The sequence below is a fragment of the Ascidia mentula genome, chromosome 2, assembly GCF_947561715.1.
Source record: "Ascidia mentula chromosome 2, kaAscMent1.1, whole genome shotgun sequence".
Lineage (NCBI taxonomy): Eukaryota > Metazoa > Chordata > Ascidiacea > Phlebobranchia > Ascidiidae > Ascidia > Ascidia mentula.
This window is the reverse complement of record NC_138567.1, coordinates 4,171,610-4,224,463: the sequence shown is the minus strand read 5'-3', so window position 1 is coordinate 4,224,463 and position 52,854 is coordinate 4,171,610. Positions and strand designations below refer to the sequence as shown.

At 36.1% G+C, this 52,854-nt stretch overlaps 4 protein-coding genes and 1 pseudogene across 5 annotated transcripts; all 5 read right to left on the bottom strand.

Moving 5' to 3' along the window:
- Positions 1 to 12,125: 12,125 nt before the first annotated feature.
- Positions 12,126 to 16,314, bottom strand: LOC145890700 (receptor-type tyrosine-protein phosphatase epsilon-like). The gene is made up of 20 exons (XM_082981838.1): positions 16,180 to 16,314; positions 15,831 to 15,931; positions 15,633 to 15,743; positions 15,478 to 15,574; positions 15,314 to 15,416; positions 15,166 to 15,221; positions 14,964 to 15,100; positions 14,753 to 14,849; positions 14,472 to 14,674; positions 14,274 to 14,405; positions 14,080 to 14,219; positions 13,859 to 13,994; positions 13,624 to 13,727; positions 13,478 to 13,566; positions 13,331 to 13,404; positions 13,125 to 13,247; positions 12,922 to 13,044; positions 12,714 to 12,859; positions 12,517 to 12,652; positions 12,126 to 12,452 (listed from the first exon to the last, which is right to left on the bottom strand). Exons 4-20 carry the CDS (start codon positions 15,563 to 15,565, stop codon positions 12,378 to 12,380), a joined length of 1,962 nt encoding a protein of 653 aa, XP_082837964.1. The 5' UTR covers positions 15,566 to 15,574; positions 15,633 to 15,743; positions 15,831 to 15,931; positions 16,180 to 16,314; the 3' UTR covers positions 12,126 to 12,377.
- An 8,367-nt stretch (positions 16,315 to 24,681) lies between these two features.
- On the bottom strand, positions 24,682 to 27,983 carry LOC145889932 (uncharacterized). Its single transcript, XM_082980981.1, has 12 exons — positions 27,914 to 27,983; positions 27,677 to 27,853; positions 27,470 to 27,608; positions 27,212 to 27,345; positions 26,814 to 26,975; positions 26,279 to 26,473; positions 25,943 to 26,043; positions 25,745 to 25,879; positions 25,592 to 25,688; positions 25,353 to 25,530; positions 24,861 to 24,913; positions 24,682 to 24,770 (listed from the first exon to the last, which is right to left on the bottom strand). Exons 1-12 carry the CDS (start codon positions 27,981 to 27,983, stop codon positions 24,682 to 24,684), a joined length of 1,530 nt encoding a protein of 509 aa, XP_082837107.1.
- A 1,708-nt stretch (positions 27,984 to 29,691) lies between these two features.
- On the bottom strand, positions 29,692 to 30,459 carry LOC145890705 (uncharacterized). Its single transcript, XM_082981843.1, has 4 exons — positions 30,365 to 30,459; positions 30,129 to 30,305; positions 29,922 to 30,060; positions 29,692 to 29,796 (listed from the first exon to the last, which is right to left on the bottom strand). The coding sequence occupies exons 1-4, from the start codon at positions 30,429 to 30,431 to the stop codon at positions 29,763 to 29,765; spliced, it is 417 nt and encodes a 138-aa protein (XP_082837969.1). The 5' UTR covers positions 30,432 to 30,459; the 3' UTR covers positions 29,692 to 29,762.
- A 9,688-nt stretch (positions 30,460 to 40,147) lies between these two features.
- Positions 40,148 to 51,841, bottom strand: LOC145889931 (uncharacterized; annotated as a pseudogene). Its single transcript, XR_014399542.1, has 31 exons — positions 51,664 to 51,841; positions 49,678 to 49,854; positions 49,482 to 49,617; positions 49,290 to 49,405; positions 49,058 to 49,218; positions 48,355 to 48,549; positions 48,094 to 48,194; positions 47,750 to 47,854; positions 47,361 to 47,683; positions 47,160 to 47,206; positions 46,840 to 46,913; positions 44,504 to 44,627; positions 44,206 to 44,400; positions 43,934 to 44,022; positions 43,567 to 43,660; positions 43,321 to 43,505; positions 43,153 to 43,255; positions 42,958 to 43,094; positions 42,713 to 42,809; positions 42,438 to 42,640; positions 42,236 to 42,355; positions 42,029 to 42,180; positions 41,803 to 41,938; positions 41,570 to 41,673; positions 41,425 to 41,513; positions 41,278 to 41,351; positions 41,072 to 41,194; positions 40,866 to 40,988; positions 40,643 to 40,788; positions 40,446 to 40,581; positions 40,148 to 40,381 (listed from the first exon to the last, which is right to left on the bottom strand). The product of XR_014399542.1 is annotated as an uncharacterized LOC145889931 (transcript).
- LOC145890703 (uncharacterized) lies at positions 44,624 to 45,539 on the bottom strand. The gene is made up of 4 exons (XM_082981842.1): positions 45,412 to 45,539; positions 45,176 to 45,352; positions 44,980 to 45,115; positions 44,624 to 44,850 (listed from the first exon to the last, which is right to left on the bottom strand). The coding sequence occupies exons 1-4, from the start codon at positions 45,470 to 45,472 to the stop codon at positions 44,673 to 44,675; spliced, it is 552 nt and encodes a 183-aa protein (XP_082837968.1). The 5' UTR covers positions 45,473 to 45,539; the 3' UTR covers positions 44,624 to 44,672.
- Positions 51,842 to 52,854: the final 1,013 nt, after the last annotated feature.

Below are 52,854 nucleotides of genomic sequence, written 5' to 3'. Positions count from 1 at the left end.
ACTTGACACGCGTAATAAGCCGATTCACTGCACTTCACGCTTGACTGCTCCCAATCTATCCCATAATGCAACGCTCTCTGTTGACAAGTTGTGACGTTGGTGACAGGGAAGTTTGCTGGAGATCCGTCGCTCCAATACCAACCATTGAGTGAAGTGTTAAAACGAGCTCCGATCATAACATTGATATCTAAACAAATCATTTGCCCAGTCGTTTGCTTTGTTCGATTTTACGGTTGGCTGAAAAGAATGTTAATAAAAAAAAGAGTTTCGTTCATGTTAAACATTGTGGCGCCTCATGCATGCATTCCCTACTCTCAATGTATGAAGTCATTTCAGTTTTAATTCTTTTTATGTACTTAAGTTATCCTTGTAGAATATATAATCCATGAGTTTGCCGACTGCTTGTGAACTGGTGGAAAGTCGTGTTTTTTATTCCGTATGTGTTGTACATTAAAATCGTGTATCATGTTCTTGAATGTGATTAAACCTAAATTTAGATTATTATCCTTTTTTTAATGCTTTTAGTACAGGGATCTCAAACTGTTCAGGCTGTAGGAAGACATGCGAATCAGCACACCGAAATCGTCCTTGTTTAAATAATTGTCAGTAACAAAAATTATGATTGAAAATAAGTTTTAATGATATTACCATTTCACATTTGCAAATTAAAATAGATCGCAAGCTGCAACAAACGACTTACACAGTTTCCAAAAATTGTAAGACAAAATTTCCCATCGCAATGGAAACTTTATTAGATACAAATTTCATAATAAATGCGAAAGTAGACCGTAGTTTAACCCGGGTTTGTGAATTTTGTCCGGCCACGTTTACGTTGCAAACCCCTCAACTACATCACCTTAATCAAAAGCGCCTTTTTCGTAGATTAATAAATTGAGAAGAAAGATTACCTGGTATGAAAAATGATCCCACATAAGTTTGATACGAACCGTAAGGTTTTTTCACACTTCTTAACATAGTTGACCACACACCGTCATATTCGTACATATATATCTGCTCGTAACCTGGTCCCGAGGTGCTGCGAGCTGTTAAGTTAAACTGGTAATCCCAACCTGCGTGGAAGAAAAAAAACGTACATGCTAATACAAATAAATCAGAAACAAACCATTTTCTTCCAAATGCCGCCATATCGATAACTAGTAAAGATAATTTTTCCACACTGATCATCGAAATATAAAGTTATTTTATGGACGATTTATCTTGCTATCAACCGTTCCAGTTTGGTGTTCTCAGTGGTTATCTAACTTAACGCTCCGTCAATGAATCAAGTTACATTTTGCTTACCATTCCATCCTGGTTGTTTCGTTACTCCCACTTGACAATTTCCACCTACTCTCACTTGCCATTTTCTTCTTTGGGAATTTTTTTCGGAATATGCGTAGCAAAAATATATTCGTTCTGATTCGTTTCCAGGTTTTCTAAAAGTTTTTCGTATGAAAAGACAAGCATAAAATATAGTTTTTAATACAACAAACCATGCCAACACTCAGCAAAATCTTTGATATGCAATCGATTGTTAAATAGCGTGAAATGTTTACTCACCTTGTATCAAAGTCAAGATACGACAAAATTCCAAGTGATTTTGTACTTTTCCAATAATTACCCATCGCATTTTGATCAAAATAATATCCAAATATATCTGTACCCGTAAAATCATGGAAAATCCATAGCCGTTTTAAATCTGCGTTGGTTGGTTGCAATTAACAGACCAAACTGCTAAGAAGTTAAAAATTAACTTGGAAAAAATACCATTTGTATATTTATCAGTCATTATGTGAGTCAGAGTTGTGTTAATCTGTGGGTCTTCAGTCATTACAAGATTTCCACCCATCAATCCACATTTCTCCTGTGCAGTGTTTGCATCCACAAGATCATCAGATAATATCAAAATACTGTCTTTTACTGCTTTGATGGTTTGACTGTGCACTGTCAGATGCAATTACACTATAAGATAATCAAATACTCAGTGATAAAATATTTACCTACCTTTTGGTACTGTCAGGAGCTGAAGGAATATAATAAACCACATTTGTTTGGATACAACATTTAACAACATTTCTCATTACCTGAACGGACAATAGTGGTTTATGAATCAGTTTAGACGTACAATAAAATAAATACGTACTACCATCAGAGTAAGCAGTACAAAAATAGCCTCTGTATTTTGTGTTTACCTGTTTAAACTGCTCATACGCTACGTTATGAAAAACCTGGTGAAAGCTGTGAATCTGGAAGTTCCAACTCAACAAGTTATCTTAGAGGCTGTTATACCAGTTAAAGCACAGTGTTGCTTCCATGTAGACTATGTGGGTGGTAGGAAATATGACACAGGCTTAGCCGATAGCAATGTGTATACTTGGGCTAATATTGTGATTCATCTTTCCAAATAAACAGGCATGATACCAAACAACAAGGCAACAACTGAATACTCAGTTAATTGTCTCTCTACTCGAGATGCATTCCAGTTACTTTGTAGCCTCTACGTCAATAAACCGCAACCGGTTTAGCTCCAAACGCTAATGTGCAAAGACCATACTTGGTGTATCGCTTTTGAATGCGACTAGACTAATACTTTAAAGCTTTAAAATCAACATATATTTTAGACAACTTATGACGCCATAGCTTTTAGATAGTAGGTTGTTGTGTACCGCCGAATTTTACAACTTTTAGTAAAGTGTGACATCAGGAAGAAAAGGGCACACAGCTATACTCATTAATTTAAGTTGTACTTTTTCTTGCAAAACCCATGTTTTGTGTAGGTTCTTGTTTACTATTTGCAGTTATTGTATGGCCAACTGAATTTCCATAATGCATATAAGGTTGATTGAACGCTGCAAAAAGTGCTTTTCAGTCAAGTGAAAAATTGCAATAAACGCTTCGCTTTCTTCTGTTAAAGCGCAGTGCTGCTGCCATATAGACTATGTGGGTGGTAGGAAATTTGTCGTGACAACTATAGACAACTTTTGACGCCATAACCCTGAGATGTTGGATTGTGGTGTACCGCCGAACCTCGTAACTTTATGTATTGCGTGACGTCAGCAATAGCAATGCTGCACACATTAATTTAATTTTTGGGTTTTGTTGGAAAACCCATATTTTGTATAGGTTCTTATTCACTATTTGCAGTAATTGTATGACCAACTGGTTTTCCTTGACATAAACAAGGCTCAATTCATTGAACGGGACGAAAAGTACACTTTAGTCATATAATAAAATGCAGTAAACGCTTTGCTTTCCTTTGTTAACAAAATGCTTTGAAAGAAACAACCATAATATTGTTGTCAGCTCAACAAATCTTAATCACAAGACAAGTTCAAATTAACATATTATTCTTTCATCACTGCTACAAACTGCGTTTATTAAAAATGTAACTTAAAATACTAATTCAGTCACAGTACGATTAGTTTGCAAACATCTCATTTTCCAATTACAGATACAGATGCACAAGTATGAATTTCATTGACTCTGTAAGGTTTTGATTGCACCGAGATTCGAACATAGGTTGTCTTGGGTAGTAATACAGTGTTTTCAATTTTCGTATACGCCCTCTGGTGGGTGGTGAATAATATTCATGTATGTTGGGGCAGTTTTGATATTTTCGTATTGATTTGATGTATCTGTAAACAATTTTAAGTTAAGAAAGATACAAAAACTAACTTTTTTTTCTTGAAATACTCTTATTAACACAGACTTGAAAATACACCTACCGCCTGCTTTCCCATGTAGGTCATTTGTTGTTGAGTTTCCAGGCTGTGGTCGTCTGGTAAACAAAATGAAACAGCAGAAACGCGCTGGTTTCCATACAATAGTTTAAACGCGTAGGATTAAGCAGATATTTAATGATTGCAAACACATTTTCCATGGCTGTGTTTATAAAACAGGTTCTATTTTCTGATATTTTTAGTTTGTAGCGGCCGTATGATAAAAATATTATCTATTGTCTGGCTCATTTCAATAAAGCAGAATCTGGCCGTCCAGTTCAATCCCGGTGTTATAAACAAACAATTATATGAGGGTACAAAAATCAGGGTCTCTATTAGGCATCGCTTTAATACCAGCGACATCAGTTTACTGTTTATTGTATCAAACACAATGCTCAGATTAATGTCAGGTCGTTTAATTGTTCATAAAACAACTTATTTTAAACATAAATGTTGCTACAATTTTCAGGAAAATTTATAATATTTTATTTACCTTCTCCATAAAATATATGTTCCGATTGACACAAGAATCAGCATGCCAACCACAATTCCCACAACTAAACCAGCAGTGATATTTTGATAATTAGTATCTTTATCTAAACCATTCGTATAATTAAAAGAACTGAATTCTGTAGTTTTCCCAAGAGTTGTGATTTCTGATGTTGCCGTCGCTACAAACATAATATACGACAATAAAGCAATGACACAGCCATACATCAAATAAACTTTACAGGTCAAAAAACATGATTGGTCTTCTTCTTCATTAGTTGTAACATTTACTATCGTTCGGAGATTTGCTGTGATATTTCCAGATAGATTCGCTGTAATCTGGGAAAAAACAACTAAATTTAACTTACATTAAACTCACATTACCAAACCTATTTCAATTCAAACCTCAAAAGCATAAAATGACGATTTATTTAGGTTGCTGATGGTTGTTGATTTGATGTTGTAATTATGGTAGATTGATATTCCAAGCTGAACAACTTCAACTTTGACTTTTGCTTGCAAAAAAATTGCCCTCTCCATCTATCGAGAGTTTTTAGTTTGATCGCCTACTATAAAATGTACAAAATAAATGAGTGAACTTACATCTGGGTTGAAAATGTGATTGGCAATTATTTTGTCCAAACCACTCCATTGTATATTGATTGATGTAACATTGCAAGGACGTACCTTCGCCGAAGCAACAACTGTCAAGGATCAAAAAATTAGATGACTGTATTGGAATAGATTACCCAAATAATGGTATTCTTGTGCTTAAAACAAAGACAACTACGCAGAAAAGTGTAATAAATTATTTATGACGGTAATTCCAAAAACAAAACAATGTCAAATGTTTCTTCTTGAAAACTATAAAGCGTTTTCGATTGATGATTGATTAATATCAGACAAAAATTTGTTACAAACTGTTTATAACTAAACGTTACATTTAACTTGACAAGCGTAGTAAGCAGGTTCTCCACTGCACTTCACGCTCAACTGCTCCCATCCCAACCCATAATGCAACGCTCTCTGTTGACAAGTTGTGACGTTGGAAACAGAGAAGTTTGCTGGAGATCCGTCGCTCCAATACCAACCATTGAGTGAAGTGTTAAAGCGAGCTCCGATCATAACATTGATATCTAAAACAAGTAATTTGCTCTGGTGTTTTTCGTTTTCCCCGTTGGTTAAATGATGATTGATTTGAGTAAAATAAAAACAAGAAAAATGAAAATTTATAATCGGTAACCAAAGACTGATTCATATCAGGGTGTGCGACTTGCGCCGAAATGTAGTCGGTCTTTTTTTTATAAGCTTGACAACGAATGTGGCCAAGAGCACAAACTCGACAAATAAACTTATTGCAAAATAATCTTCGTTGCTATCATTGGTTTTACAATGTATTTCATGTTTCAATTTTACACAGTTAAACAGAAACCTATTTATTAGTGTACAATGAACAGAGAAGAAAGATTACCTGGTACGTAGAATGATCCCACGTAAGTTTGATACGAACCGAAATGTTTATTGACACTTCTTAACATAGTTGCCCACAGACCGTCATATTGATACATATATATCTGCTTGTAACCTGGTCCCGAGGTGCTGCGAGCTGTTAAGTTAAACTGGTAGGCCCAACCTGTTTAACAAAGAAACCTTGCATGTTAATACAATAAAAATCTAAAACAAACCAGTTTCTTCCAACTGCCACCATATCGTAAACATGTGTATGTAATTTTTCCCTTCACTGATCATCGAAATATAAAGTTATTTTATAGATGATTTATCTTGCTAACAACCATTCCCGTTTGGTGTTCTTGATAGTTTTCGATGTGGTGGCATTTGGAAGAAACTTGATCGTTTTTGATTTTTTTCCGTTCTCGTTTGGTGGTTGTCTAACTTGATACTCCGCCAATGTACCAAGTTACATTTCGCTCATTGATTCCTGCTTGATTCCTTACTCCAACTTGGCAATTTCCACCTACTTTCACTTGCCATTTTCTTCTTTGGGAATGATTTTCGGCAAACGCGTGGCAAAAATAGACTCGTTCTGATGTGTTTCCATGATTTCTGAAATGTTTCCCGCATGAAAAGACAAACACAAAGTGTAGCTTTCAATATAACAAACCATGCCAACACTCAACAAAACGTTTGATATGCAATCGATTGTTAATTAGCGTGAAATGTTTACTCACCTTGTATCAAAATCAAGATACGACAGAATTCCAAGTGATTTTGTGCTTTTCCAATAATTGCCCACTGCATTTTCATTAAAATAATATCCAAATATATGTGTACCCGTAAAATCATGGAAAATCCATACGCGTTTTAAACCTGTGTTAGTTGGGTTGCCGTTAACAGACAAACTGCTGGGAAATCAAAAATTAGCTGTAAAAAATTACCATGCGCATATTTACCAGTTAAAAGTTGTATCAGAGTTGTGTTAATCTGTTGGTCATCCGTCATTAGAAGATTTCCACCCATCAACCCACATTTCTCCTGTGCAGTGTTTGCATCCACAAAATCATCAGATAATATCAAAATACTGTCTTTTATTACTTTGATGGTTTGACTGTGCACTGTCAGATGCAATTAAACAATAAAATAATCAAATACTCAGTAATAAATATTTCCCTACCTTTTGGTACTGTCAGGAGCTGAAGAAATACAATAAACCACATTTTTCCTGAGACAATATTCAGCATAATTTTCTTCATTGCCTGATGCAAAACAACTTCTGTAAACCATACCAACACAATGAACACTACCTTTAATATGGGCTACTTAAACAGATCAGAAATTGCCGGTTCTAACCTGTATTACCGTGTTTCAACTGCGAACACACTACTTTATGATTAAACTAGTTAAAACTGTCATTCCAGGAAGTTCCAACTCTACAAGTTGTTTTGACAGTGTTACCAGTTAACGTACATTGCTGGCGTATGCTGTGTGGGTGGCAGGAAATATTACTTCACCCATGCTGTTACTCTGAAACCAACTTCTAAACAAACAATCAACGAAACACAAATGATTTGTTTGTGCTGTTCAACTTATTTTTATCTATTCGTTTCTGCATCAAAAACAACAAAGCATTTGCTCCTGAAGTTTCACAGCTTTTCAAGTTTTATGACTAAAACTTTATCAACGATCTACTGCATTCATATCATGACTAAAAGGGCCACTTCTCAACCGAATGATGTATATGTGCTCACTGGTTAGAGTGTTCACAAAGTTGCCCAATTTGTGGTCACAATCAAGACTTTCCGAGCCTCCTTATTTTTGCAAAGGTAACACACAACGCATTAGGACAACGCACGTGTGCAAATGCAGGGTCGCCTCGTAGTGAAAGCTTTTATTACGTCACATGAAACAATTGTTGTTTTTATATTACAGAAGGCAATGCAAGTTCCGAAACGATTTTTTTTATGTAAATTTTTTTATATGCCCTTGACAAAATCGTAAATAAGGATACAAATATATACAACTAATGAACAATAAGTTTTTCTTTAAACAAGGTTTTAATTTTCGCATCCGTCCTTTCCGATGTGGACACCAGTATTCATATATGTTGGAACACTTGTAATGGTGTCGTATTTGGGCGATGTATCTATTAAACAAAATGCACATATTTTTTTTTGAGTATATTTTTCCCCCACAGGGTTATTTTGGCCACCTTCAATGCACAAAGCTCATTATTAAACTCCAAAATGTGTACCTTCATCTTTGTGCTGTGTATCATTTCCGACTGTGTTTGCAGTTTTCGTTCTTCTGCAGAACAAAATTAATCTTAGAAACGACCTAAGTACAAACCAATACTTTATAATGATATTAAACCGATGAAAAATTAATGCAAGGTGGTAAAACTGCTTTGCCACATTGTTTCCACCTTGGGTGGTTTTGGGCGGGTTACACTTAGTTTGGTTACCAACTGCTAATGGTGGCTATACAGCAGTCACCACAAAGTGGAAGTATTAAATAGCAGACAAGATCGTTGCAAGTCACGCCATAGCTGCCATGGTGAGACCTATTAGACCGATCTGTCTGCAGCTCACTATAAAATGCTTCTGTTCTATGTCAACCAATTTATACTCATACAAACACTATATAATACGCTTACCTGCATAGTTTCCCAGAAATTCCAATCCCAACGGCGGCAAGTAGTATTATGCCGGCAACAATTCCGGTAACGTAACTGAAATTCGTGATGTAAATGTTTGTTACAATTTGATGGCGAATATTAGTTGATTGATCTATGACTTCCGTTGCATTGCGTAATCTCGGTCCATTTGTTGCTCCTAAATAGTTGGTTGATTAAAGTGTATTAGAAATATCTTATACGAATAAATGTGTTTACCAACTGTGAAACATGATTCAAGTTGTTGATCCGCTGTTGATACACTGACAGTGGTACTGACAGTGGTGTTGTATCCAATAAAAAATGCAGTAACCTTAAATGTGACGGAACGTTCTGCGCTTTATTCATAACCACACAAAACAGAAGAACTAAATTTTTACCGTGATGTTGTAGTGACTTGAGTTTTGCAAGTTGCTGATGCGTAACAACTTATCACCATATGGCAAATTGGTTGATGTATTGGACGGTTGGATATCAACTTTGACCTGAGAATATTCAGATCGCATAACGGAAAACATGACAATGTGTTAATAATCATTTCCACTCTTATAGGATACATACAAATATGCAATATTTAAACAGCGTACAAATAAATATGGAAGTAGGATACCTTGATATCAGTCTTGAAGTTGAAAATGTAATAATCAAGTCCCGTCCACGTTAAGCTAACTGTGTTGACATCGCAAGGTAACCTTGTTGCAGAAGCAGCAACTACAAATAAAATATCAGCGGTAAAATTATAAAAATTTGATATCACACACATAAGCATTGAAAGTGTTGAGAACATGCCTGTCTGTAACTTATTTGGAAAAAGGAAAACATTAATCAGACGAAACCGTGCGTTTTCAGTATAATATTCAAAATTGCTGAAATAGTGTATCCAATGAAATTGTATATTGAACGCGAAAGATAAAACATAAACATCCTATGCGTGTTGACATTGAACAACCGAACAAACAAACCTTGTTGTTACCCACAATAATGCACGGATACGTTTATCAATCACGTTCACAACCCTTTAAGACCTTTTTACGAAAATCGAATATTGTGTCTCTAAAGTATGGCCTACATTTAACTTGACAAGCGTAGTAAGCTGGTTCTCCACTACAGTTCACGCTTGACTGCTCCCATCCTATCCCATAATGCAACGCTCTCTGCTGACAAGTTTTGACGTTGGAAACAGAGAAGTTTGCTGGAGATCCGTCGCTCCAATACCAACCATTGAGTGAAGGGTTAAAACGAGCTCGAATGATAACACGAATGTCTTTAAAAAGTCCAGCTTACAAATCTGGTGTGGTTAATTGTTTCGAGGCATAGAACGGTACATTTGTTTCTTGTTAGTAAATGTTTTCGTTTCAAATTAAGACAAATATTTCGTATGCGGGAGATTTAAAATTCTTTTAAAATTCTCAGGCGAATTTTTAATTTTTTGTGTAAGATAAAGATTACCTGGTACGAAGAATGATCCCACGTAAGTTTGATACGAACCGTATGGTTTATTGACACTTCTTAACATAGTTGCCCACAGGCCGTCATATTGATACATATATATCTGCTTGTAACCTGGTCCCGAGGTGTTGCGAGCTGTTAATTTAAACACATAGTCCCAACCTGAAACCAATGCCCTTTTTTAATTTTTTTGTTCATCTTTGCCTATTTGTTTAAAAACATTAAACAACAAAGGACTGTCTCGGCCCCAGGATCCAAGCATAGCAGTATATTGATGATTATAATTTTTGTGTCTGTTTTTTTCTGTGTTGACTCCTACGTAACGCATTTCAAAATCAATTTGAAAATATGTAGAAATGAACACGATTTGGCATACGCCACTTGACCTTAAAACTTATCGGATCTATTGAGTTTTTGGTTGAAAAAAAATGCATGAAGATTTTACCGTTCCACACATTTGTTTTCGATTGTCCAACTTGGCAATTTCCACCAAATTTCACTTGCCATTTCCTTTGTGTTGAATTTGTTTTAAAATATGCGCGGCAAAAATAAATTCGTTCTAAATCGTTCCCAGGTTTTCTATAATAATTCATATATGTGATGAAATATTACAGCCATAAAACAACGAAGTGCAAAGAATTATTCTGTTATATAATCAAGCAATTACTGCAAACAGATTATAATGTTGATTCACCTATCATAAAAGTCAAGATACGACCGAAATCCAAGTGATTTTGTACTTTTCCAGTGTAATTCATTTGAAGTAAAATAATATCCGAATACATCTATACCCGTAAAATTGTAAAATATCCATACTCTTTTCAAACCTGGGTACGTTAAAAATATCAATAATATCTTGGCGAAGTACAAATTTATATGTGCAATATTTGTTACCGAAAGTGTATTTGTCAGTCAACATTCTTGTCAGAGTTGTGTTAATTTGTGGGTCTTCAGTCATTACAAGATTTCCACCCATCAATCCACATTTCTCCTGTGCAGTGTTCGCATCCACAAGATCATCAGATAATATCAAAACACTGTCTTTGACGGTTGTAATGTTTTGACTGTGCACTAACAAACACAAGCATTAACTAAAAATACATTTTCATCAGCAAATTTCTTACTTTCGAATACTGTTAAAAGCTGAAGAAATACTTTGATCCACATGTGTTTGGTAACAAGTACCCGCAACATTATTCTCACAGCCGTGACAATACAGTTAAATCCTGGTGAAACACGCAAAATATGATGTCTTATGGCAATTTTTTTATGTGCTGTTAAATAACCACACTGTTGACCTGTATTGCTAATATTTCGACTGGGCGTTATATCATGCCATAACCGACCTATGTAAAATCCAACCTTCCAATAAATCTTTTTTCTTATCATCGTCTTGAGATTGTTTTCAGTTTACTCTCTGTGACGTAGACTATGTGGGAGACAGGAAATGAGGCTTCAAACCGGCGAATCCCAACCGCGGCTCTTCGAGTCTCATGTTCTTAAAACGTTATAACCTTATACGGCCCTCATTTGGAAAAAAACTTCTTATTCGAAGTTTGCTTTTGTAAAACTTAAGCTGTTTTGTTATGCGGCTTCGTTTGAACAGGTGGAAAACCACTGCTTGTAAGTGAGTGACCTTCAGTGTTTTTAGATAATGATTCAGCTTCGAAAGTTTATGTTAACAAGGTCAAAGTATGACGTTCATATCGATAATTACAAATTAAACCTGCGAGTTTTACTCGAACCATAAACGCTATTTGCCTCATAGCAATTGCATTCCCGGTGATACCGCTATCTTGGTTTGCCTTCTTTTACAGCAGCTCAATGGTTCTCTCACCGGGTGTTTCAAAAATAAATACCACGCACTGCCTTCACGTTACTAATGCAGTGTTTCAATTCATGCATTAGAACGTTTCTTTTTGGTTGTAATGGTGAGAAGAATAGACACAAGCATCAACATTGGTGAAGATCCGTGCTTTGGGATAATGCAATCTTTTCGTGCTCGGTTTAGGAAATAATCAATTTATTGCAATTGGGTAAACTTGCACCCCCGACGCGACATTGGAAAGCACTTTCCTTTATAAAAAAACAGCTTTACTTGCGGTTACAGAACACGTTGCACCCATTCATATGTGGTTTGTTGTGGTGTGATTCGCTCGTGTGGAGTGCTGATGTTGTGTGTGGGAAAAAGGAAGCGTTGTGTTTTGATTTCACAGATACGGTCTCCCTGTATATCTTTAAGTTGCATGCTCATATATCTTCTCGTCATGTGATTTGTCGCTTGTCAATTATAACGCGGAGTAGAAGGAAAGTTGAGTAAACTGTGTTTCAAATGTATTTGGTTTATATTTGCGTCACTGTATAAATCGTAATGCGGAAATGTAACAATAAGTAAATCGTACAGAAAAATATACAAACACTTGCATATAAAGAGTAAAATGTAAAACTGTAAAACGTAAAAAAACTTGAAATGTAAAAAATTCTTGTTTATATCATTTACTGAATTGGGCAAATCAAGCAAGTTTGGTTCCCTTGTTTTTGGGACAATTAACATGCTATGAAGGCGCGGTTCAAAATTCAGAAACACTGGTTTACTTGAAGTTGGAATACTGGTTAAATTCTTCCAGATACTTGGCCACAAAAGCGTAGCAGTACTTGTACAACACCTGCAGAAAGCAATCAGCAATAACGAGTTGAGTTACATGGCAAGGGCATTCTATGCTAATCTACCTTATTATTAACCATGTTAGGTTTCATGTCTCTCAAATCCTTCACAGTTCGAAAAATATCGACTCGGTTTTGAACTTTCAGGCGGTCGAGAATGTTGGACAAAGCAATGAAAGTTCCAGTTCTTGTGCATCCGTTACTGAAAATGCATAATTTTTGTTTAAAACGATTTTTGCGACATAAAACATCACCAGGGCAACCTGCAGCAAATCAGTACGTTTCTACATTTCCGTTCTGATCTCATTTGTTGAATAATTTCAACAATTTTAATAAAATCCACTTCTTTCGGTGGTTCTTCCACATTTTCCCATCCTTTAAATTGCACAACGCTCATCCGACGATCGACCTTTATAGGAACAGAACAGAATGAGTACCGTTATGCAAATTTTCATGTGTTTTAAGACTTACGATTCCAAAGCGTGGGCAGTTTGTTGTCATAGTGATACAATTATGGGTTGAATAGTCTTTGGTTTCAATAACTGACATGCTTAAATCATCAAAATCCAGCTTCTTTGCCTTTTGCGATACTATCTGTTACAACCGTGGACAAGCATAATTATGTACGAGAGGTTGTGTAAACCAATGTTGGGAACAACTGTTATTTGCGTCACCTTTACTGTATCATTTAAATCCACAATAACTTGTGCATCTCTGGTAATTGCCATCATCCAGAAATTCTTTTCTTCCCCTGCAATCGGTCCTTGGGCAGCAATAAATGTTTCTGACGATAACTCCTGTGTGCAATAAGTCACCATGTAGAGTTTACTAACCACATTTTGTACGACAATAAAAAACAGAAGTAAGGTTTGTGTCTAACTTGTATAAATGCGGCATTCATTTGTATTGTGTTTTGACTAGTTTCGTCCCAAACGGAAATTGCTGTGCTTTTGTCTGCATAAAGAATAATTTAACTTTAAAACAAACAGAACTTCGTCATAAAAATCATTACACAACAAAAATTCACATGTTTTTAACTTGAGATCGTTTTCCATCCATTCTTCTCCATATCTCCATTCCGACAAAACTCTGAACTCCTCATTTTGAATCGAAGATCTTTTTATGTAGAAAAGGAAAGTGTTTTCAAGGATAAACAAAACGCGATTGTCTTACGTTTCTGATGGGGTGAGTGATTGTAGTTGGCTCACGCTTCTATCAGATTCAGATTTAAAACATTCACGTTCCAGCAACAACTTATAAACGAAGATGTATTGTTTCTGTAAAAATGGAAAAAAGGTAACACTAAATTTGTCTAAACACAAAAAATGCAACTTTTTTGCAGATATGTATTTTCGACATTTTTCTTTCAATTTGGAGAAACAAATTCAGGGTAATACAATTTAATTACCCAGTTTTGAACCATGTCTTTACGGTGTTCTCTCATTCTTAGAACAGTCCCAGGAACATCAACCGTTCCTTTATCACCAAGTTCGTCAAACAAAGTGTCCATTGCTATGTAAGTTCCTGATCGACCAACGCCAGCACTTAAAAATAAAAGCAATCCCCGTTACATTTGCATTTGAATATCAGAGTTTTGGATTTAATCAGCAGCTGATTACCAAATACTACCTGCAATGAACGATGATTGGGGCATTAGTCGTGTGCAAGTCTTCAACCATCTTACGTAGGTAAATCATATTTGTTGTGGTGACTGGAACGCCATGATCTGGCCAAGTTGTGTAATGAAGCTGTGTCACTTCACGTTTCTCCTGGAAAATCACCGAGTAAGACTAAATGGAAAATGAGAGCATTGTCAAAACCACCTTATCATGCAGCAAAATGATCCGCCGTTGAATAATTCCACCAACTTGTATTTCTTGTGTTGTTTCTGCGGCAAAGCCTGGTTTTATTTGATCCTTGGAACCAATGTTTGGCCAATATTGTTCACACTTCGACTACAAAACGAATGTTAGGTGCATAAGGTGTTAGATACGCATATGCTAGGAATTTCGGAGTCTGACCTTTCCATTTTCAACCAGACCAGTCAGCATAACAATAATGGTTGTATGTTCTTGCCATACCATCAGCCAGAAATCAATGATTGTTTCCTCTTTTGGTCCTTGAGTTGCGATAAACTTTCGAGAATTCTTATAGCCTGGTATGTAGGCGGCGTTAATGTAATCACTGCCCGTTGTTGTGCCTACTATCACTCTGGCGTGATCGTCTGCATGAGAACGTGAAACATGCCGCGTTATTCAATGTCTATTCTGTTTTGCAAATGTACGCGCACGTCAGAACTTACACGGATATATATTCTTGTATCTGTTTTTCACAGCGTTCTCCGGCAATTGTGAAACTTCTTTCGACCTCTCACTGGCTTGACTCTCGGTTTCTATTTTCTAAAAAAGGATATAATCGTATGCAACTTCTCCATGATGAGTTACACAAAAAAAAATATTTAGCATTGAAACAATATTTAATGATTATGGTTTTCCAGTACAATAAAAAACTACCTTAAATTCGTTCTTAAATCCAACATAGTCAGTTTCAACATTTTTCTTGTGAATATTAAACATCGCCGAAATAGGTTCGGGGTTGGGTTGTTTCACTTTACGATTCAGATTCGGATATGTGACCTCTGGTGTCTCAACTAAAAACAATTGCAATCATAAAGCAATGTGAATGTCATACTTGTTACAATGTTATATTTGTTACCTTCAGGACTAGCTGAGGTGTTATCTGAACCTCGTCTGCTTCTTTTGGATATTGTTCTGAAAATAAAAATTCAACACAGATATTTATGAAACCTTTGGCATGAATAGTTTAGATTACAGTCAGAAACGAGGGATTTGTAAACTCTTACATTTTCCACAATAGATATGTTCCAATTGAAACAAGAATCAACACGCCTACCACAATTCCTGCTATGAGACCAATAGTGTGATTTTGTGGATAAGCAACCTCATCTGAACAACACAAGGTACGACAATAAAACAATGACACAGTCATACATCAATTAAACCTTACAGGACAAAAAACATGATTTGTCTTGTTCTTCAATTGTCGTAATATTTAGTGTCGTTGGGAGATTTGCTGTGATATTTCCGGTCAGCATCGCTGTAATCTAAACAAAATCAGTAAAACTCAACATACACATTTTACAAACCTATTTCAATTCAAACCTCAAAAGAGTAAAATGTCGATTTATTTAGGTTGCTGATGGTTGTTGATTTGATGCTGTAATTACGGTAGATTGATATTCCCTTTTGTGCCTCGTAAATTTTCACTTTCGGCTTCAACAAATTCAATGGAGATTCTTGTACTTTTTTGTCTTGTGCATATTTTCCTACCTCTAAATAAATGTTGTTGGGCGTACTTACATTTGAGTTGATGATAGGTTGGGCAATTATTTTGTCCAAACCACTCCATTCTACATTGATTGATGTAACATTGCAAGGAAGAACCTTCACCGAAGCAAAAACTGTCAAAGTAAAAAATCAGACTGACGTAATCAAAAGCATTGCGCCATTGGTGGTTGCTGTGTGCTTACTGCAATGACAATTAATCATTTAAAGGCAACTGTGACAAATTATCGTTTAAATCATCTGCAACATTGTTGTTTTCATTTTTCGGTAATATAGTTCCCTAACAGCATTTAAAGCGCCGTTTTTTCTCAATTGAATACTATCAGTTTAAAAATGGCATCTAACTGCCTAAAATTTGCATTACATTTAACTTGACACGCGTAATAAGCTGATTTTTCACTGCACTTCACGCTTGATTGCTCCCATCCGATCCCATAATGCAACGCTTTCTGCTGACAAGTTGTGACGTTGGAAACAGAGAAGTTTGCTGGAGATCCGTCGCTCCAATACCAACCATTGAGTAAAGTGTTAAAACGAGCTCCGATCATAACATTTATATCTAGAACAAATCATTTGCTAATACATTTGCTTTGTTCGATTTTACAGTTGGCTGAAAGGTGTTAATAAAAAAATGAGTTTCGTTTATATTAAACATTGTGGCGCATCATGCATGCATTCCCTACTCTCAATGTATGAAGTCAATTCAGCATTGATTCTTTTTATATACTTAAGTTATCCTTGCAGAATATATATTCCATGAGTTTGCCGACGGCTTGTAAGCTGGTGGAAAGTCGTGTTTTTTATTCCGTATGTGTTGTACATTAAAATCGTTTATCATGCTCTTGAATGTGATTAAACCTAAATTTAGATTATTATCCTGTTTCCAACATTTCCATTTGTATTTAATGCTTTTAGTACAGGGATCTCAAACTGTTCAAGCTGAAGGAAGACATGCAAATCAGCACTCCGAAATAGTCCTTGTTTAAATAATTGTCAATAATAAAATTATGATTGAAAATACGTTTTGATGATATTACCATTTCACATTTTCAAATTAAAATAGATCGCAAGCTGCAACATACGACTTACGCAGTTTCCAAAAATTGTGAAACAAAATTTCCCATCGCAATGGAAACTTTATTAGATACAAATTTCATAATAAATGCGAAAGTAGCCCGTATGTTTAAATTTGCCGGGCCTCGTTTACGTTGCAAACCCCTCAACTACATCACCTTAATCAAAAGCGCCTTTTTCGTTGATTAATAAATTGAGAAGAAAGATTACCTGGTACGAAGAATGATCCCACATAAGTTTGATACGAACCGTAAGGTTTATTGACATTTCTTAACATAGTTGCCCACACACCGTCATATTGATACATATATATCTGCTTGTAACCTGGTCCTGAGGTGCTGCGAGCTGTTAAGTTAAACTGGTAATCCCAACCTGCGTGGAAGAAAAAAACCGTACATGTTAATACAAATAAATCAGAAACAAACCATTTTTTTCCAAATGCCGCCATATCGATAACTAGTGAAGATAATTTTTCCACACTGATCTTCGAAATATAAAGTTATTTTATGGATGATTTATTTTGCTATCAACAGTTTCGTGTTCTCGGTGGTTATCTAACTTAACGCTCCGTCAATGAATCAAGTTACATTTTGCTCACCATTCCATCCTGGTTGACTCGTTACTCCCACTTGACAATTTCCACCTACTCTCACTTGCCATTTTCTTCTTTGGGTATTATTTTCGGAATATGCGTAGCAAAAATAGATTCGTTCTGATGTGTTTCCAGGTTTTCTAAAATGTTTTTCGCATGAAAAGCATAAAATATAGTTTTTAATATAACAAACCATGCCAACACTCAACAAAATTTTTGATATGCAATCGATTGTTAAATAGCGTGAAATGTTTACTCACCTTGTATCAAAGTCAAGATACGACAAAATTCCAAGTGATTTTGTAGTTTTCCAATAATTACCCATCGCATTTTGATCAAAATAATATCCAAATATATCTGTACCCGTAAAATCATGGAAAATCCATAGCCGTTTTAAATCTGCGTTGGTTGGTTGCAATTAACAGACCAAACTGCTAAGAAGTTAAAAATTAACTTGGAAAAAATACCATTTGTATAAATATCAGTCATTATGTGAGTCAGAGTTGTGTTAATCTGTGGGTCTTCAGTCATTACAAGATTTCCACCCATCAATCCACATTTCTCCTGTGCAGTGTTTGCATCCACAAAATCATCAGATAATATCAAAATACTGTCTTTTACTGCTTTGATGGTTTGACTGTGCACTGTTAGATGCAATTAAACTATAAGATAATCAAATACTCAGTGATAAAATATTTACCTACCTTTTGGTACTGTCAGGAGCTGAAGAAATATAATAAACCACATTTGTTTGGATACAACATTTAAAATATTTCTCATTACCTCAACGGACAATAGTGGTTTATGAATCAGTTTAGACGTACAATAAACTACCATCAGAGTAAGCAATACAAAAGCAGCCTCTGTATTTTGTGTTTACCTGTTTAAACTGCTCATACGCTACGTTATGACAAATCTGGTGAAAGCTGTGAATCTTGAAGTTCCAACTCAACAAGTTATCTTAGAGGCTGTTACCAGTTAAAGCACAGTGTTGCTTCCATATAGACTATGTGGGTGGTAGGAAATATGACACAGGCTTAGTCGATAGCAATGTGTATTCTTGGGCTAATATTGTGGTTCATCTCTCCAAATAAACAGGCATGTTACCAAACAACAAGGCAACAACTGAATACTCAGTTAATTGTCTCTCTACTCGAGATGCATTCCAGTTACTTTGTAGCCTCTACGTCAATAAACCGCAACCGGTTTAACTCCAAACGCTAATGTGTAAAGACCATACTTGGTGTATCGCTTTTGAATGCGACTAGACTAGTACTTTAAAGCTTTAAAATCAACATATATTTTAGACAACTGATTACGCCATAGCTTTTAGATAGTAGGTTGTTGTTTACCGCTGAATTGTACAACTTTAAGTAAAGTGTGACATCAGGGAGAAAAGGGCACACAGCTATACTCATTAATTGAAGTTGTACTTTTTCTTGCAAAACCCATGTTTTGTATAGGTTCTTATTTACTATTTGCAGTTATTGTATGACCAACTGAATTTTCATAATGCCTACAAGGTGCGTGGTTGATTGAACTCGGTAAAAAGTGCTTTTCAGTCATGTGAAAAATGCAATAAACGCTTCGCTTTCTTCTGTTAAAGCGCAGTGTTGCTGCCATATAGACTATGTGGGTGGTAGGAAATTTGACGTGGTCTTAGCAGATAACAATACGTATACTTGGGCTAATACTGTGATTCACCTAACCCAACAGGCGGACATGCTAGCAAACAACAAGGCAACAACTGAATACTCAGTTAATTGTCTCTCTACTCTAGATGCATTCTTGCCACATTCGCAGCCTCCAAGCCAATGCAACCGCAACCAGTATTTCGAAACGCTGATGTGCAAAGACTTTACTTGCCTCTAGACTAAGTTTTAAAGTTATATAGACAACTTATGATGCCATAGCCCTGAGCTGTTGGATTGTGTTTTACCGCCGAACTTCGCAACTTCAAGTAATGTGTGGCGTCAGCATGAGCAATGCTGTACACATTAAATTAACTTTTGCGTTTTGTTGCAAAACCCATGTTTTGTATAGATACTTATTCACTATTTGCAGTAATTGTGTGACCAACTGCTTTTCCTTGAGATATACATGGCTCAATTCATTGAACGCGACGAAAAGTGCGCTTTAGTCATATAATAAAATGCAGTAAATGCTTTGCTTCCCAATGTTAACAAAATGCTGGGAAAGAAACAACCATAATATTGTTATCAGCTTTACAAAAGTTAATCACATTGACTTTGTAAGGTTTTGATCGCACCGAGATTCGAACATAGGTTATCTTGGGTACGAATCCAGTGTTTTCAATTTTCGTATACGCCCTCTGGTGGATGGTGATCAGGATTCATGTATGTTGGGACAGTTTCAATATTTTCGTATTGATTTGATGTATCTGTAAACAAGTTTAAATTAAGAAAGATACAAAAACTAACTTTTTGTTCTTGCAATACTCTTATTAACACAGACTTGAAAATACACCTACCGCCTGCTTTTCCGTGTAGGTCATTTGTTGTTGAGTTTCCAGGCTGTGGTCGTCTGGAAAACAAAATGAAACTGGAAAAATGCGCTGTTTTCCATACAATAGTTTAAACGCGTAGGATTAAGCAGATATTTAATGACTGTAAACACATTTTGCATGGCTGTGTTTATAAAACAAGTTCTGTTTTCTGTTTTTTTTAGTTTGTAGCGGCCGTATCATAAAAATATTATCTATTGTCTGGCTCATTTCAATAAAGCAGAATCTGGCCCTCCAGTTCAATCCCAGTGGTATAAACAATCACATATATGAGGGTATAAAAAACAGGGTCTCTGATAGGCATCGGTTCAACACCAGCGTCATCAGTTTATTGTCTACTGTATCAAACAGAATGCTCGGATTAATGTCAGGTCGTTTAATTGTTCACAAAATAACTCATTTAAACATTAATATCGCACAAATTTTCAGTAAAAATTTAAAATATTTTATTTACCTTCTCCATATAATATATGTTCCGATTGACACAAGAATCAGCACGACAACCACAATTCCCACAACTAAACCAGCAGTGATATTTTGATGATTAGTATCTTCATCTAAACCATTCGTATAATTAATAGAACTGAATACTGTAGTTTTCCCAAGAGTTGTGATTTCTGATGTTGCTGTCGCTGCAAACACAATATACGGCAATACAGCACTGACACAGCTATACATCATATAAACCTTACAGGTAAAAAAACATGATTTGTCTTCTTCTTCATTTGTTGTAACATTTATTTTCGTTTGGAGATTTGCTGTGATATTTGCAGTGAGCATCGCTGTAATCAAAAAGAAACAGCCAAACTCAACATATAGTTTTACCAACCAAGTTCCACTCAAACCTCAAAAGAGTAAAATGTCGATTTATTTAGGTTGCTGATGGTTGTTGATTAGATGTTGTAATTATGGTAGATTGATATTCCAAGCCGAACAACTTCAACTTTGACTTTTGCTTGCAAAAAAATTGCCCTGTCCTTCTATAGAGAATTTTTAGTTTGATCGCCTACTATAAAATGAACAAAACAAATGAGTGAACTTACATCTGGGTTAAAAATGTGATTGGCAATTATTTTGTCCAAACCACTCTATTGTATATTGGTTGATGTAACATTGCAAGGAAGTACCTTCGCCGAAGCAACAACTGTCGAGGATCAAAAAATTAGATGACTGTATTGGAATAGATTACCCAAATAATGGTATTCTTGTGCTTAAAACAAAGACAGCAACGCAAAAAAGTGTAATAAATGATTTATGACGGTAATTCCAAAAACAAAACAATGCCAAATGTTTCTTCTTGAAAACTATAAAGCGTTTTCGATTGATGATTAATTAATATCAGACAAAAATTTGTTACAAACTGTTTAAAATTAAACGTTACATTTAACTTGACAAGCGTAGTAAGCTGGTTCTCCACTACAGTTCACGCTTGACTGTTCCCATCCGATCCCATAATGCAACGCTCTCTGCTGACAAGTTGTGACGTTGGAAACAGAGAAGTTTGCTGGAGATCCGTCGCTCCAATACCAACCATTGAGTGAAGTGTTAAAACGAGCTCCGATCATAACATTGATATCTACAACAAGCAATTTGCTCTGGTGTTTTTCGTTTTCCCGGTTGGTTAAATGATGATTGATTTGAGTAAAATAAAAACAAGAAAAAAAAGTTTATCATCTTTAACGAAAGACTGATTCATATCAGGGTGTGCGACTTGCGGCAAATGTAGTCGGTCTTTTTTTCATAAGGTTGACAACGAATGTGACCAAGAGCACAAACTCGACAAATAAACTACGTATATTGTTGCAAAATAATCTTCGTTGCTATCATTGGTTTTACAATGTATTTCATATTACCATTTTACACAGTTAAACAGAAACCCATTTATTAGAGTTTAATGAACAGAGAAGAAAGATTACCTGGCACGAAGAATGATCCCACGTAAGTTTGATAAGAACCGTAAGGTTTACTTACATTTCTTAGCATAGTTGTCCACACACCGTCATATTGATACATATATATCTGCTTGTATCCTGGCCCCGAGGTGCTGCGAGCTGGTAAGTTAAAACCGGTATTCCCAACCTACGTGAAAGGAAAAAACCGTACAAGTTAATGCAACAAAAATAAAAAACGATCCATTTTCTTCCAACTGCCACCATATCGAAAACTACTGAAGAATTTTTTTCCCAGACTGATCATCGAAATATAAAGTTATTTTATGGACGATTTATCTTGCTATCAACCGTTCCAGTTCGGTGTTCTCGTTGGTTGTCCAACTTAAAGCTCCGCCAATGAATCAAGCTACATTTCGCTCACCATTCCATCCTGGTTGACTCCATACTCCAACTTGGCAATTTCTACCAACTTTCACTTGCCATTTTCTTCATTGGGAATGACTTTCGGAATATGCGTAGCAAAAATAGACTCGTTCTGATCCGTTTTCAGGTTTTCTAAAATGTTTCTCGTATGAAAAGACAAACATAAAATATGGTTTTTAATACAACAAACAATGCCAAAACTCAACAGAATGTTTGATATGCAATCGATTGTTCGTTGGCGTGAAATGTTTACTCACCTTGCATCAAAGTTAAGATACCACAGAATTCTTTTGCGCTTTTCCAATAGTAAGTGATTTTGCGCTTTTCCAATAGTCTACCGCATTTTCATTAAAATAATATCCAAATATATCTGTACCCTTAAAGTCATGGAAAATCCATAGTCGTTTGAAACCTGTGTTAGTTGGTTGCCGCTAAGAGACAAAACTGCAGGGAAATCAAAAATTAGCTGCAAAAAATTACCGTTTGTATATTTATCAGTCAAAAATTGTATCAGAGTTGTATTCATCTGCCGGTCATCCTTCATCACAAGATTTCCACCCATCAACCCACATTTCTCGTGTGCTAGGTTTGCATCCACAAGATCATTAGATAATATCAAAATATTGTCGTTTATTGCTTTGATGATTTGACTGTGCACTGTCAGATGCAATTAAACTAAAGTAAAATAATCAAATACTCAGTGATAAATATTCACCAACCTTTTGGTATTGTCAGGAGCTGAAGGAACATAATTAACCACATTTGTTTGAATGCAACATTTAACAACATTTCTCATTACCTGAACGGACAAATTTGCTGTCGATTCCCAAGCTCGTCAAGTGACCATAAAGACTGTTACCAGTTATAGCACAGTGTTGCTGGCATATAGACCATGTAGGTGGTAGGAAATATGACATAGACTTAGCCGATAGCAATGCGTATACTTGTGCTAATATTGTGATTCATCTTTCCAAATAAACAGACATGTTACCAAACAACAAGGCAACAACTGAATACTCAGTTAATTGTCTCTCTACTCGAGATGCATTCCAGTTACTTTGTAGCCTCTACGTCAATAAACCGCAACCGGTTTAGCTCCAACCGCTGATGTGCAAAGACCATACTTGGTGTATCGCTTTTGAATGCGACTAGACTAATACTTTAAAGCTTCAAAGTCAACATATATTTTAGACAACTTGTGACGCCATAACTTTTAAATAGTAGGTTATTGTGTAACGCCGAATTTTACAACTTTTAGTAAAGTGGGACATCAGGAAGAAAAGGGCACATAGCTATACTCATTAATTTAAGTTGTTCTTTTTCTTGCAAAACCCATGTTTTGTATAGGTTCTTGTTTGCTATTTGCAGTTATTGAATGACCAACTGAATTTCCATAATGCATACAAGGTGTGGTTGAACGCGGTAAAAAGTGCACTTCAGACAAGTGAAAAAATGCAATAAACGCTTGGCTTTCTTCTGTTAAAGCGCAGTGCTGATGCCATATAGACTATGTGGGTGGTAGGAAATTTGTCGTGATCTTAGCAGATAGCAATGCGTATACTTGGGCTAATACTGTGATTCATCTTACCAAACAGGCGGACATGCTAGCAAACAACAAGGCAACAACTGAATGCTCAGTTAATTGTCTCTCTACTCTAGATGCATTCTAGCTACCTTCGCAGCCTCCAAGCCAATGCAACCGCAACCGGTGTGCCTCGAAACGCTGATGTGCAAAGACTTTACTTGCCGCGTGTGAATGCGTCTAGACTAAGTTTTAAAGTTATATAGACAACTTTTGACGCCATAGCCCTGAGATGTTGGATTGTGGTGTACCGCCGAACTTCGTAACTTTAAGTAATGCGTGACGTCAGCAACAGCAATGCTGTACACATTAATTTAACTTCTGAGTTTGGTTGCAAAACCCATGTTTTGTATAGGTTATTATTACCTATCTGCTGTAATCGTATGACCAACTGCTTTTCCTTGACATATACAAGGCTCAATTCATTGAACGCGACAAAAAGTGCACTTTAGTCATATAATGAAATGCATAAAATGCTTTGCTTCCCTTTGTTAACGAAATACTGGGAAAGAAACAACCATAATATTGTTATCAGCTCAACAAATCTTAATCACAAGACAAGTTCAAGTTAACATATTATTCTTTCGTCACTGTTACTAACTGCGTTTATCAAAAAACGTAACTTAAAATACTAATTCATTCACAGTACGATCAGTTTGCATACATCTCATTTTCCAATTACAGATACAGATGCACAAGTATGAATTTCATTGACTCTGTAAGGTTTTGATCGCACCGAAATTCGAACAAAGGTTATCTTGGGTAGTAATACAGTGTTTTCAATTTTCGTATACGCCCTCTGGTGGGTGGTGAACAACATTCATGTATGTTGGGACAGTTTCAATATTTTCGTATTGATTTGATGAATCTGTAAACAAGTTTAAATTAAGAAAGATACAAAAACTAACTTTTTGGTTTTGCAATACTCTTATTAACACAGACTTGAAAATACACCTACCGCCTGCTTTCCCATGTAGGTCATTTGTTGTTGAGTTTCCAGGCTGTGGTCGTCTGCAAAACAAAATGAAACAGGAAAAATGCGCTGGTTTCCATACAATAGTTTAAACGCGTAGGATTAAGCAGATATTTAATGATTGCAAACACATTTTGCATGGCTGCTGTGTTTATATAAAACAGGTTCTATTTTCTGATTTTTTTAGTTTGTAGCGGCCGTATGATAAAAATATTATTTATTGTCTGGCTCAATTCAATAAAGCAGAATCAGGCCCCCCAGTTCAATCCCAGTTTTACAAACAATCACATATATGAGGGTATAAAAAACAGGATCTCTATTAGGCATCGGTTCAACACCAGCGTCATCAGTTTATTGTTTATTGTATCAAACAGAATGCTCGGATTAATGTCAGGTCTTTTAATTGTTCACAAAACAACTCATTTAAACATTAATATCGCACAAATTTTCAGTAAAAATTTAAAATATTTTATTTACCTTCTCCATATAATATATGTTCCGATTGACACAAGAATCAGCACGACAACCACAATTCCCACAACTAAACCAGCAGTGATATTTTGGGGATGAGTAACTTCATCTAAACCATTTGCAAAATTAATAGAATTGAATTCAGTAGTTTTCCCAAGAGTTGTGATTTCTGATGTTGCCGTCGCTGCAAACACAATATACGACAATACAGCGCTGACACAGCCATACCATACATAACACCTTACAGGCAAAAAAACATGATTTGTCTTCTTCTTCATTTGTTGTAACATTTATTTTCGTTTGGAGATTTGCTGTGATATTTCCAGTGAGCATCGCTGTAATCTAAAAAGAAACAGCCAAACTCAACATATAGTTTTACCAACCAAGTTCCACTCAACCTCAAAAGAGTAAAACGTCGATTTATTTAGGTTGCTGATGGTTGTTGATTTGATGTTGTAATTATGGTAGATTGATATTCCAAGCTGAACAACTTCAACTTTGACTTTTGCTTGCAAAAGAATTGCCCTGTCCTTCTATCAAGAGTTTTTAGTTTGATCGCCTACTATAAAATGAACAAAACAAATGAGTGAACTTACATCTGGGTTAAAACTGTGATTGGCAATTATTTTGTCCAAACCACTCCATTGTATATTGATTGATGTAACATTGCAAGGAAGTACCTTCGCCGAAGCAACAACTGTCGAGGATAAAAAAATTAGATGACTGTATTGGAATAGATTACCCAAATAATGGTATTCTTGTGCTTAAAACAAAGACAACAACGCAAAAAGTGTAGTAAATTATTTATGACGGTAATTCCAAAAACAAAACAATGTCAAATGTTCTTCTTGAAAATTATAAAGCGTTTTAGATTCATGATTGATTAATATGAGACAAAAATTTGTTACAAACTGTTCAAAAATAAACATTACGTTTAACTTGACAAGCGTAGTAAGCTGGTTCTCCACTAGACTTAACGCTTGACTGCTCCCATCCGATCCCATAATGCAACGCTCTCTGCTGACAAGTTGTGACGTTGGAAACAGAGAAGTTTGCTGGAGATCCGTCGCTCCAATACCAACCATTGAGTGAAGTGTTAAAACGAGCTCCGATCATAACATTGATATCTACAACAAGTAATTTGCTCTGGTGTTTTTCGTTTTCCCGGTTGGTTAAATGATGATTGATTTGAGTAAAATAAAAACAAGAAAAAAAAAGTTTATAATCGGTAACGAAAGTCTGATTTATATCAGGGTGTGCGACATGCGGCAAAACGTAGTCGGTCTTTTTTATAAGCTTGACAACGAATGCAGCCAAGAGCACAAACTCGACAAACAAACTATGTATATTGTTGCAAAATAATCTTCGTTGCTATCATTGATTTTACAATGTATTTCATATTTCAATTTTACACAGTTAAACAGAAACCTATTTGTTAGAGTTTAATGAACAGAGAAGAAAGATTACCTGGCACGAAGAATGATCCCACATAAGTTTGATACGAACCGTAAGGTTTATTGACACTTCTTAACATAGTTGCCCACACACCGTCATATTGATACATATATATCTGCTTGTAACCTGGTCCTGAGGTGTTGCGAGCTGGTAAGTTAAACTGGTGATCCCAACCTGCGTGGAAGAAAAAAACCGTACATGTTAATACAACAAAAATCAAAAACAAACCAGTTTCTTCCAAATGACACCATATCGAAAACATGTGCATGTAATTTTTTTCCCACACTGATCATCGAAATATAAAGTTATTTTATGGGAGATTTATCTTGCTATCAACCATTCCCGTTTGGTGTTCTCGGTGGTTATCTAACTTGACGCTCCGCCAACAAATCAAGTTACATTTTGCTTACCATTCCATCCTGGTTGACTTGCTACTCCAACTTCGCAATTTGCACCAAATTTCACTTGCCATTTTCTTCTTTGGGAATTATTTTCGAAATATGCGTAGCAAAAATATATTCGTTCTGATGTGTTTCCAGGTTTTCTTAATGTTTTACGCATGAAAAGACAAGCATAAAGTATAGCTCTCAATATAACAAACCAGGACAACACTCAACAAATTTAGTTATTTGCAATCGATTGTTAATTAGCGTGAAGTGTTTACTCACCTTCTATCAAAGTCAAGATACGACAGAATTCCAAGTGATTTTGTACTTTCCCAATAATTGCCCTCAGCATTTTCATTAAAATAATATCCAAATATATTTGTACCCGTAAAATTATGGAAAATCCATAGTCGTCTTAAACCTGTGTAAGTTGGTTGCCGTTAAGAGACAAAACTGCAGGGAAATTATAAATTAGCAGGAAAAAATTACCATTCGTATATTTATCAGTCAAAAGTTGTAACAGAGTTTTGTTAATCTGTGGGTCTTCAGTCATTACAAGATTTCCACCCATCAATCCACATTTCTCCTGTGCAGTGTTCGCATCCACAAGATCATCAGGTAATACCAAAATACTGTCTTTGACTGCTTTGGTGGTTTGACTGTGCACTGTCATGATGCAATTAAACTATAAAATAATCAAATACTCAGTGATAAATAATTACCTACCTTTTGGTACTGTCAGGAGCTGAAGGAATATAACAAACCGCATTTGTGTGGATACAACATTTAACAACATTTGTCATCACTTAAACGGACAATATTCTTTTGTGAATCAGTTAAGACGTACAATCAAATATGTACTACCATCAGAGTAAGCAGTACAAAAACAGCCTCTGTATTTTGTGTTTACTTGTTTAAACTGCTCATATGCTACGTTATGGCAAATCTGATGAAAGCTATGAATCTTGAAGTTCCAACTCAACAAGTTATCTTAAAGGCTGTTTCCAGTTAAAGCACAGTGCTGCTTCCATATAGACTATGTGGGTGGTAGAAAATATAACGTAGGCTTAGCCGATAGCAATGTGTATACTTGGGCTAATATTGTGATTCTTCTTTCCAAATAAACAGGCATGTTACCAAACAACAAGGCAACAACTGAATACTCAGTTAATTGTCTCTCTACTCGAGATGCATTCCAGTTACTTTGCAGTCTCTACGTCAATAAACAGCAACCGGTTTAGCTCCAAACGCTAATGTGTAAAGACCATACTTGGTGTATCGCTTTTGAGTGCGACTAGACTAATACTTTAAAGCTTCAAAGTCAACATATATTTTAGACAACTTATGACGCCATAGCTTTTAGATAGTAGGTTGTTGTGTACCGCCGAATTTTACAACTTTTAATAAAGTGTGACATCAAGGAGAAAAGGGCACACAGCTATACTCATTAATTGAAGTTGTACTTTTTCTTGCAAAACCCATGTTTTCTAAAGGGTTTTTGTTTACTATTTGCAGTTATTGTACGACCAACTGAAATTCCACAATGCATACAAGGTATGTGGTTGATTGAACGCGGTAAAATGTGCACTTCAGTCAAGTAAAAAAATGCAATAAACGCTTCGCTTTCTTCTGTTAAAGCGCAGTGCTGCTGCCATATAGACTATGTGGGTGGCAGGAAATTTGGCTTGGTCTTAGCAGATAACAATGCGTGTACTTGGGCTAATACTGTGATTCATCTTACCAAACATGCGGACATGCTAGCAAACAACAAGGCAACAACTGAATACTCAGTTAATTGTCTCTCTATTGTCGATGAATTCTTGCTACCTTCGCAGCCTCCAAGCCAATGCAACCGCAACCAACGTGCCTCGAAACGCTGATGTGCAAAGACTTTACTTTCCACGTGTGAATGCGTCTAGACCAAGTATTAAAGTTATATAGACAACTTTTGACGCCATAGCCCTGAGATGTTGGATTGTGGTGTACCGCCGAACTTCATAACTTTAAGTAATGCGTGACGTCAACATGAGCAATGTTGCTCACATTAATTTAACTTTTGCGTTTTGTTGCAAAACCCATGTTTTGTATAGGTTCTTATTCACTATCTGCTGTAATTGTATGACCAACTGCTTTTCCTTGACATATACCAGGCTCAATTCATTGAACGCGACAAAAAGTGCACTTTAGTCATATAATGAAATGCATTAAATGCTTTGCTTCCCAATGTTAACAAAATACTGGGAAAGAAACAACCATAATATTGTTATCAGCTCAACAAATGTTAATCACAAGACAAGTTCAAGTTAACATATTATTCTTTCATCACTGTTACAAACTGCGTTTATTAAAATGTGACTTAAAATACTAATTCATTCACAATACGATTAGTTTGCAAACATCTCATTTTCCAATTACAGATACAGATGCACAAGTATGAATTTCATTGACTCTGTAAGGTTTTGATCGCACCGAGATTCGAACATAAGTTATCTTGGGTAGTATAATACAGGGTTTTCAATTTTCGTATACGCCCTTTGGTGGGTGGTGTACAACATTCATGTATGTTGGGACAGTTTCAATAGATTCGTTCTGATGTGTTTCCAGGTTTTCTAGAATGTTTCTCGCATGAAAAGGCAAACATAAAATATAGTTTTTTATACAACAAACCATGCCAAAACTCAACAAAATGTTTGACATGCAATCGATTGTTAATTAGCGTGAAATGTTTACTCACCTTGTGTCAAAGTCAAGATACGACAGAATTCCAAGTGATTTTGTGCTTTTCCAATAATTGCCCACTGGATTTTTATTAAAATAATATCCAAATATTTGTGTACCCGTAAAATCATGGAAAATCCAAAGTCGTTTTAAACCTGTGTAAGTTGGTAGCCGTTAACAGACAAAACTGCTGGGAAATCATAAATTAGCTGCAAAAAATTACCATGCGCATATTTATCAGTCAAAAGTTGCATCAGAGTGATGTTAATCTGTTGGTCATCCGTCATTACAAGATTTCCACCCATCAACCTACATTTCTCCTGTGCTGTGTTTGGATCCACAAGATCATCAGATAATATCAAAATACTGTCGTTTATTGCCTTGATGGTTTGACTGTGCACTGTCAGATGCAATTAAACAATAAAATAATCAAATACTCAGTAATAAATATTTACCTACCTTTTGGTACTGCCAGGAGCTGAAGAAACACAATAAACCACATTTTTCCTGAGACAATATTCAGCATAATTTTCTTTATTGCCTGATGCGAAACAACTTCTGTAAACCATACCAACACAATGAACACTACCTTTAATATAGGCTACTTAAACATAAATTGCCGGTTCTAACCTGTATTAACGTGTTTTAACTGCGCACACACTACTTTATGATTAAACTAGTTAAAACTGTCATTCCAGGAAGTTCCAACTCTACAAGTTGTTTTGACAGTGTTACTAGTTAACGTACATTGCTGGCGTATGCTGTGTGGGTGGCAGGAAATATTACTTCACCCATGCTGTTGTTCTGAAACTAACTTCTAACCAAACAATCAACGAAACACAAATGACTTGTTTGTGCTGTTCAACTTATTTCCTGTATACTTTCTTGCATCAAAAAGAACAAAGCGTTCCTCAAGAAGTTTCACAGCTTTTCAAGTCTTTTGACTAAAACTTTATCAACGATCTACTGCATTCATATCATGACTAAAAGGGCCACTTCTCAACCGAATGATGTATATGTGCTCACTCGTTAGAGTGTTACCAAACAACAAGGCAACAACTGAATACTCAGTTAATTGTCTCTCTACTCGAGATGCATTCCAGTTACTTTGTAGCATCTTCGTCAATAAACCGCAACCGGTTTAGCTCCAAACACTAATGTGCAAAGATCATATACTTGGTGTATCGCTTTTGAATGCGACTAGACTAATACTTTAAAGCTTTAAAATCAACATATATTTTAGACAACTTATGACGCCATAGCTTTCAGATAGTAGGTTGTTGTGTAGCGCCCAATTTTACAACTTTTAATAAAGTGTGACATCAGGGAGAAAAGGGCACACAGCTATATTCATTAATTTAAGTTGTACTTTTTCTTGCAAAACCCATGTTTTGTATAGGTTCTTGTTTCCTATTTGCAGTTATTGTATGACCAACTGCTTTTCCATAATGCATACAAGGTGTGTGGTTGATTGAACGCGGTAAAAAGTGCACTTCAGTCAAGTGAAAAAACGCAATAAACGCTTCGCTTTCTTCTGTTAAAGCACAGTGCTGCTGCCATATAGACTATGTGGGTGGTAGGAAATTTGACGTGGTCTTAGCCGATAGCATTGCGTATGCTTGGGCTAATACTGTGGTTCATCTTACCAAACAGACGGACATGCTAGCAAACAACAAGGCAACAACTGAATACTCAGTTTATTGTCTCTCTATTCTAGATGCATTCTTGCTACCTTCGCAGCCTCCAAGCCAATGCAACCGCAACCGGTGTGCCTCGAAACGCTGATGTGCAAAGAGTACACTTGATGTGTCGCTTGTGAATGCGACTAGATTAATATTTAAAGTTTTAAAATCAGCATATATTTAGAAAGGTTATGACGCCACAGCCTTTAGATAGTAGATTGTTGTGTAACGCCGAACTTCGTAACACTGCTCTACACAATAATTTAACTTTTATTTATTCGTGCAAAATCGATGTATTGTGCAGGTTCTTATTCACTAATTGCGGCAATTGTATGAGCAACTGTATTTCCATGATACATAAGGCGCAATTTATTGAACGCGGTAAAAAGTGCACTTCAGTCAAGTAATAAAATGCATTAAATGCTTTCTTCTGTTTGTTAGAGTCTACAAAATACTGGGAAAGAAGACAACAGTAATATTGCCATCTGCACAACAAAACTTAATTACAAGATAACTGTAAGTTTTGTTCTTTTTATCACAGATACAAACTTTGTTTGTCAAAACTAATGCAACTAAACATCGATTGGTTTATATAAGCATCATATTTTCCAAACACAGATACAGATGCACAACTACTAAATTTATTGATTTTGACCGAGATTCGAACATAGATTATCTTGGGTAGAAATACAGTGATTTAATTTTCGTATACGCCCTCTGGTGGGCGGTGAACAATATTCATGTATGTTGGGGCAGTATCAATATTTTCGTATTGATTTGATGTATCTGTAAACAATTTAATAAGTTGAGAAAGATACAAAAAAGTTGTTTGCAAATATGCATCTCCTTACAAAAGTTTTATTAAAACAGACTTAAAAATACACCTACCGCCAACGTTCTCATGTAGGCCATTTATTGACGAATTTCCAGTATTTGGTCGTCTGCTAAACGAAACGAAAAACAAACTTTCCAGTAAAATTTCAAGTAGTAATATTCCATTTACCTTCTCCATAAAACATATGATCCGATTGACACAAGAATCAACACGCCAACCACAATTCCCACTGGTAATCCAACAGTGAGACTTTGAGAATTAGTATCTTTATCGAAACCATTCAAAGGGTTGCTATGACTGAATTCTGTAGTTATTTCTGGAGTTGTACTCACTGGTGTAGCTTTTGCTGCAAACACAGTATACAACAATACAGCAATGACACAGACATACATAGATAAGATCTCACAGATCAAAAAACATGATTTGTCTTCTTCTTTATTTGTTGTAACATTTATTTTTGTTTGGAGATTTGCTGTGATATTTCCAGTGAGCATCGCTGTAATCTAAAAAGAAACAGCCAAACTCAACATATAGTTTTACCAACCAAGTTCCACTCAAACCTGAAAAGAGTAAAATGTCGATTTATTTAGGTTGTTGATGGTTGTTGATTTGATGCTGTAATTATGGTAGATTGATCTGCCGAGCTGAGTTACATAAATTTTTACTTTTGGCTGCAAAGCATAAAAAGATATTCTTGTCTTGTACTTATTTCTTTTGGGTATATTTTCATCGTCTGCCATACAAGCTGTAACAAAAATGTGGAAAGGCAACCTTACATCTGGTTTAAAGAATTGGTAGTCCATTATTTTGTCCAAACCACTCCATTGCACATTGATTGATGTAACATTGCAAGGAAGTACTTTCGCCGAAGCGACAACTGTCGAGGATAAAAAAATTAGATGACTGTATTGGAATAGATTACCCAAATAATGGTATTCTTGTGTTTAAAACAAAGACAACTACGCAGAAAAAACAAGTGTAGCAAATGATTTGTAACGATAAGTCCAAAACAAAACAATTATCAGTAGTTTGAAAATTATATAAAGCTTTTCCAATTGATGATTAATTAATATCAGAGAAAATTTTGATACAAACTATTTAAAACTAAACGTCACATTTAACTTGACAAGCGTAGTAAGCAGGTTCTCCACTACATTTCACGCTTGACTGCTCCCATCCTATCCCATAATGCAACGCTCTCTGCTGACAAGTTGTGACGTTGGAAACAGAGAAGTTTGCTGGAGATCCGTCGCTCCAATACCAACCATTGAGTGAAGTGTTAAAACGAGCTCCGATTAGAACATTGATATCTTAACAAATCATTTGCTCACATGCAATGTTTTGTGCTTATTTTATTAGTTGTATGAAGGTTCTTTTGTTTTAAGCAGTATCATTGGAATAATTCGTGATAGGGATTTGCAACCTGCGGCAAAATTTTGCATTGCGCGGATATCTGTCGTTTTTTTCTGTACGCTTGACACAGAATGCGGCCCAGACCATATACTCTATCCATCATATACGACCATTCTTGAAAAATAATCATTACTCTCATTGTCTTTACCATGTATATCATATTTCCTTCCTACAGTTGATTGGGAGAAACATTAAAAGTTACTCATGCGTTTCTTTATGCATTTTATCCCAAAATTGTAAGAGAAAATGTCACATGAAAGTTTTTTGTCACAAGCCCATCGGAAATACAATAGTGACTCGTAGCTTTTAACCTGGTTTGATGACTTTTGTGGGTTTTATATCACCGTTTTAAAAAAACAGTTAAGCAGGAGCGTTTTTTATTATTTAATAAATTGAGAAGAAAGATTACCTCGCACGTAGAATGATCCCAGATAAGTTTGATACGGACCGTAAGGCTTCTTGACACTTCTTAACATGGTAGACCACACGCCGTCATATTGATACATACATATCTCCTTGTAACCTGGTCCCAGAGTGCTGCGAGATGTTAAGTTAAACACGTAGTCCCAGCCTGCACGGTACCAACAAATGGTAAACGTTAAAAATATTGAAAAAGAACCAGTTTCTTTCGAGTGCCTCATATTTAGTCAAGAGAAACGAAAGTAATTTGTTTGTCATTTAGATATCACCTTACACTACAGATATCATGTATAATCGGGAGATAAATAACAAATTAAATCAAACTTGTAGATTAGAAAGCTATTAACAACATTTCCATGCATAACATTCATCACTTCAAACAGAGTTTAGCTTATTCGACCTATACTCTTCTATCATTTAATTTATAATTCGTATATATTGCTTACCATTCCATCCATTGCCCGGTTGTCCAATTTGGCAATTTCTACCTACTGTCACTTTCCATTTTCTTTTTTGGGAATGATTTTCGAAAAAAGCTGTGCAAAAATAGACTCGTTGTGATGCGTTTCCAGGTTTTCTAAAACAATTCTCGTATATAAAAAGACAATTAATAAAATCATAACAATATTTAAAAAAATGTTTGATATACAGTCGTTCGTTAATTACCGTGAAATGTTTACTCACCTTGTATCAAAGTCGAGATTCGACAGAATTCCAAGCGATTTTGTACTTTTCTTTACTTAGCAGCAAAAATTTACCATTCGCATATTTATCAGTTATTGTTTGAATCAGAGTTGTGTTAATCTGTGGGTCTTCAGTCATTACAAGATTTCCACCCATCAACCCACATTTCTCCTGTGCAGTGTTCGCATCCACAAGATCATCAGATATGGTCAAAATACTGTCTTTGACTGCTGTGATGGTTTGACTGTGCACTGTCATGATGTAATTAAACTTTAATATAATCAAATATTCAGTAATAAATATTTACCTACCTTTTGGTACTGTCAGGAGCTGAAGAAATACAATAAACCACATTTTTCCTGAGACAATTTTCAGCATAATTTTCTTCATTGCCTGATGCGGGGAAGGTAACACACAACGCATTAGGACAACGCACGTGTGCAAATGCAGGGTCGCCTCGTAGTGAAAGCTTTTATTACATCACATGAAACAATTGTTGTTTTTATGTTACAGAAGGCAATGCAAGTTCCGAAACGATTTTTTGTATATGTAAAAACGCCCTTGACAAAAATGCAACAAAAAATCGTCAATAAGGACACAAATATATACAACATGTGAACAATATTTCTTGAAGAAGGATTTAATTTTCGCACACGTCCTTTCCGATGTGGATGCCAGTATTCATATATGTTGGAACAGTTGTAATGGTGTCGTATTTGGCCGATTTATCAACTAAACAAAATGTATACGAATATATTTCCCCCACAGGGTTATTTTGGCCACCTTCAATACACAAAGCTCATTATTAAACTCCAAAATGTGTACCTTCATCTTTGTGCTGTGTATCATTTCCGCCTGTGTTTGCACTTTTCGTTCTTCTGCAGAACAAAATTAATCTTAGAAACGACCTAAGTACAAACCAATACTTTAAAATGATGTTAAACCGATGAAAAATTAATGCAGGATGGTAAAACTGCTTGGCCACATTGTTTCCACCTTGGCTGGTTTTCGGCGGGTTACACTTAATTTGGTTACCAACTGCAAATGGTGGCTATACAGCAGTCACCACAAAGTGGAAGTCTAGCAGACAAGATCGTTGCAAGTCACGCCATAGCTGCCCTGGTGAGACCTATTAGGCCGATCTGTCTGCAGCTCACTATAAAATGCTCCTGTTCTATGTCAACCAATTTATACTCATACAAACACTATATAATACGCTTACCTGCATAGTTTCCCAGAAATTCCAATCCCAACGGCGGCAAGTAGTATTATGCCGGCAACAATTCCGGTAACGTAACTGAAATTCGTGATGTAAATGTTTGTTACAATTTGATGGCGAATATTAGTTGATTGATCCATGGCTTCCGTTGCATTGGGTAATCTCGGTCCATTTGTTGCTCCTAAATAGTTGGTTGATTGAAGTGTATTAGAAATATCTTATTCGAATAAATGTGTTTACCAACTGTGAAACATGATTCAAGTTGTTGATCCGCTGTTGATACACTGACAGTGGTACTGACAGTGGTGTTGTATCCAATAAAAATTGCAGTAACCTTAAATGTGACGGAACGTTCTGCACTTTATTCATAACCACACAAAACAGCAGAACTAAATTTTTACCGAGATGTTGTAGTGACTTGAGTTTTGCAAGTTGCTGATGCGTAAGAACTTATCACCATATGGCAAATTGGTTGATGTATTGGACGGTTGGATATTAACTTTGACCTGAGAATATTCAGATCGCATAAGGCAAACATGACAATGTGTTAATAATCATTTTCACTTTTATAAGATGCATACAAATATGCACTATTTAAACAGCGTGCATACAAATATGGAAGTAAGATACCTCGATATCAGTCTTGAAGTTGGAAATGTAATAATCAAGTCCCGTCCACGTTAAGTTAACTGTGTTGACATCGCAAGGTAACCTTGTTGCAGAAGCAGCAACTACAAATAAAATACCAGCGGTAAAAATATAAATATTTGATATTACACACATAAGCATTGAAAGTGTTGAGAACATGCCTGTCTGTAACTTATTTGGAAAAGGAAAACATTAATCAGACGAAACCGTGCGTTTTTAGTATCATATTTAAAATTTCTGAAATAGTGTATCCAATGAAATTGTAAATTAAACGCGAAAGATGAAACATAAACATCCTATGCGTGTTCACGTTGAACAACCGAACTAACAAACCCTGTTGTTACCCACAATAACATATGGATACGTTTATCATCACGTTTACAACCCTAAAAACCTTTTTACGAAAATCGAATATTGTGTCTCTAAAGTAGGGCCTACATTTAACTTGACAAGCGTAGTAAGCAGGTTCTCCACTACAGTTCACGCTTGACTGATCCCATCCTATCCCATAATGCAACGCTCTCTGTTGACAAGTTGTGACGTTGGAAACAGAGAAGTTTGCTGGAGATCCGTCGCTCCAATACCAACCATTGGGTGAAGTGTTAAAGCGAGCTCCGATCATAACACGAATGTCTTTAAAAAGTTCAGCTCACAAATCAGGTGTGGTTAATTATTTCGAGGTATAGAACGGTACATTTGTTTCTTGTTAGTAAATGTTTTCCTTTCAAATGAAGACAAATATTTCGTATGCGGGAGATTTAAAATTCTTTCAAAATTCTAAAAAGAATTTTTAACATTTTGTGTAAGATAAAGATTACCTGGTACGAAGAATGATCCCACGTAAGTTTGATACGAACCGTATGGTTTATTGACATTTCTTAACATAGTTGCCCACAGGCCATCATATTGGTACATATATATTTGCTTGTATCCTGGTCCTGAGGTGTTGCGAGCTGTTAATTTAAACACATAGTCCCAACCTAAAACCAATGACATTTTAAATTTTTTTGTTCATCTTCGTCTATTTGTTTAAAAACATTAAAAAACAAAGGACTGTCTCGGCCCCAGGATCCAAGCATAGCAGTATATTGATGATTATAATTTTTGTGTCTGTTTTTTTCTGTGTTGACTCCTACGTAACGCATTTCAAAATCAATTTGAAAATATGTAGATATGAACACGTTTTGGCATACGCCACTTGACCTTAAAACCTATCGGATCTATTAAGTTTTTAGTTGAAAAAAAGGACATGAAGATTTTAGCGTTCCACACATTTGTTTTCGGTTGTCCAACTCGAAGCTGCGCCAATGTACCAAGGTACATGTTGCTTACCATTCCATTCTGGTGCCTTAATTTGTCCAAATTGGCAATTTTCACCAAATTTCACTTGCCATTTCCTCTGTGTTGAATTTGCTTCAAAATATGCGCGGCAAAAATAAATTCGTTCCAAATCATCCCCAGATTTTCTGAAATAATTCATATATGTGATGAAATATTACAGCCATAAAACAACGAAGTGGTAAATGAATTATACTGTTATATAATCAAGCAATTACCACAAACAGTTTAATTATAATGTTGATTCACCTATCATAAAAGTCAAGATACGAACGAAATCCAAGTGATTTTGTACTTTCCCAGTGTAATTCATTTGAAGTAAAATAATATCCAAATACATCTGTACCCGTAAAATTGTAAAATATCCATACTCTTTTCAAATCTGGGTACGTTAAAAATATCAAAAATATCTTGGCAAAGTACAAATTTATATGTGCAATATTTGTTACCAAAGGTGTATTTATCTGTCAACATTCGAGTCAGAGTTGTGTTAATTTGTGGGTCTTCAGTCATTACAAGATTTCCACCCATCAAACTACATTTCTCCTGTGCAGTGTTAGCATCCACAAGATCATCAGATAATATCAAAATACTGTCTTTGACGGTTGTATGGTTTTGACTGTGCACTAACAAACACAAGCATTTACTAAAAATACATTTTCATCAGCAAATTTCTTACCTTTGGATACTGTTAAAAGCTGAAGAAATACTTTGATCCACATGTGTTTGGTACCAAGTACCCGCAACATTATTCTCACGGCCGTGACAATACAGTTAAATCCTGGTGAAACACGCAAAATATGATGTTTTATGGCAATTTTTTCATGTGCTGTTGAATAACCACACTGTTGACATGTATTGCTAATATTTCGACTGGGCGTTATATCATGCTATAACCGACCTATGTAAAATCCAACCTTCCAATAAATCTTTTTTCTTATCATCGTCTTGAGATTGTTTTCAGTTTACTCTCTGTGACGTAGACTATGTGGGAGACAGGAAATGAGGCTTTAAACCGGCGAATCCCAACCGCGGCTCTTCGAGTCTCATGTTTTTGAAACCGTTATAACCTTACGGCCCTCATTTGGAAAAAAAACTTACTATTCGAAGTTTGCTTTTGTAAAACTTGAGCTGTTTTGTTATGCGGCTTCGTTTAAACAGGTGGAAAACCATTGCTTGTAAGTGAATGACCTTCAGTGTTTTTAGATAATGATTCAGCTTCGAAGGTTTATGTTAACAAGGTCAAATTATAACGTTTATATCGATAATCACAAATTAAACCTGCGATTTTTACTCGAACCCTAAACGTGATTTGCCTAATTTGCCTCATTGCAATTGTATTCCCGGTGATACCACTATCTTGGTTTGCCTTCTTATACAGCAGCTCAGTAGTTCTCTCACCAGGTGTTTCAAAAATAAATACCATGCACTACCTTTACGTTACTCATGCAGTGTTTCAATACATTAATTAGAACATTTCTTTTTGGTTGTAGTGGTGAGAAGAATAGACACAAGCATCAACTGTGGTGAAGATCCGTGCTATGAGATACTGCAATCTTTTCGTGCCCGGTTTAAAAAATAATCAATTTATTGCAGTTGGGTAAACTTGCACCCCCGAAGCGACATTGGAAAGCACCAACTTACCTTTTTAAAACAACAGTTTTACTTGCGGTTACACAACACGTTGCACCCATTCATGTGTGGTTTGTTGTGGTGTGATTCGCTCGTGTGGAGTGTGGATGTTGTGTGTGGGAAAAAGGAAGCGTTGTGTTTTGATTTCACAGATACGGTCTCTCTGTATACCTTTAAGTTGCATGCTCATATATCTTCTCGTCGTGTGATTTCTATTGTCGCTTGTCAATTACAACGCGGAGTAAAGGAAAGTTGAGTAAACACTGTTTCAAAAATATTTGGTTTATATTTACGTCAGTGTATAAATCGTAATGCGGAAATGTAACTACAAGTAAATCGTACAGAAAAAAATACAAACACTTGCATATAAAGAGTAAAATGTAAAACTGTAAAATGTAAAATACTTAAAATGTAAAAAATTGTTGTTTATATCGTTTACTGATTTGGGCATATTAAGCAAGTTTGGTTTCGTTGCTTTTGGGTCAATTAACATGCTATGAAGGCACTGTTCAAAATTCAGAAGCACTTGTTTACTTAAAGTTGGAATACTGGTTAAATTCTTCCAGATACTTGCCCACAAAAGCGTAGCAGTACTTGTACAACACCTGCAGAAAGCAATTAGCAATAACGAGTTAAGTTACATGGCAAGGGCATTCTATGCTAATCTACCTTATTATTAACCATGTTAGGTTTCATGTCTCTCAAATCCTTCACAGTTCGAAAAATATCAACTCGGTTTTGAACTTTCAGGCGATCGAGAATGTTGGACAAAGCAATGAAAGTTCCAGTTCTTGTACATCCGTTGCTGAAAATGCAAAATGTTTGTTCAAAATGATTTATGCGACAAAAAACATCACCAGGGCAACCTGCAGCACACCAGCACGTTTCTACATTTCCGTTCTGATCTCATTTGTTGAACACTTTCAACAACTTTAATAAAATCCACTTCTTTCGGCGGTTCTTCTACATTGCTCCATTCTTTAACTTGCACAACGCTCATCCGACGATCGACCTTTATTAAAGAACGCGCATAAATCAAAGCACAGAATGAGTACCGTTATGCAAATTTTCAAGTGTTTTAAGACTTACGATTCCAAAGCGTGGGCACTTTGTTGTCATAGTGATACAATTATGGGTTGAATAGTCTTTGGTTTCAATAACTGACATGCTTAAATCATCGAAATCCAGCTTCTTTGCCTTTTGCGATAAAATCTGTTACAAACCGTGGACAAGCATAATTATATGTACGAGAGGTTGTGTAAACCAATGTTTGGAACAACTGTTATTTGCCTCACCTTAACAGTATCATTTAAATCCACAATCACTTGTGCATCTCTGGTGATTGCCATCATCCAGAAATTCTTTTCTTCCCCTGCAATCGGTCCTCGGGCAGCAATAAATGTTTCTGATGATAACTCCTGTGTGCAATACGTCACCATGTAGAGTTTACTAACCACATTTTGTACGAGCATAAAAAACAGAAGTAAGGTTTGTGTCTAACTTGTATAAATGAGGCATTCATTTGTATTGTGTTTTGACTACTTTCGTCCCAAACGGAAATTGCTGTGCTTTTGTCTGCATAAAGAATAATTTAACTTTAAAACAAACTGAACTTCGTCATAAAAATCATTACACAACAAAAATTCACATGTTTTTAATTTGAGATCGTTTTCCTTCCAATCTCCGCCATATCTCCACTCGGACAAAACTCTGAACTCCTCATTTTGAATCGAAGATCTTTTTATATAGAAAAGGGAAATGTTTTCAAGGGTAAAAAAACGTGATTGTCTTACATTTCAGCTGGACTGAGTGATTGTAGTTGGCTCACGCTTCTATCAGATTCAGATTTAAAACATTCACGTTCCAGCAACAACTTATAAACGAAGATGTATTGTTTCTGTAAAAATGGAAAAAGTTAACTCTGAATTTGTTTAAACACAAAAAATGCAACTTTTTGCAGAAAAGTATTTTCGACATTTTTCTTTCAATTTGGAGAAACAAATTTAAACTAATAGAATTTAATTACCCAGTTTTGAACCATGTCTTTACGGTTTTCCCTCATCCTTAGAACAGTCCCAGGAACATCAACCGTTCCTTTATCACCAAGTTCGTCAAACAAAGTGTCCATTGCTATGTAAGTTCCTGATCGACCAACGCCAGCACTTTAAAGCAAAAGCAATTCGCGTTACATTTGCATTTGAATACCAGAGTTTTGGATTTTATCAGCAGCTGATTACAAAACACAATCTTACCTGCAATGAACAATGATTGGAGCATTAGTCGTGTGCAAGTCTTCCACCATATTACGTAGGTAAATCATATTGGTTGTGGTGACAGGAACGCCATGATCTGGCCAAGTTGTGTAATGAAGCTGTGTCACTTCACGTTTCTCCTGCGAAAACAACTGGTATACAACAGGGTGAAAAATGAGTGCATCGTCGCAGCACCTTCTCTCTGACCAAAATGATCTGTCGTTGAATAATGCCGCCAACTTGTGTTTCGCGTTCTGTTTGTACAGAAAAACCGGGCTTCATTTCGTTATTGGACCCAATGTTTGGCCAATACTGTTCGCACTTAGACTACAAAAAGAAAGGAATATAAAAGATGTCAAAAGCAGATATTATTTGTCAAGCAACGAAATATATCGTCATAGAGACTGACCTTTCCATTTTCAACCAAGCCAGTCAGCATAACTATGATGGTGGAGTTTTCTTGCCAAACCATCGGCCAGAAATCAATGACTGTTTCCTCTTTTGGTCCCTGGGTTGCGATGAACTTTCGTGAACTTTTGTAACCGGGTATGTAGGCGGCGTTGATGTAATCACCGGCAATTGCTTCAGCCAGCGCCACTCTCGCGTGGTCGTCTGTTCAATAAGAATATATGTCCGTGGTATGTACTATTAGTTTCTTGTGGGATGTTTATTGTTATAACTTACACGGGTATATATTTTTGTATCTGTTTTTCACGGCGTTCGCTGGCAATTGTGAAATCGCTTTTGAACTTTGGTTGGCCTCACTTTCGTTTTCTATTTTCTGTAGACATACCGTCAGAAATTTGTTAACTTTTGTTAATTTGAAAACATAAAAACTGCGTTTTTTAAAATTAGTTGACCTGCCGTATCCTTACATTTGCCTATTGCAATATTTTCAAAATTGTATGCATTCGCATGATAAAAATCACCTTGAATTCATTTTTGAATCCAGTGTAATCTGTTTCTGCGTTTTTCTTGTAACTGTCGAACAAAGCTGACTTGAATGCGATATTGGGTTGTTCATCATTGAAGTTTAGGTTTTGATATGTGGGGTCAGGTATATCTCCTGGAAATATAACTTATGCCAAAATGAAAGAAACTTCGGTTTATTTCAACTATTTTACCGTTTGGTTCATGTACAGCTATTTCCAAAGGGTCGTGTTTGATATTAGATTTTTTTCTGTGTAATGCAACCATGTTTGAGTCAATGTTTGAAGCTGTGATAATCTACAAAAGTGAACATTACTACTATACCTCTTCCAAAAATAAACGACTCCGATTAACACAAACACCAGCACTCCGAAAACTACAATTCCTGCTATTAAACCAGTATTGGACGTCCCTGTGTTTGTTTTGATAGAATTCCCATCATGTCCTGTTGTTAGATCCACAGTGGAAGATATAACACTACTTGTTGTAGGGTTGGTGTTGGGTAAAGTGTCGGATCGTGCATAAGTAGTTGGAATTTCTGTTGTAGCTTTTTCCACAAATGCAAACACTGGATTTTAGTAATGAACGTCATAACTTGCAGCACTTACTTGTCAAAAGGCAAGCTTTATCCGGTTTGCCGTTTGTTGTAATATTTAGGGACGTCGTGACATTTTCGTTAATGGTTTCCGTAAAGGCTGTAACCTGTAAACATTTATGTAATATAAACAATAATAATTATAACAACCATAAATACCTTAAAAGTGTAAAACGTTGAAATATTGAGGTTGGAAATATTAGTTGATTTTTTGATGTACGGCTGGTATACAGGATTTTTCAAATTGTTCGATGATATTTGTACTCTCATCTACCAAATAATTTTCTCGTAAATCTCAACGTACTGTTAATAATTGCAACGTATTGAAGGTTAAATGTATAAGTCACTGAAATAACAAAAAATCTTAACTTTTGACTCACACTTGCATTTGTCATGAATAAATCAAGTCCTGTCCATTCAACATTAACAGTTGTAATGTTGCACGGAAATGATCTCGCAGTAGCAACAACTACACACGTAAAATAACCTTACTTTTCCAAATAAAAAACTTTTTGTGAGGATTGAGCAGAAAAATCGACTTTACGTGGCCGATGAAACTTTTGTTTGCATTGCTAGCGCATTTATTCCATAAAAGTCTGACTGCAAAAATACTTACAGGTATTGTTTTAACGACAAATTTACTATGTTTTACGTTTAACTTGACATGCGTAGTAAGCAGGTTCTCCACTACAGTTTACGCTTGACTGCTCCCATCCGATCCCATAATGCAACGCTCTCTGTTGACAAGTTGTGACGTTGGTAACAGAGAAGTTTGCTGGAGATCCGTCGCTCCAATACCAACCATTGAGTGAAGTGTTAAAACGTGCTCCGACCATAACATTTATATCTGCAGATAGTTTCAATGGTTTAAATCCAATTTTATAAAATGCATTCGTCATTCGTTTAAATTTTTGCCAAAATTTATGGAAAGGGATGTAAATATAGTTTACCTGGAACATAAAACGAACCGATGAAACTTGTAAATGTATTGTAGGGTTCCTTAACACTTCTCAACAAATTTGACCAAATCCCATGATTTTGGTAAATGTAAATCTGTTTGTATCCATCCCCAGGCTTGTTCAGGGCAAATAATGTGTGTTTTAAATGCCAACCTTAAAGTTAGTTGATAGAAATCCATTGAAAATGTGTGAAAAGATTCAAAAACATTAGGTAAACACCGTTCCATTTTGGTGACGCAATATGGCAGTTTTTTCCCGCAGTTAGCTGCCATTTCCTTCTTCCCGATCCGCCATTGGCGTCGCAAACGTAAATTGTCGCCGAATCGTTTGTTGGTTCACTTAAATGTTAATTTTTCGTTTACGTAAGGTTTAATTAACATGTTGTACATGTAACAGGTTTTTGCTTATACTACAATAACTGCAACATGAACTTTTTCATAACTTATACTGCCATATGTTTCCCTTACTTGGCAAAGAAATCAAGATACCATATCAATCCAAGTCGCTTTGTGCTCTTCCATGGTGAAACCTCGCGCGGATCAAAATAATATCCGCATATTTTGCGACCATTGAAATCATAAAACAACCAAAGTCGCCTGAATCCTACATCACCACAGTGTAAAATATTAAGGACAAAAATTTAATGGGAATTCAAAATCTTACCAAATATATATTTATCTGCCAACATTTGAATCAGAGTTGTATTAATCTGTGGATCTTCAGTCATCACAAGATTTCCACCCTTCAATCCACATTTCTCCTGTGCAGTGTTCGCATCCACTAGATCATCAGATAATATCAAAATACTGTCTTTTACTGCTTTGATATTTTCACCTCTGACTGAAAGTAGAAGTACGCTTAGTTTTGATATTAATGACCGCTTAAAATAATGTTCTCACTTCCATGCTTTGCCAAAAGTTGAATAAGCCACAGGTATTTTGCCATCACAAGCCAGAACATTATCTCTTTCGTGCTCTTTTAGCCCGAAGATTGTGATCAAATACTACTATATGAGTGTCAGTTGTCTGATTGAACACATAGGATTTATGTAAATCTTGATTCCTCTACTTTAAGCTTTAACCAACTTCAAAAAAGCACAACCACCTGACTTCTCACTGTGCAGCAGTAAGTTGATACGCTCCTAAGCTTTAACTAACTCCAAATCGAAACATATACAGCCACTTAGCTTCTCAATGCTGTACAGCAGCTGGTAGATACGCTACAATATTCTTTACGTGGGCTGCAGGAAAGAAGGCAGGGAGATAAGAGTAAGGAAGCGCGTGACGCACGTGACAAAAACAACAATCCATTTGACCCTTGCATTGTATAAGTTACCGGTACCGCAATGTAGAAATTAAATTCACATCACGGAACAACATAACGTTTCGTGGATAATTGGCGCCATCAACGAAACAAAGTCGTTATCGAACGAACTAAAACCCCGTGACAAGTTGACGTAAATCTGGTTGTTATTTTGACAAAATATAAGACATCACCACCGTCCAATTCGTTATACGCTTTTCAATAAAGGAGCGTTTTTCAGATTGTCTTCATCAGGATGAACTCTTATAAATATGCAAGACAGCACAATCAAATGTCGAGGGAAGAATGCAATTATCAGCACCACGAATGGCGCTCTGCCTCGTTGTTCTGGTGTCCACAAGTTAACCTGACGCTGCCTCACTCTTATCTATACGTATTTCCTAGTACCCACACAAAGAATATAGTATAGCGTATTAACTAGCTGCTGCACAAATAGACGTGTTAATGTCGATAAGCTAACCGGGTTCCATCCTTGAAACTTTCAAACACTCGTAACTTGAGTGATGTATGTTGTGTAACATCAATGAAGTTATTTATAAGCAAAAAAGCCAGTAATATTTTATAGTGAGCTGCAGACAGGGCTACTGTTTCGAACTAATAGATCTCATCAGCTCAGCTATGGTCTGTCATACACCGATCTTGCCAGCTAAATAGCTGACAGCAAGACTTCTTTTACACAGTAGCTGCACTGATGAGACCTATTTAGTCGCAATTGTGGCCATGTCTGCAATTTACTATATTGAAATGATTGTTTATGAAGTAGAATAATATTTCTCTCCCCAATATTGAAAACAACACACGTTACGCTCACGGGCGCAGATGTCATAAAATTTTTATATAAAGTCTCATTTGGCTTTGATTAATTTCAAAACTCTGTAAATAACATTCAGTACAACTTATAAAGAATACAAAAAAAACAATATATTTTTTGCATCCATGGACTACCAACAATTACAATAAGTAACTATAAGTTCAAGTAACTCGGTAACTCAGTTATCGTAAACTCCTTCCGGTGTGTGCATTGCAACGTTCATATATGTTGGAGCATCCCCGATGGTTTCATACTGAGGGGGCGATTCTGTCAACAACAATAATCAATAATGCGTAACCAAAATTGGCTAACTACAAAATCCAATAAGCAGTCAATAAAAAAATACACCAATATTTGGAATAAACAAAATAACATTAAAGCCGAATAAACTGTAAATGGCTTTTTATTTGCAGTATATGGATCGAAACCACAACAGCAGTTGAAAACCCCCAAAAATGTGTTTTTATAAGAAGAGTACACAGGAAAACAAACGAAATCCAACAGCAGATTTACCTTCCGGGTTTTCATTTGCACTTATATTCCCAACGTTAGATGGTTTGCTAAAAAAACAAAACAAAATTGCAGGCCATTGACACCTTTGTGATAATTTGAAATTTTGCAACTTATTTAGTACCTGCCTATCTGTTAACTCAATTGTAAAAACTGAAGTCTATGCATGCAACATAATTTGAGCATCTTAAACACTAAACTGACCTGTAGAATTTCCGAACAAAGATAATCCCCAAAACCACAACAAGTAATATCCCAACCACAATTCCTGCTACATAAGCTTTATTACTGCTGTAAGTTTCTTCAGTATTTGCGAGAGTGGTTATGTGTTGATAAGTGTATCCTGTTGAAAGATTAAACCGGTTTGTTGATCCTGATGCAGTGGAATTAGTTGTCGTCGTTCGTAAAACTGACAAGGGAAAAGTGGATTTCGACTTAAAACATGACTCTAATGGTTTGTCCAAAGTTGATACGTTGACAGTGGTGGTAACATTTGAGGTAATACATCCAACAAGAATTGCGGTGATCTTTAATGGAATAATATAATTAATCACAGCATTTACTTGCAAAATTTTACTACGAAATGTGTTTACTTGTATTTCGTAGAGGATTGAGTTTTTAAAGTTGGTTATATTTAACGATTTGGAATCATATGGTGGATAGAATGTTTTAGCTGACCCCTTGATATTAAGTTTTACCTGTAACAGATAAAGTATTTTCATTGCGATCGTGTATTAGAGTCAAATCAAATCAAATCAAATTAAATGACTATTACTTTGCACGAAAACTTACTACGCACTTGAATAATCAACACGATATATTAAAATACATGGGGACCAAAACTATCCCATAATGGTTACCGTTTTAGGTGCCCATGTGGAGGTGATTATATTTTAAATATATGAAGTAAAACAAAAGATAAACAATTCAGAAAAACCTTAGCATTGAGTTTGTTGGTTTTCATGAATGAATCCAATCCAGTCCACCTCACGTTGACTGTTGCGATATTGCAAGGAAAAGTTGTCGCAGTAACAACGACTGTCAATAGCAACAATATATCGACTGCACAATGTTACAATACACGTTTGACAATCTTAGGTAAAACGCATAACACTAAGACCAAAAACACCTTAGTTTTTGAGTTACATTATATTACAATAGATTATTATTGGTTTAAGAACATATTAACTTTTGATACGTTTAACTTGACAAGCGTAGTAAGCAGGTTCTCCACTGCAGTTCACGCTTGACTGCTCCCATCCTATCCCATAATGCAACGCTCTCTGCTGACAAGTTGTGACGTTGGAAACAGAGAAGTTTGCTGGAGATCCGTCGCTCCAATACCAACCATTGAGTGAAGTGTTAAAACGAGCTCCGATCATAACATTGACATCTAAAAAACATAAAACTGTCACTACACCGCAATTGGAGCATGAGGTAAATAATGGAGAACCTGTTCAGTAAGATTTGTAAAAGAGTGATATGGTGTGTTTCAGTATTTGTAATGTCAAATTTTGCTGACATATATTCGCGTTAAAGTACTTGCAAAATTCGACGTTTATGCTTTGAGGTAGTCGGCAACCCTTACGCGTTTCCAAATAAAACAACTCAAAATGCAAATAAATGGTTACTTAACAAGTGAAAAAAATCAACCCAACCACAGGGAGCTTGATTTTTAAGATTTCGCCCAAATCTGTCCGCAAATATTGCTAAACCAGCTTGGCTGCAATGCATGGCTGCGATGGCAGTAAATCTTATATTTAAAATATACGAGAGCCGAGATCGCAGAGCATTAATGGCCTAAGCAGTAGGGCGACCCTGTCTTGTCATGGGATTGCATGACATAATTTTACACCAACCCAAACATATATGAAACTAAATAAGATCAGAAACAAGCCAACCTGGAACGTAAAATGACCGATGAACCTTGTAAATGTATTGTAGGGTTCTTCAACACTTCTCAACAAATTTGACCAAATCCCATGATTTTGGTAAATGTAAATCTGTTTGTATCCATCCCCAGGCTTGTCACGGGCAAATAATGTGTATTTTAACTCCCAACCTATGAAAACAAAACAAGAAACGCAAAGACCAGCGTTTGTTTAAAAAGTAGATTTAATATTAAGTACGTACCATTCCATGGTGACGCAATATAGCAGTTACTCCCCGCCCTAATCTGCCACTTTTTCCTTCCCGAACCGGCATGGGCCACGCAAACGTAAAGAGTCTCCGAACTGTTTTTTGGTTCACTAAAAAAGAGAATGTTTGCATGTACAATAACCGCATCATATACATTTTAGTTTGCCAAGCATTTTTTGGTCTTACTGGGTAAATAAATCAATATACCACATCAATCCAAGTCGCTTTGTACTTTTCCATGGTGAAACCTCGCGCAGATCAAAAAAATATCCGCATATTTTATTGACACCGAAATCATAAAACAACCAAAGTCGCTGGAATCCTACATCACCACAGTGTAAAATATTAAGGACCAAAATTTAATGGGAACACAAAATCTCACCCAATGTGTATTTATCTGTTATCATTCGAACCAGAGTTGTGTTAATCTGTGGGTCTTCAGTCATTACAAGATTCCCACCCATCAATCCACATTTCTCCTGTGCAGTGTTCGCATCCACAAGATCATCAGATAATATCAAAATACTGTCTTTTACTGCTTTGATATTTTCTCCTCTGGCTGAAATTAAAAGTACACTCACTTTTGATAATAAAAGTACGCTTATTTTTTATAATGTTCTCACTTTCATGCTTTGCCAAAAGTTGAATAAGCCACAGGTATTTTGCCATCACAAGCCATAGCATTATCTCTATCGTGCTTTTTAGCCCGAAGATTTTGATCAAGTCACTCAAGATTCAAATCAAAGTTACTGCTGCAATTGGAAAATTTTATTTTCTGTATAACCATAAAACACATAAGTCCTGCGATGTGTTGCAATATCATATTCATCTTTAAATACTCCCTACATCAGAAGAAAACTATCGCATTTTAAAGCAATCTTCCTGTAAGTAAAGAGTCAGTTCTGTAGTACAATAAGCTTTCCCAGTTTTAAACACAACCACCGTAACAAGAAGATTGAATAGTTTACTGGTGGGTTGCTGTTTATGAAAGCAGTGATCCAGTGCGTTGAAATCCTCCCACATATGTTACAACAGTATATTTACACACCTGGCAGCTACCTAAAATTGCATGACAACAACATTTCCGGTTAGAAGTAATGTGGATCGAAGGGCTTTCGGTCAACGTATGTGCAACCATGGGCGTCCGCAGGAAACAAAGCAGGGGGGGGGGCAATATTATCGTCACATCGCCGTTTTAGAAACGGTATTTCAGAAGAAAAATCATCTGACAATGCTACTCATTCTTGCCAATCCCGATATGGCAAAATAACACAACAAAAACAATATTAACCATCAATGAAGTATGTGGTGAAGTATTTTCTGCCCCTTTGCGTTTTTGTTTTTTTTCTGTTTTCCAGGGGGGGTGGGGGCATGCGCCCCCCCTTGCCGCTCCCTGCGGACGCCCATGTGTGCAACCATTAAAAAGGAATGTTGTTGGCAGATTTTGGTTCCTATTAATATTTATGTGTTATTAAATTGTGGGCTTGGTTCATGTGCTTGGTATTGTTTTGTAATTCATGAAAAAAACTGAGAGGAAAGTAAACTGTTAACATCAAAAAAGGCTATTGGGAATGCAGTGGTAGTAAGGCATGCCTCGAGCTGCAGGTTTGCCACCACCTTCGTCATCAACGAGGAAATCCGGTCGTTTCTTTTATTCTCTCACTCTTTGCGCGGCTCCCTCATTTCCTCGCCTCAGATTACAACTCCTCGCCTCAGTTAGTGCATGACTATTGGTGGTTATGTATGTTTTTTTGTAAATCAAGTAATTTCCAAAAAAAAATTGCATCTAGCAAAATAAATTTCTTGTGCAAAATTTGTATTTTAATCAGATGAAACCAGTAATCAAAGTAAATAAAGCAATTTCATAAACCAGTCTGTCATTCGACCACAATATCAGAAGTATGGAAAAACGTTTATATATGGAAATACTTCATTATAACGGAAAACAATGATGAGATCGATTTTAACTTGTTTGACCGCCGTTATGAGCCGCATGACATTAGCACATATTGATGCCAATGCCCACGCTGTTACTCTGCATCAACGCCATCTGTTTCAGTGTGTATCTATTCCATGTATGTAACTGTAAGTGTTTTTATGTTCCTATTATACATCTACCGCCAAGTATACATTGATCCCGAATCGAAACAATAGTCAATTCAAAATGAAAAATTCATAAATTATAAACAAATTCCCCAATAAAATTGCAATAAATATACCTCCTGGATTATATTATTTGCAAATCACCAACGAAGCGTGTCGTAAAGCTGTTATGGACGAATATAGATTCGCGTAAGGTTATTACAAATAGCAAGTGCCTTATAGGCTTTGCCTACGATATCTATATTCAAACACCAAATCCAATCACCACCATTCCCAACATCACTGGAGGAATATCGTCCTTCTTTCTCATCATCACCATCATTACGATCTTCAAAGTCCGAAAGAAAGTTTTCAACGACCGCACTTTTATCCAAATCAATCTGACTCACGAAGCCGCAGTGTTGAACCCACAGCTGTGTGAGGTGCTGGCTGTATGCTTGCATTACTTCCTGCTGTCTTCAGGTGAAATTATGACGTAAACGTAAGCTGTTTTCATATGACTGCTTATCTCGTCTGTTCCGTCAATAGAGTTAGGCCAAGCAGTTGATACAAACATAGGATTCTTTTGTAATTCATCAGTACAAATTAATATGGCATTGGAGTTATTTTCCTCCATATTATTTCGACAATGTACAATAATAACCCATTTTCACCATGTTCTGGATGTTGGTGGAAGGCCTGACACCTGCTTTGAAAACATCAAGCAAGGCCATCAAGAGTTTCCAAATTAACGTAGGAAGATTGTTGGTCGGTTGGGGAATTCCCGTTATCATCGTGGCCGTCACAGCTCTCCTAGGTTTAATATCTTTGCCTCCTTACCTCACACCGAGTGTTGTCTACCAAGCAGGCTTCAGTCTCCGTCTAAGGTGCAGGAAACCACGACCTGCGCATTAAATGTCAAACGCTGAGATCCTGAAACGCATCATGCTAGCAGAGGTGGCTCACGTGGCAAAGATGATGCTTCTGTTGGTCCCAGTCACAGGAATTCCACTTGTGATTGTAGTTTTCATTGGTGAGTTTGGTGTTATCGACAGAATATATTTATCCTTCTTTTTGCACCTCTCACTCAATTTTTGTAAGAGTTTGATTGCTACATCTGCGCCATATTTCTAATGATGCTTTTCTCTATTATCTGCAACCAACGTTTTGCTTTACAGGTATTGGTTCGACTGAAAGCAATGTGATTTTCATGTACACCAACTTGGTAGCTAATGGGTGGCAAGGATTCTTTATATTTCTCGAAAATTTATTCTTTTTTCGAAAAGGTAAGGGAATTAGTTGGAAAAACTTTTTCCAGCATTCAGTTCAGCATCCACTATACAACAACCACTTTATTGGAAGCGTCCAAAGAAACCTGTAACTTTGTGTTTGGCATATGTGAGGTTTCTTTTTGAATTTTTGACAAATAAACGGAAACAGGTTTTCTTTTGACAAATTACTTTATGTGGCAAGTTGC

Coding starts and splice junctions, on each gene's coding strand:
- LOC145889932 (XM_082980981.1), bottom strand. CDS start 27,983: ATGTTGTTAAATGTTGTATCCACACAAATGCGGTTTGTTATATTCCTT. Junction 27,854..27,913: donor GCTCCTGACAGTACCAAAAG/GTAGGTAATTAT, acceptor GCATCATGACAG/TGCACAGTCAAACCACCAAA. Junction 25,689..25,744: donor CGACGTTTTACTCTTTTGAG/GTTGAGTGGAAC, acceptor GTTTCTTTTTAG/ATTACAGCGATGCTCACTGG.
- LOC145890700 (XM_082981838.1), bottom strand. CDS start 15,565: ATGCTGACCGGAAATATCACAGCAAATCTCCCAACGACACTAAATATT. Junction 15,101..15,165: donor CACCTCAGCTAGTCCTGAAG/GTAACAAATATA, acceptor AATTGTTTTTAG/TTGAGACACCAGAGGTCACA. Junction 13,248..13,330: donor TGAATGCCGCATTTATACAA/GTTAGACACAAA, acceptor TATTGCACACAG/GAGTTATCGTCAGAAACATT.
- LOC145890703 (XM_082981842.1), bottom strand. CDS start 45,472: ATGTTCTGGCTTGTGATGGCAAAATACCTGTGGCTTATTCAACTTTTG. Junction 45,116..45,175: donor GGCAGATAAATATATATTTG/GTAAGATTTTGA, acceptor GTGGTGATGTAG/GATTCAGGCGACTTTGGTTG. Junction 44,851..44,979: donor TATCTTGATTTCTTTGCCAA/GTAAGGGAAACA, acceptor TTAACATTTAAG/TGAACCAACAAACGATTCGG.
- LOC145890705 (XM_082981843.1), bottom strand. CDS start 30,431: ATGCTGAATATTGTCTCAGGAAAAATGTGGTTTATTGTGTTTCTTCAG. Junction 30,061..30,128: donor GACTGATAAATATGCGCATG/GTAATTTTTTGC, acceptor CAACTTACACAG/GTTTAAAACGACTTTGGATT. Junction 29,797..29,921: donor TATCTTGACTTTGACACAAG/GTGAGTAAACAT, acceptor GAAACATTCTAG/AAAACCTGGAAACACATCAG.